Here is a 70965-nt window from a genome sequence, read left to right as displayed (position 1 = left end):
GACATGTCTAGAAATTGCTTCTCCTATGATAGTGTCTTTTTTGACGACTTCTTATATAGTGGCAGGTTGAGAAGACTTGGCTACAACGTGCAGCTTTGGAGGTAGTGGATTTGTTCAAGGTGGCGGATGGCTTCGATGCTACTGACGTACGCGGCCTGAAGCACTGGACGGAGGACAGGCATGTGGTTGGGGGCCGGCGGCGGCGTAGGGACAGACGCGGCCTTCATATCGCGGGCGAACAGAGGGAAGGTGACGGCCATGCGTACACAAAAGGTATAGTCTGTGATGTTTTAAGAAATCTAACGTCATTGGCAGCTAAGGGATGGAAAATTAAAACTGATGGCAATTAGGGAAACTTATAATTTTCAATGGCATAGAAGAGATGTGTATAAATTTTGATGGTATAGAAGAAATTTTCTCAAAAAAAAGTTTCTGTGACGACGACCACGACGGGCAGCTTCTGAAGAAAGGAACATATTTGCCAGCAATCACATATATGCATCAGATGCAAAGATAGGGAGCAGGCAAAGCTGCAAAAGCAAGCACATTCAGAAAAAAAGCATGTCAAAGGAAGCCATCGCACTGGAGCAAAGAATAAAGATGAAACTGCAGGATTGAGCCGGGCATCATAATCATCCACTACACGGTAAACTACTTGTGGGCATTTCTGTTGTTGATCTGGTTAGAATTAAGAAGAGACTGCATGAGGAACACTGACTGGTTTATGTATGCTTGCTTGTTTGAGCCAACAGCTTGTTCGTTCGATCTAACCTCGACATTTGGAAATCAGCTGGCCCATGGCTGGAGGGAATTCCACCATAAGCTCCTCTCAGATTACATGCGATCCGCATTTGGTGTCCTCATTCCACAAGAGCATGGAAAAGAAGATGTGGCGTGTGAACGCACTGCAGCTCGCCGGTGTCATTCTGGCTGGACTCATAGTCGGGATAGGCATCTATGGCCAGCGTTACCGCCACCACCGCTTCACCAGGTTTGTCTTCCTCGGAGCCACCACCCTGTTCTTGCCTGTCATCTCCACCATTGTCTCCATGGGCGCCGGTGAGAGTGATTGCAGCGTTGTCTCAAATGGGGACCGGATTCACCTGATTGCAGATTGCAAACGGCACTGGATCCTGGTTGTAGTATGGGCATTCCTTGTTCAGATCATCATGATCAATACCAGTAAAGTAGTTGCCGGCGATAATAGAGAAGGTGCAAGCATAGGTCCTCCATTTGAGCTGCTTGTTAAGGGGGTCTGGACCTTTTACCTTGGTATCACCTATATCCTTCCCACGACTCCTGGCACCAGACTTCACCCCGAGGTCATAATGTTGGAATTGATCTCCAACGGCCAGATCCAAAGATCTGGCCAATCCCTTGATTTGCGTCCTCATCGGGGGCGTCCAGCCAAACATGGCTGGTGGGCCCCCGTCGCCCGCGCTATAAGAACCGGAGGGGTGTCGGAGCACGCATCAAAAGGTTAACCGACACCACCAACCCCTCCTACATCCCTACCGATCTAGGGTTAGCGCGAGGCCGACGGGAAGCGCCACCACGTCGCTCCCCACCGCCGCCGCCGTCCCGGGCCAGTGCCGGTACCGTCCCGAAGGTTACCCGTACCCTCGCCGCCCACCGTCGTCGCCGGATCCGCGCCTCGCCAACCCGGACTTCCTCGCCTCCATCCTCGATTCCATCGACGCCATGGCACCCGGCGGCAACTCCTCCTCCGCGGCACCCGCCACCGATGGTCTGCGTCCCTTCTCACCCAGCTCTCTCTCTCTGACTCTATTTTGTATTAGATTAGGGATGAACTCTTGATTATCTACTCAGAATGTGTACCCCTAGACTCGATTTGTACACTAGATGTGATCCTAGTCCAGAAACCGAGAAGACTAGAATCTAACAATGGTATTATTCGCCGATCTAGTTGTAGATCGAGGCTTTTGGGGTTCGTTTTACTCAGATCTATGCTCAAAAAGTAGAAGGAGATGAAAGAAATCGAGTTTCGATCTCGAATTGAACAAGAACAGTAGAACCCTAACCCTAGACCCAAGAAAAACCCACCTGCAGAATCAAGAACCCGACCCGGGGGGGGGGACTTACCTCCTCGGCTGCCGTCGGCTCGCCGGCGTGCGGCGCAGAACCGGCCGCCGCCGCTCGCAGTCGCGCATCCGCGCGCAGGGCCGCGTCCGCCATGCAGAACCGGCGCACGGCCCGTGCACCACCACCAGTCCGCTCGACGGCGGCGCGCTCCCACTCGGTTGAACGCGCGCCGGCGAGGGGACCGGCGGGGGCGCCGCCGCACTGCCGACTTTCCTGGGCCGCCATGGCCGCCGTTCGCTCGGGCGTGAGAAACAGGGAGGGAGGAGAAAAGAAATGGCGCTAGGGTTTCAGCACTCGTCGCCGGCCGGAGTTTTGTTCGCGCGATATGCGTGGCCGGCCGTCCGATCTCGCCTCGTGCAGATCGACGGCCAGGAGCGGCCGGCAGCAACGCGGGCCAGATGAGGCCCAAGAGGGCGCTCGCGGCGCGCCACGCCGTGCCGATTCCGCGGCCCGGTCGTCGGCTACTGGGCCGAGGGCCCAGCTGCGAGGGGCGCGCGGCGCCTAGCAGGCCGCGGGCCGGTTTTTGGCCGCGGGCTCAAAGAACAGTTAAAGAATTTGTTTTGTTTCTTTTTTTATTTTCAGAAGCATTTTTAACATATTTTGATGAATTTTTTTAGAATTTGATTCTCTACAAATGATTGCACCAACATGTGTTATTTTTAGAGTAGAATGTTACAGAATTATGCTTCTGAAATTTTTAAAATTCTACATGTTTTCGCTGCAAAAAATTAATTTTGTCTCTATGTTAATTTGAACCAACGAGATAATTGATATAGAGGCATATAGAATTTATATTTTCAGAATTTTCAGTATATTATGATATTGTAATTTCTCACCAAAGTTGATATTGCAATATTATAATTTTTGTTCAGAATTTTATATACATTATATCTTTTTTCTGCCCAACGGTGATTTAGATTTAATGTACAGAATATCGCATGTTTTAATTTTGACCAACGTTAAATTGATACATGCATTTATTGTTGTCCTCACAAAGTTTTGAATTCAAATTTGAGGCTCTAATACTATGACTTATGTGAATGTCATTCATGAACTGGTGTTGTCGGTCGAAACCCACCGGCGAGCAGCGACAGGCAACACGAAGAGCCGGGAGGTCGCTGGGGCGCTGGCAGGCACTGCCCCCTCGTCAACGGCCCACAATTCCGTCACGCACCCGGAGATTCCGAAGAATGTCGGGCGTGCCACCTGACCTATACCCGATCAGGAAGGTGTGAACGTGCTTGCAACGATTTGCCTGCATACACAAACACATGGAAACGTAAGTCTGAGCCGTGGTCGGCTCCCCGGGATGACTCTTGCATCGGCTTTAAAGAGCCGATCAAGTCCCGGTGTCAGATTGGATCTGCATCTATCCAGATATTGGTAAATAAAGCAAATAACTGTAAAGCTGCTTCAATTAAATCTAACTAATCTAATCTAGGACCTTTTGCAAGGTTCCTTATGGAAAATGGCATAGTTGCCCAGTATTCTACACCGGGCGAGCCTCAGCAGAACGGAGTAGCAGAAAGAAGAAACCGTACCCTGATGGATATGGTCAGAAGTATGATGAGCTACTCCACGCTACCGATTAATTTGTGGATGGAGGCATTAAAAACCGCAATTTACATTCTTAATCGGGTGCCAAGTAAATCGGTGCCGAAAACACCGTATGAACTATGGACAGGAAGAGAACCCTCGCTTAATCATTTTCGTGTATGGGGCTGTCCAGCTGAGGCCAAAGTGTTTAATCTAAATATTGGAAAGCTAGATTCCAAGACAGTCAGTTGCCATTTTATTGGCTATCCAGAAAAGTCTAAGGGATATCGCTTTTATTGTCCCGACAGACATACGAAGTTTGTAGAAACAAGACACGCTGCCTTCTTAGAAGATCAAATGATCAGGGGGAGCATGGTAGCCAGAAGAATCGACCTTGAGGAGAAGCGGGTATACGTTCCCACTCCGATGATTCAAGAGCCTTATTTCTCGTTACCTGTGGTTGTGGCACCGATAGAGCAGGAAACTGCAATGCCAACAACTATTGTCAGTCTACCTGACGTTGCAGTGCAAGAAAGTGCGGTGGCACCACCTGTTGTTGGTCCTCCTAGCGTGGCATCAAATGGAAATGAGGACCCTGTTCCTCAGGACCAAATAGAACCCGTTGCCATGGATGAGGGGGAGCAACAACAGCCTCCTGTGCAAGAAATACCAGTCGCAGTGGCCCCGAGAAGGTCACAAAGAACTAGAAAACCAGCTAATTTTAAAGACTATGAAGTCTATCATAGTGAAGAAATACAAAATGAGTGTGATCCCACCTCTTTTGAAGAAGCCATGAAAAGCGCCAATTCATCCAAATGGTTTGCAGCCATGGAAGATGAGATGAGATCCATGAATACCAATAAAGTTTGGGACTTAGAAGAAATTCCCAAAGGAGCCATAACAGTAGGCTGCAAGTGGGTCTACAAAACGAAATGTGACTCCAAAGGGAACATAGAAAGATATAAAGCGCGGCTCGTGGCAAAATGCTTCACGCAAAGAGAAGGAATAGATTACAATGAGACCTTCTCTCCGGTCTCATGTAAAGACTCTTTCAGAATAATAATGGCCTTAGTGGCACATTATGATTTAGAATTGCATCAGATGGATGTGAAGACGGCATTCCTAAATGGAGATTTGTATGAAGATGTCTACATGGCACAGCCCAAAGGTTTTGTCATGGAAGGCAAAGAAAATTTAGGATGCCGCTTGAGAAAATCGATTTATGGCTTGAAGCAAGCCTCGAGGCAGTGGTACTTCAAATTTGATGAAACAATTAGAAAGTTTGTATTTAAAGAAAATGAAGAGGACAATTGCATTTATGCGAAGTTCAAGAACGGGAAATTTATTTTCCTTATCCTGTATGTGGATGACATTCTGCTAGCTAGCAGTGATGTTAATCTACTACTGGAGACAAAGAAATTCTTGTCCTCGAATTTTGATATGAAAGATCTTGGGGAAGCTTCGTTCATTTTAGGAATTGAGATTCACCGAGACAGAAGAAGAGGGGTTTTAGGATTATCACAGAAAGCATACTTAGAAAAAGTATTAAAGAAATATGGTATGCATGCGAGCAAGCCCACACCTGCTCCAATAGTCAAGGGCGACAGTTTCGGGAAACACCAGTGTCCCAAGAACCAGTATGAGCTCGAGCAAATGAAGGCAGTGCCTTATGCTTCAGCTGTCGGAAGCTTACAGTATGCACAAGTGTGCACACGCCCTGACTTAAGTTTCGTTACCGGGGTACTTGGCAGATACCAGAGTAATCTAGGCATAGAGCACTGGAAAATGGTAAAGAAAGCTTTGCGCTATGTGAGGGGCACAACTAGCCTCATGCTAACATATAGAAAATCAGAAACTTTAGAGATATAAGGGTATTCAGATTCAGATTTTGCAGGAGATGCAGATGATAGAAAGTCCACATCTGGATACATCTTCACTCTTGCAAAAGGGGCAATATCATGGAAAAGCTCCAAACAGTCAGTTACAGCACCCTCCACGATGTATGCTGAATTTGTGGCATGTTATGAGGCCTCGGGGCAGGTCACATGGCTAAAGAAATTCGTACCCGGATTGAAAGTGATCAACAGCATAAAAAACCACTGAAATTATACTGCGACAACGAGCCAGCAGTATTCTATGCTCATAACAACAAGTCGAGTGGTGCTGCCAAACATATCTACATCAAGTTTTATGTTGTTAAGGAGCATGTCCAGGATCAAGCTATTTGTCTAGAACATATCAGAACGAACAAGATGTTAGCGGATCTGTTTACAAAAGGCCTACCACCCAATGTGTTCAGAGAACACTTAGCCGGCATGGGTTTAAGGGAAATCCTATGATTCTTGGACAAAGAGGGCCCTAGAATAAGAATCTGTTTCAGACCGGAAAGGTGATTGTGGCTGTTAATCTGACAGTAATAATTGTCATGACAAGGCACGCCCTATACACTGATCTGTGATGGGATGGATAAACTCAGATACAGAACAAAAATAAGAACAATGAGAGATCAAGGGGGAGAATGTTGGAATCGATCTCCAACGGCCAGATCCAATGATCTGGCCAATCCCTTGATTTGCGCCCTGATCGGGGGCGTCCAGCCAAACATGGCTGGTGGGCCCCCGTCGCCCGCGCTATAAGAACTGGAGGGGTGCCGGGGCACGCATCAAAATGTTGACCGACGCCACCAACCCCTCCTACATCCCTACCGATCTAGGGTTAGCGTGAGGCCGACGGGAAGCGTCACCATGTCGCTCCCCACCACCGTCGCCGTCCCGGGCCAGTGCCGGTACCGTCCCGAAGGTTACCGGTACCCTCGCCGCCCACCGTCGCCGCCGGATCCGCGCCTCGCCAACCCGGACTTCCTCGCCTCCATCCTTGACTCCATCGACGCCATGGCACCCGGCGGCAACTCCTCCTCCGCGGCACCCGCCGCCGATGGTCTGCGTCCCTTCTCACCCAGCTCTCTCTCTCTCTCTCTGACTCTATCTTGTATTAGATTAGGGATGAACTCTTGATTATCTACTCAGAATGTGTACCCTTAGACTCGATTTGTACACTAGATGTGATCCTAGTCCAGAAACCGAGAAGATTAGAATCTAACACATAATAATTCGTATTTCCTTTGAAGTGATGCCTTTCGCTCTCATATGTACTAAAATGGTATTCAAATATTATGCATTTGAAAAGACACGACAATCCTTTGCTCTCGGACGCAATCCCCATCTTATTTTTGGGTACATGAAGCAACAATCGTCGCAACAAACAAGTCACCATGGTGAACGAGTGGTAGCTGAGGATGCACCTCCTCCGCTACTGGTTATGGGAGAAGAGAAAAGACACGCGGAGAAGCAGCCCCTTGGGTATGTTTTCAAGGATGACTCGTGGACAAGTTCGCATAACATTGGCCTGGTGACTATTGATAGAGTTTGGAGGTTGGATAACATTCTTCCAACATCAACACTAAAGCCGCAAAAAGACTTATGCTTCTCATTTGCATTGTTCAAGTTGTTGCGGTGCCGATTTGCAAGGTACAAGGTCAGAAATAATGCTGGCTCCAAAGACGCCTTCAGTTTTTTCTGGAGCTTATTGCTGAAGGAGGGCGAACATGACAGGGTCTTTTTGGTTATTTCGGATGAGCTTTGGTTCCTTCATGATTATTATTATTCATCCCTCCCGATCTACTATTCAAAGTATTGGTTGTCTCTTCTGGGTATCTTTATCTCACTATTGTGCATAGCTTGCTGTGTATTGTGGATCACAATGCCTGTGTGGCAGCTAGTGGTGTCTGAGGAATACCTCCCTCATCAGATGCATTGCACTACATTTTGCATTCGAGAACAACTGGTCAGCAACACCTGGCATGAACATTATGGAAACCGGTACCTCGATCTGGTGCCAGTATTTTTGCTTTCGGTGTTAGTCATGATGGCTGAGGTGAGGGACATAGCTTCCTACTTCTGCTCCAACTGGACTAAAGTTGCCCTCATTTGCCACCTTGTAAATCGTGCCTCTTCGCAGCATTCTTCACTTCTCAAGAAGAAATGGATTGGCCGTCTGTTGATTTGCAGATGCAGGATGATGAAGCATTGGGATGAGAAAATAGGTCAGTGCTCTATCCTGGAGATTCGCCCGAGCAAAACAACCCTGCTTGTACCTCTCAGGCGTCTCCTCCATTTGCCGGATCAGAAGAGGAAGGTCAAGGTGCCAGCAGCTATGAAAGTTTGCATCATTGAAGTGCTAAGAAGCAGTAGAAATGGACACCTTAGCAACAGCGCAACATGTCTCTGCCGCCGGGGCCAAGTTGGTGAAAGGTTTTTCTGGGCTGGCAACAACCAGAGTACATCTTGTACCATACTTACATGGCACGTCGCCACAAGCATCCTCGAGGTCAGGTACACACACCTAGATGATGAAGAACAAAGTTCGAGCATTAACTATAAGATCGCTGCCACTCGCCTGTCACGGTATTGCGCCTACCTTGTGACATGGTGTCCTGAGTTGCTTCCTGACGATGATGAATGGAGCAGGAGCCTGTATGAAGATGTCAAGAAAGACACTAAGCGTGTTCTTGCCGGCTGCGAAGCAGGAGACTCATTGACGCCAGAAGCCAAATGCCAACAGCTGATCAGATTGCTGGCTGCAAATGCAAAGCATGAGGTGCTCAAGGAAGGCGCGCGGCTGGGGGATCAGTTGGTGGAGCTGATGGTCGTCCAAGGGGAGGATACGACGGTGTGGAAGTTGATGGCTGAATTCTGGTCGGAGATGATCCTGTATGTCGCGCCGTCCGACAACCTGAAAGGGCACAAGGAGGCCATTGCCAGGGGCGTGGAGTTGATAACGCTGCTCTGGGTGTTGCTCTTCCATGCCGGGATCGTCAGCAGGCCGGGTGAAGAGGACAACGCTGGTGGTGTCGTTTAATAGAGTCTCTTTTGCTTGCAATTATTGTTTCCTCTTTGTTTTGGATTCTTGATCGTGATGTGTGTTTTGCATTTGTTTCTGTATCTTGACCTATTGCCACTAGTGACTGTATGCCGCCAATCTGAGTTTCAATTGTAACAAGTCTAATTTGAGGTCCTACAATATTGTCGAAAAGTCGATATTAATTTTTTTCGGATGTAATCTTAATTTGTTTCTGCATACTGTGATCAATATGTATGTTTTAATTTGATATTAGTGATCAAGTGCTAGTATTGCAGATTAATCTTTGATGATCAGTGCCCCCATAATTTATAACTGTGTGTGGGGACCTTTCAATTGGGCCAAGTGTCTCAAATCCCAAAATAGCCTCGCGGCCCACATGCCCATTCGCAAGAAGCTTGGCGAACCCACATCCTGAGCAGGGATAACCCATTCTGAAGTTCGAAATCATCGTCAATTCTGCAGAGAGCTTGTTTCAGTTGACTGACGCTGAGGAAACGCAAGAAGTACAGCTTTTTTGCATGGCACGTGACAATTCAAATAAAATGAACTGCAAACCGATGAAGAAAATCACGCCATGTAATGGAAAACAGGGAAAGAAAAGAAGAAAGATCAAAATCGAAGAGAAACAGAAAAGAGAACCCCACATGCTAAAATGAAGGTCATAGAATCTTTCGAGAGAAAAAAATGAAGGTCATAGCACACAGATGCAGCCAAAGGTGTGAAAAGGGAGAAGTAACTGCGTGGTGGCATGATCGCTCCCATAGCCTCAGGCTCCATGTAGCGATGTCAGTCTGTTTCTCTCATCTCTGCGAAAGATTGTAGCAATCTAGTCACTAAGGAAAGAACAAGGAAACAAATAAGCTTGGCGTGCGCACGAGTCATCATGCATGATGCAATTTCACTAGCTGCTTGTTCCTTTCATTCTCTGTTCTTTTTAAAGATTAGCAGAACCGCCGGCTGCTGTTTCTCGTTGATGAAGCAATGTATATTCATTCATAGCAGATTGTCTGATTTACGTCGAGTGAACAACCAAAACTGAATAAGGCGACAGAGATACAGCCTTTGGTGCTTTTGTGCCTCCGGCTTTGGACTATGTGAGGACATCGGCAGCATGAGCCTATCGACTTGCTCATGCTCCTGCTTCCTCTTCTTCGGGAAGGCGAATCTAGTTGCACACTGCGGGTGCCCGAAGGGCCAGGCCAGGCACCCTGGAGGGGGGGGGGGGGGGGGGGGGGGGGGTCCTAGGGGTCTCGATTCTTTCTTACCTTCTTCCTCTTCTTCTTCTTCGTTAGAGTTCAAAATTATATTGCTTATTGTAAGATGCCAGAAGAGAAGTAGATATGAAGAAAAAAAAGAAAAAGTATTGTGCTCTATGAACTTTTGTTTTAGCCCCACAACCTGATAGATTATGGTTATTGGTGCTGCTAATCATGAAGCATGCATGATAGTCATTGGTTGTCTCAAGCAAGGAACATATTCCAAGCCTTCGGATCAGACTAATCATCCTTAACACATCTAAAGCAGGCACAAAACAAAGCATAAATCCTACTTAATTATGGCGTGGAATGCATGGAAGAACTAAAAAAAGAGCATTTCTAGCTTTTGTTAGTATCGTTTCCGTCTTTAGGGAAATGGACTATGTTTGCTGTTCTAGTAAGGTAGTGAGGGGCTAGGGGATGTGTGGTGAGGTTGCCAAGTCGGACCATGGAAACAATAGAAAGCCATCACGCATGCACACAGAGAGTTAAGCAGTTTGCATTCCATTGTTTGGCTGGGGACCCGGGGATTTGTAATTAACGAGCGCTCGCCAGGACGGCTCCTGGCAATCGATCAGACAGCCTTTCCATCGTCCGAAGTCCGAACCTTCCACCTTTCTTTTTTTTATTACTTTCCATTAAGATCAGGCAACCAACCATCTAAGCCTGTTTTCCTCCTCTCTGCGGTCCGCACCCTCGCCCCTCGGCCCTCGCGAAGCAGCGCAGACAAGTCCTCCCACACACACAGTCCACTGAGAGCACTACGTGGACACCGCTGTCCTTGTTTTCTTTCATCATTCAATAAAAAATTATATATGACACAACTTATAATATACAATATGTGAGTAAAACTTATTATAAAAATTTATACAACAAACACTATATACAAACTTATGTTTACAATATATCTATATAACAACATAATTTATACTCATAAGTTGTGCATAAAAAGCAAAATATTATGTCCATAAAATACGTGACAAAAAGATTATGTGTATAATTTGTACGATAACAGAATTTAGGTTGATAAATTGTGCATAAATGTTTGGACAAAATGATTATGATAAAATGTTACTGTACAAGGAAAAAATATTAAGATAGAAAGTTTTGAATAAAAAAAATAAAAAACATACTGCCGGGCGGCTGGGGAATCCGCGGCACCCACGTCCAGGATGCCGGGGTGGCGACGCGAGCTCGCAGTTGCCGCAAGCGCTGTCACGTGGATTTTGTAAAAAAAAAAGGGAACGAAAAATAAAAGTCATCGATAGAACTCAAGCACAGGAGCGCAAGTCGGCTGGTCGGAGATCGAGCGCTCGTACGCTCCCCAGCGGCCGCGTGTGGAATTGGAATTCCGCTGTGGACCCTCATCTGTGACTGACCGAGGCTGGATTTTTTTAATCTAAATAAAAAATGCACGCGCACGGAAGCATTCCCAGTGTGCAGCCAGATTGCACAGTCGCCGGTCTGCTGGAGCTCTGCACCTTGGTGCTGGCTGTTGAGGTTTAGATGGAGGAACAGATAATCTTGAGCTGCTAATTTCTTGCTGCTGCGGAGGTCTCTATAGTCAGCGAAGAGAGGAGGATGGAGGGAGAAAGATAAAAGTGGTGATCGAGGAAATTTATTAGGGACTAATAATAAGAAATTATGGGTTCTAGAGATCATATGATTGAATATAGACAAGATGTGCTGCAATATATTGCTTCACTCTTTAAAGCTTGATTTGATACTTAGAAATCCCCAAGTACCAGCTGCTTCATCTTAGTAAAGATTCCATGGCTCAAGCTGTCGCTTAACCAACCTTCGCTTAGTTCCTCATTGTTGCCAGTCCCTTGCTTGACTTCTTCATCGTATCCAATCTTACCACCGAGTTTAGTTTTGTTTTGACATCAACAATGACTGTCAATTTGAAATTGATGATATCTTCACAAACTTAATCTTCAACTCGTAATTGAATATTTTTTCTTATTTGCAATTGTCCAATTTTAATATCTCACTGTTTGCCAACAAGTCTTTATACAGACCATCTTATATATCATGCATGACACCATGTCTCCAATCCTCAATTCAAATTGCTTGGCATACATCACAACTTTGCTTTAAAAGATCACATACTTGATGGAATATATCAATTTGAGTCATCAGTTTAATCACAAGTCATCCATGACTTATACCACGGGTATAAAATAACAACTACCATGGATGTGATGGACATCGACTCAGGTCGCCGCCCAGCCGTATACCTTAAAAATAAAGGATCCCGCCGACAGCCTAGCAACCAGGCGCTCCTACGATGGGTTCCAACCGGTGAACGGTCGGGTGGCCATCTGTTGCCATTCGACTCCGACCATTGGGGGAGTGTGGGACCCTCAGAGAAGACGTCACGAACGCCTGACCTGCCCAACTGGCGAGTGAAGGAACGGGCTCATCACCCGAGGTGTCTCCACTTGGTCAACCGCCCCACATACATGCTGCCCGACCGCTAAAGACCATCATCACCACCATGCGCAAGCCCACACGCCCCTCTTGAAACTATCAAGTCAAACAGTTGACACGATGGTGCAGATCTTAGCCCTGAACAGCTTAAACCGATAGGCTGTCGTGCAATTAAGGGTTGATATCTGACCCTCCCGCATAGGGATGGCAACGGGTAAAATCCGCACGGATACCTATTTCATGTACCTCAACACGTGACCTAATATCCATATCCTCATCCGCGCCCGCAATCCGCAACAGGTACAAAATAGTTCCTGAACCCGCTATCCGCGGGTATCCCGTACCTGCAGATGGACACCAGGCAGCTGGGGAACGCCGTGCGGCCGTGCGAGCATGGTGCCTAGGAGGAGGAATGGGGCAGCGGTGGCGCGTGTGCAAGGAGGACAGGGTGGCGGCGCGCGTAGGTGGAGGGGATGGCGGCACGCGCTCTGGAGGAGGTGGATGCAGCCGGCGCACCGGCAGGGAGGAGGGGGCGGTGCCCACAGGGAGAACCAGGGGGGAGGGGGCGGCAGGCGGCCCAAGGAGGAGGGAGGGAGCGGCAGCCGGCAGTGGAACGGCAGTCTAGGGTCCCGAGGAGGACGGAGGGAGCGGCGGCGGACGGTGGAGCGGCGGTCAGCGACCTGAGGAGGAGGGAGGGGCGAGGCCGTGTCGCGAGGGGGGCTGAGCGGGCTGCAGAGGGGCGCTGCGCTTGGGGGGGGGGGGGGTGGCGGCGACGGCTGGGACTGGGGAGTGAGTGGGAGTGGGGAGAGAAACAATAGAGATGTTTTATATACAAGGTATTAGGGCCCACATGTCAGCGGGTTTGCGGGTTTTTGGGTTCGGGTAACAAATTTTCAAACCCGTTATAAAATATCTGTTGGGTTTAGAGTCGTACCCGCGCCCGCGGGCACAAACCCAGACTCGAATCCGCGTCCAGCGGGTTGGGTATCCGCAGGTATGCGGGTATTTTGTACCCGTTGCCATCTTTACTCCCGCCTGTAGGAAAGCCTGCCTCCGAGAAGGGAAAATGTGCCCCGTTCAGACCATTGCAACCTCGATCAATCGATTAGGGACCCACCAAAAAAAGACCACTGAAATCTAACGAGTAGGCCCCGCCATATCTTCCAACCTGTCACTGTAACCCACCTCCCCTTGCATTGAACGTATAAAATGGGGAGAGCATGCCTCTCTCTCACTCTCGCGGACTTCTCTAGATCTTTTCCACCACTTTCAGTGTCCAGAGGTCATCTTCAACCTCCAGTCGTCTCGTTTGTAAACCTCTACTGCAAACATTGAGCCATGAAGATCAGGAACACGACCCGACCTAGATTGGACGACTTAGGGTGTTAGTGATAAACCAGTATATTTCCTATGCCTACGAGAGCTAAGCCGTATGAAGGCACACGCAACATAAATTCACTAGTCGGCGCTACGAAGCATCGACTGGAATCTTATGAGCTAATGTCACAATTATAATCATAAAAATAAAGTCTTGCTCAAAGTGTTTAACAAATAAGTTAGTCCTTTAATCATTTTATCACTCAATATACCAAAACTCATTTGATGGTCCACATTCACTTTCATTGATGTGGCAGTATAGACACTACTCTGTAGATTAGACTGCACTTTGTGTCTGTCTCAAGCGTGGAACATATTCGGGACCACCAAACCAGATCGTGATTAATTAGACTCTAACCATATGTAAAAGATCTCAATTAGGCTTAATAAAGGAACAATTAAAGGCCCAAGCCTAAATAGATTACAGGCTAGAGCTAGGAAAGTTGGAACGAATGAGGCTGCGAGCCACAAAAGGTAGATCATGTGAAATGCCGGCCTTTCGTTACCTATGCCATCTTAGTTCTTTCTTCTTCTTCTTCTTTAGAGTTATTAAAACTAGCAAGGTTGCCCGCACAAATAGTGCGGGTAGCTAGATTGTTTTTATACTAACATTTGCATTTTTTTACTTGGAATAAATTTATTAAATAATACTATTTTTCACTATCACTATTTCATTGAAGTGGCCCTAGCCCAGACTAATATACTGTCATTTTATATCATCCTACTGTATGATGTGGAATGTGTATTCATTTTCATGATAAATGGGAGGTTAATTGTGGAGAAGTATGGTTTTATGTATTTATTGAAAGAATTATAACTATTTTTTTCTTTAGCTGTATTTTTTCATCATAAAATTTGAAGTTAGCATCCATACGACCTCCTCCACATGCTAACCACGTGATTAATATTAATTTGTGCCTCTTGATTTTCCCCTTTTTTACATACAAATTATGGTCGTTTCTATTTTTATTTCAAACATCTATTTAAAAAACACTCATATTTGATTATTTCAATTCTGAAGCCATGTAAAAACTAATAGCTAATATACCTAATTTATTATTCGGTAGGACTCTATGTGAATATTCAATTTCCCTTAATTTAATTTTTAATTCTAAAATATTCAAAAAATACATAGGGAATATGTTCTCAAGACGCCATGTTCAATCTTTTATTGATCACCTTCTTTGGTATGAAAAATTAATTTTTTTCCTCCACTCTCTCTCTCTCTCCTTTCTTTCCAACTCATAAGTGGCATACACTGTTGCCTACTACATCATGTGTTTCCATGTAGATGAAGCCTCTATGTGCCGCTAGGTGGTTCAATCGCTCATTTTTGTTTCTTGCATATGCACTACTTATTCAGTCCTCCGCTAGAATGGTGAACTCGACACTGCCTCTCCCTCACCGCATGCCATTGATTATGTGATATGTGCTCTGGCCTTTAGACAATATGCATCTGATCTTCCTGTGTTTGTCATTTGTGTTATTTCTTTAGTGTTTTACATGATTATTTTGAGCATTCAATTAAAGTGGGTTTATTGTGCATAATATGTCATATATTTTCCAAGTAAAAAAATAGTGCTTTGGTATTTTAGAAAATACTATTTCTTAGCTTCAGTATTCACCCAATTGGCCACTCCTCTTGTAACATTAAGATTTTTTGACGATACTTTTTTGAAAAAAGTATTTGTTGTATTTCCTTGATTGCTTGTGTTGATCAATTTTATCTTATTTTTTCTAAACTTTCTAGGAATTTATCTATTTTTAAACTTTTCTAATCTAAATATTCTCATAATAAAAAATTGTGAGAAAACCAAATCATCTATTCTGATTGTGGCCTACTATAGACACTATACTATTGAACGGCCCTCCCCAAGGTGGTAATTGATGAGCTGGCTCGTATCACTACTCTAATTAAGCTATGGCCCTTGGCAACTTTGGCATTGATTAGCGCGTAAGAATCCATTGATAATTACTTATGCCCATGGATTCTTGCGATCGTTTACCATCCAATAGCCTAAGCCTCATGCCTATCCATGTGCACCATGCTTACTACATCCAGGAAACCAATGGCGCTCTAGATTATTGATGAACCCCTTATCCTAAAGCGGTAGACATCTTCTTCTCTTCTCATTTTAGCTTCCCATTCAATGTCATGATTGTGAAATTTGACATAGAGGCAAAATCAAGCTTGCCTTCTATGACTCTTGGCTGGTTCTTCATCAAAATCATCTTCTAATTCCCTCACAAATTCGATTAATTTTTTGGTATACACGCACACTACCCTACACCTATGAGTATATTCAATAGGCTGAGCTAGTAGATTTCCGAGATTGACGAAATCACCACAAACACCTCGCTGTTGATGGGCACATTGCCTATCACTGAAAGAATAGCTTCAGTTAAATTCGGGAATAAATCCAAGAAAATATGAGCTCTAGTACCGAGTCAAATTGAACCCGTCTTATAGATGAGTGTTGCACTTAGTACACATTTCATATGGAATTTTTAGGCTAGTCTAAACTGCTATATCTCTATAAAATCCAATGGTGTATATACTTTTGTTTTTCCGTTTAACATTGTAATTTCTAGACGCTTTCAATGAACATTGGCTTCTTTTAACATTATGACCGAGTTAATTTACAACTGGTCCTACGGATCAATCTTGCTGGAGTTCATGGTGACCTTTTGTGCGTGGAGATTGGTCCAACAGGCCTATCTCGCCATTGTGTTGCTTTGGTATAATATTTTCTATTTTATATCTATCTAGCTTTCATATTGCCTTGATCCCTCCTCTTCAAGCATCACGATCGTGGCACTCCCTCTGCTCACAATATTTTTTTTCCTTTTGTCCTAGTGGACGTAAATGTTCTCTTGAAAGCCATAGATAGGCCATTATGACACGTCAAGAAAAAAACCTATATAATTGGATCATGTTTTCTTTTATGGGTTATGGAATCATGTTTCTTTTTATTATATAATCCATATGATACTTTCGTTGAGCTATTTTGGTTCCTACTTGGTATGGAAATCAACTTTTATATTTTTATTTTTATTTTTTAAAATTTATGTATTTATTGATCGTATTAGATATGGACTCTTTGAGTTAGTCTTGATCATTAGATCTTCATAAAATCCAACGATGTAGGTTATTCTCCTTTTTAGATTAATGTGGGATTTTCTAGACCCTCTGAGTTAGTTTTGACCGTTTGATATTCATAAAATCCAACGGTGTAGGTTCTTCTCTTTTTTAGATTAATGTGGGAATTTTTAGATTCTCTCGGCGAACGTAGTGACTTCTTTTAATACTATTGTATTAAGATAATAGATAGTATGGATTGTTGTTAATTTGTTGAAAGAAAACAAGTAACTACAAAGAAAAATAAACCAATTACTGCATGTCAGTGAGCTTTTGTCCCAGCTAGCCCCGCTACCACGATGGATTGTGATTACCGAGATGCTGGAAATCATAAAGCATCCATTATCCTTTACAAAAAAAAGTAATAAAGCATCCATTAGTGATCAGTGGCTGTCTCAAGCAAGGAATATATTCTAAGAGCCTGTGGATTAGACTAATCATCTTGAAAGATCTAAAGCAGGCGCAACACACAAGGCATAAAAAGCCTACTTAACTACGGCGTGGAACGCATGGAAGCGCTAAGAAAAAGGAACATGGCTAACTTTTGTTAGGCTGTGTTTAGACGGAAGGAAAAGGGATGCCAAAAGTCACATCGGACACTGTAACATATTGTATCACTTTTTGTTTGTTTGTGGTAAATATTGTCTTACCGTGACCTAACTAGGTTCAAAAGATTCGTCTCGCAACGTACATCAAAACTATACAATTAGTTTTTTTTATTTACCTACATTTAGTATTCCATGCATGAGTCATTTGCTATATTTAATATTTCGATGTGATAAAGATGTGATGGAAAGTTTGGATTTTGGGGGCGTTTTTGGTATCTAAACACACCCTTAGTATCATTTTCGTCTTCGGGGCATCTCCTTTTATGCTTGCTTGCTTTGGTCAGCAGTCCTCTCAGAGCAAGCACAAGCTAGGAGAAAAACCGGAGGTAGAATTGTGGAAAGAAAACGGGTGGAAACGCTCCCTTAAGAACCTCGAATTAGCCCGTGCGGTATAACTATAATTATAATTATAAAAATAGCGTGAGATAAATAATTATAATTATTAGCTATACATTTTATTTTTATATTAATTCGAATTAGTCCGTGCGGTATAACTAATGAACCGCAAACCGACGGAAAAAAAGCACGCCATGTAATGGAAAGCAGGAAACGAAAAGAACCTCGTCTCGAATAAAGAAAAGGAAAAAAAGATCAAAATCAAAGTTAAAAAAAGAGAAACCCACGTGCTAAAAGGAAGATCATAATTAATAGCACACAGATGCAGCCAAAGGTCTGAAAAGGAGCCGTAACTGCGTGGTGGCATGATCGCCCCCAGGGCCGGATATGGACCTAGGACAACTAGGGCCACGGCCCTAGGCGTGGCCAAAAAAAACCTTTTATACCCCTGTAATTTTCCACGGGCGCACGGCAGGCAGCAAGTAAAGCAAAGGAAGCAAGGAGCCCCCACGGCAGGCAGCAAGCAAAGGAAGCAAGGAGCAAGCCAGCATGCAAGAAGCAAGGTTAATATCTTAATTTGATTACCTCCCCAGTAGGTCAATCTTGCAATACACATTTATTTTTTCTGCTAAAATTGGACGGATTGGCTTATGAGATCATTTATGCCCCATTATATAGACTAAATTACTAAATGAAGAGGATCAGAACAATAAGATCATTTTTTTTTCTCCTCCTCCTACACCTGTGACTGCACCTGAGCATATTACTTGCCTAATTTCTTTGAAATGTCCAACTCACCTGTAGGCTTCCTACCATTGATGAAGTGAAAGCGATCGGGTGCTCTAGTCTAAGAGGGGGAAGGGGTGAATTTGGCACTCTAAAAATCTTAGCCTATGGCTCCAACTAGTTTGCATAAAACTTAAACTAAACAAGCTATCTAGATGTGCAACTACGGTTCACCTTAGTGTGAAACCCTCATCCCAAAAGAGTTTTGCAACCTATAGCCAATCCTAGCAAGATACTACACTAAGAAAGTAAAGGCACACAAGTTGCAATATGAAATACGGAAGCTAAAGGAGAGGGATGAGAGGAAGCAAACTCTCGACACGAGGATTTATCCCGTGGTTCGGTTTGCCACAAAGGCGTCCCTACGTCCACGTTGTTGAAGCACTCACGAAGAGTATCGCTTCCCGGCAATTAAGTCTCTTTCGTGAACACAATCACGGTCACCTTGATCCCGATCTTCACTAAGGGAGATTGCCCACAAAGGAGGGGTCTCCGTCCCCGGCACAATGTCGTCGGCGCCGCTCCACACCAAGCCGGAGAGTCGTTGACTTGCCGGCGAGCCACCAAAGCTCCAAAGATGGCCGGCGCACCAAGATACAACTTTGGCTCACTTTAGAACCATAGCACAAGGATCTAAACCTTGCTTGATCACTCACTCAAGAGCTAACCTAGCACTACACTCACAAAGCTTGTGCTAAGGACTAAGGATTTGAACTCTATGCTCTTGGATGACTTGGAGGTGTTCTTGGATGTGTATGAGATGTCTTGGGACTCCAGCAATCTTCAAATGGCTGGGGGAGCACATATATATAGGCCACCAACTCAAACTAGCCGTTTGTAGCCGTTAGCAGCTTTTCTGCGTGGGCATCGGAACTTTCGGTGCTTCTGCATCAGTTCTTCCGGTCACTCACAGGCTGAAACTAGCCGTTGGCTTCTCTGACGCTTCTGCGGCTGAGTTGGCAACCACCGGTTTAACCGATGACATTGTGTCGGTTCAACCGGTGCCTCTTGATCTCCATGTAGTCGTTGCCCTTGCTGACGTCATTGCACCGACGCCTTGCTCCGACACTCTACCAGTTCAACCGGTGCTGAAGGCGTGGCTCCCTTGCGCTTGACATCATCTATGGAACATAGTACGTTGATTGCACCGACGCTTCTCTTGACACCGTCGGTTCAACCGGTGCTTCATTCTTTCTTCACTTGATCTCCAGAGGCGCTCAGTCTTGCACCAAAGCCAGGCCGTCGGATTCTTCCAGTGCTACTGGTTTCAGTAGAACTTGTCCAATTCAGCGTTTCTTTGAGTTCTTTCTTCGTGTATTTGTTTGTATGACCTTTTTTTACATCATCCCTGGGATCTAGAAATGTTCGCTCAACAAAACCATTAGTCTCATTGATTGCGTTGTCATACGATCACCAAAATCACTCGAAATGGCATAAATGGTGCCATGTTCGTTATATGAAGATATAGATATGGTAAATTGATAGGAAGGATGAACCGACTTGGCACTTGTTAGGTATTTCTTTTCAATTTTTCAGAATTTTATTGAGTTTGATGTACAATTAAACTTGGAATTGGAGATATAGTTTAAATCATGCAATTTAAGCACTTTTAGGCTATTGATATTATGACTATTAATATATGGATTAGTTTTAATGCTTTAAGCACTTGGATAAGTGGCCCTAGACATGAATAACTGCCAGCTCCGCCACTGATCGCCCCCACAGCCCCAGCGCCCAGGTGGCGATGTCAGTTTGTCTCTCTCATCTCTGCGGAAGATTGTAGCGATCTGGACACTAAGGAAAGATTGCCTCCGTCGTCCAATCTCTCGATATCCGCTCGAAGGGCCACGCCAGGCGCCCGAGGGGCCGGGGGGAGGGGGGGTGGGGGGGGGGGGGGGGGGGTCTGGTCCCATGGGTCTCGATTCCTTCTTACCTTCTTCTTCTTCCTCGTTAGAGTTCAAAATTATATTGCTTATTGTCTGATGCCAGAAGAGAAGCAAATATAAAGAAAAATAAAAAGTACTGTGCTCTATGAGCTTTCGTCCCAGCCCCACCTGACAGATTGTGGTTAGCGATGCTGTTTTAATCATGTCATAAAGCATCCATGATAGTCAGTGGCTGTCTCAAACAAGGAACATATTCCAAGCCTTCAGATCAGACCAATCATCCTCAAAAGATCTAAAGCTGGCGCAAAACAAAAGGCATAAAAGCTACTTGACTATGGCGTGGAATGCATGGAAGCACTAAGAAAAGGAACATGTCTAGCTTTTGTTAGTATTATTTTCGTCTTCAGGGCATCCTTTAGTAAAAATGAATTATGTTAGCCGTTATAAGCTTGACATGTCGGACCAAGGAAAGCAGTGATATAGAGGACTGATGACCAAAGCAAGCACAAGGAGAAAAACCGGAGGTAGAATTGTGGAAAGAAAACTGGTGGAAACGCTCCCTTCACTTGGCACGTCCGCTCAGTATATAGCACCCGCATGCAGGAGGAAGCATATTCCCAGTGGGCAGCCGGATTACACAGTCGTTGATCACCCACGCACTCACCTGGAGCTAGCTCTCCACCTTGGTAAGTTCATTCTTAAATTTCTAGTCTGGGCCTAACTGATTACTACTAGCAGTATACTCCTAAGTAAGAACTTGCTTGGTGCTCAGTAATCTCATCAATTAGTCAGGCCATACAGCTAGCACAGATAGGCTGCTTATTATGGCTTGTTTAATTGTTCATGCTTGATTTTCTGTTAAAGTGTGAGCAATTCAATGTGGTGCTAACGACTTGAAATTTGGCAATCAGCTGGCCATGGCAGGAGGGAATCCAACCCTAAACTGCTCCGCCAGCGCAATCCATGAATGCTCCTCTCAGATGGTCTGCCCCGTCAATGCCAGGACAACCTTCGGCAACAGCATGAGAGGGCAGATATGGCGAGTCAACGCGCTGGTACTAACTGAAGCTATCCTGGCTGGAGTCATAGTTGGGATGGGCGCCTACGGCCAGCGGTACCGCCACCACCCCATCACCCGCTTCATCTTCCTCGGAGCCACCACACTGTTCTTGCCCATCCTCTCCTCTGTCATCTCCACTGTTGGCATCTTCCCTACTTACACCTTGATGCCAAATCATGGTGGACTTTTTCTGTTGGAGCATCCACTGTCTGCGTTGGTCGCGAGATGCAATGCGACCAATCACTCCACCGTTCTCATATTTTGGGCATTCATTGTTCAGATCGTCATGATCAATACTAGCACATTAGTTGCTGTGGATGACAGAGAAGGTCAAAGCAAAGGTCCCCCTTTCGAACTACTTGTGCAGGGGGTCTGGACCCTTTACCTGGGTCTCAGCGGCTTCAGTACAATCTTGAAGAAGTACTTTGGTGATATTATTATCTCTATTACCATTGACTTCTTCATACCTTTTGCTCTTCTCTGCTCCAAAATAGTGCTCAAATATTATGCATTCCAAAAGGCACGCCGCTCCTTTGCACTTGGACGCAACCCAGGACTTGTTTTTGTCCACATGCAGAAGCTACAAGCACACGAATCGAACCAACATGTGGAAGCACCGATAGGTGAGGAAGCACCTCCTCCTCCACTCCTGGTTATGAGAGAAGAGGGAAAAGAAGTGGAGATGCAGCCTCGTGGGTATTCAATCAAGGATGATGATTCAAGGACAACATGGATCCACAAGATTGGCTTGGTGACCATTGACAAAGTTTGGCAATTGGATAGCAACGTACCGTTCGCAACGCCAAAACTCAAAGATCTATGCTTGTCTTTTGCATTGTTCAAGTTGCTGCGGTGTCGATTTGCAAGATACAAGCTCACTAGCTCTATGGGGACCCTCACCTTTTTCCGGAGCTTGTTCCTAAAGGTTGGGGAACATGACAGGGTATTTGGGTTGATTGTAGATGAGCTCTCTTTTGTTCATGATTACTATTACTCATCCCTTCCAATATCATATTCAAACTGTTCAATTCCCATCGTGAGTATCTTTCTCTCTCTCCTGACCATAGGCTACTGCACCTTCTCTATATGGAAAGTCATGTACGCTCTGTTCTCATCATTTCTGTTCTCATCATTTCGAGAGCTCACCAGTTCCTTTTCGGTGCCATTGCTTCACTGTGAGGTATGGTGTATTGATCAAGGCTTGGTTAGTAATGTGTCGTCTACACATCTAGGAAGGTATTACCTTGACTTGGTGCCACTACTTTTGGTTCTTGTGTTAGCGGTGGCAGCAGAGATCAAGGACATGGCTTCCTACATTTGCTCCAACTGGACCAAAGTAACCCTTATCTGCCGCCATGTAAACCGCGCCTCTTCTCCACAACATTCTTCCCCGGGCAAGAAGAAATGGGTCAACCTTCTATTGCGATGTAGATGCAAGTTGATGAAGCACTGGGACGGAAAAATGAGCCAGTGCTCAGTACTGGTACTTCAGTCGAGACGAACAAGCCCACTAGTTCTTGTGAGGCGTCTTCTTCCTTTGCCAGATCACAGGAAAAAGGTCAAGGTGACAGCGGCTGTGAAGGTTTGCATCATCAATGCACTAAGAAGTATCATCAATGGAAGCTTGAGCAATGGTGTGGAATCTCTGCGACGAAGCCAAGTTGGTGAAAGCTTCATCTGGGCCTGCGATGGCAAAGGTACATCTGATACAATACTTGTATGGCATATTGCCACATGCATCCTTGAGGTGAAGCACCCGTATCCGTATGGACATGATAAAAGGCAAGGTTCTTCACCAAACCTCGATTCTGATCATAAGATTGTTGCCATTCACCTGTCACGGTACTGCGCATACCTGGTGACCTGGTGTCCGGAGCTACTTCCCGACAACAATGCATGGAGCAAGAGCCTACATGAGGCTGTCAAGAAGGATGCAGAGTGTGCCGTCGCCGGCCACGCCTCAGGAAGGTCGTCGACGCCAGAAGACGACTATCAGAAACTGGTCGAATTGCTGAGTGCGAACGCGAAGCATGAGGTGCTCAAAAATGGCGTGGAGCTCGGAAAGCAGCTGGTGGAGACGATCAACGACAAGGAAACAACGTGGAAGTTGCTGGCTGACTTCTGGTCCGAGATGGTCCTGTATGTCGCGCCATCAGAGAATCTGAAAGGGCACTCAGAGGCCATAGCCAGGGGTGGCGAGCTGATAACGCTGCTTTGGGCGTTGCTCTTCCATGCCGGGATCGTCAGCAGGCCAGGCGAGGACGACGGCGCCACTGCTGCCTCCGGTGTTGAGGTTTGATGGAGTCCTCCAGCTAGCGGTTGGCCTTGTTCTCCTGTGCCATCTTAATTTGTTTTTGCTTTGGGTTATTTATTCGATAGAGGTGCATTGCGATGTGTGCTATTGTTTAGACATGTGTCCAATTGAGTGAGACGTCACTCACCTTCAATTTCTCAAACGTTCAGCGTGTTCGGCTAGCTTAATTTGTTTTTGAATCGCAGCTTAATTTGTTCAGAGTCGAGTGCGTGTCGCTTCGTCAGGTTAGGCAAAGAGAAGAAAAGGTCGGGTCACGATGTTCACCGTCTCTAACTGCGCCGACCATGAACCTTAGCCTAAAGTTTAATCTTTGGCCCAGTAAAGCCCAGCAGGCTAACAAAGAAAATCCACGTCTCATCACCCCTTGCGGCCCAGCTAGCACGCTAGTTGGCATATGATGACGTACTCCGTGCATCGGTGAAGCAGAATAGCTAAGACAAAATTTCGTATTTGACACTCGAAAAACTAGAGTTCCTTTGTTAGCCCGCAAAAAGTTTTCATTTCGTATTTGACACCGAGTTCAATTTTGATTCCCTACTAGCCTATCAACCCGTACTCCTGCGCGGACTAATTAGAATTAATATAAAATGAGACATATAGCTAATAATTATAATTATTTGTTTCACACTCACTTTCATCTATTATATATTTTAACACATACTTTAGAATAATTATTTATCATTATCTAGTTGTAATAGATTTTATTTTTCATCGCATCTCTATCTATATTTGATACATATTTAATTGAATTATTTACTTGTGAATTGATATTCTTATATCTTCCATCATACATGAATACATGGTGATGCATATCGTGGGTAGTAATAATAAACAATAACATAAATAATATTTAATAATAATAGAAATAGTAATTCAAAATTTTATATTGGCACACTTTAATATTTTGTTATAATTATATAATTTTGATTCTGATTCATAGGTTACTTTAATTTGATTAATGACATAGTTGGATAATTTATATGCAAATTTAGGAGGTTATTTTCATTATTTTATAATACCATATGTGGGTAATTTACATGAAATTAGGGGTTACTTTAATTTTTTAATAATAGCATAGGTGAGTAATTTAGATACATATTTAGAGGGTTACTTTAGTATATTTTTATAATGGTAGAGGTGGGTAGTTTATTAGAAACAATAACAGATTCAATTACTATTATGATTAGAGTTATCAAATTGATGGCCGGATGTTTTTGATTTTGTGAGAATTTCTCTATCCTTTAGAGTGTCCACCTAGGATCCTAGGCGGCTTTACGTGGAGGCTTTAAAGGAGCCTCCAGTTAGTAATAGTCAGATATGACACTTTGTTGGACTTTCCATCCAAGAACCGTTAAATGCCCTATAAAAAGACAATTTTACCCCATACGGACCCCACCACCCTTCTCCCTCATCTCCTCCCCTTCTTCCTCCTCTACTCCCGCAGCCGCGAGGTCGGGCGCCACTGGCCACCGGGCCCCCGTGAGAAGGCGCGTGCCAGTGCCGAGCATCAGCATGGTTGAGCTTGCTGAGGCTAGCAATCAGCAACAGCCGACAAGTCTCATCTTCGACGCTGCTCTCCTGAGCGGCCAGGCCGAAATCCCGCAGGTGTTCCTACGTCCGACCGACGAGCCCCCCCACCCCCCCACTATTACAGATTCATTTTCACCGCCAGCCCTAAACCTATTTTCACCGCCGGTTTAGGTGCCGGCGGTGATATATCGGCGGTGAAAATGAGTATTTTCACCGCAAGTTTTCGTGCCAGCAGTGATAATACATTTTCACTGCCGGTCCCTGTTACGGGCCGGCAGTGAAAATAGAATTATCACTGCCGGTCCATGTTACGGGCCGGCGGTGGGGGGAGTGGTGACAAGATTTTCACCGCCGGTCTATGTTACGGGCCGGCGGTGAAAATAGATTGTCACCATTATCAAAATTAAACCACATTTCAATTGATACAATTCTCATCATAAGTACATAAATCTCACGAAGTAAACACATAGAAAGAATTCATTGTCACAAAAGTGTCACATGTTCATACACTGTTTACAAACCATAAGTTCATACACTGATTACAAACCACAACATTGGCTCAACATCCTTGTTGACATGTTTTCGACGACGAGAATTGAATCGTCCCAATCGTCCCATTATCCCTATATATGAGTAAATAATTCATGTGAACATAGATTGGAGAACACACGAAATGAAATTGTAATACGGGAGAACAACCTAAAATTTTTGGATTAAGCATGTTCAGTCTGCTAGTCGATCCTTTATCAAAATAAACCTATTTTGATTGAAATGCTGACTAACATTGTTTAAGCCTTTACTAACATGTCAGGCTGAAACTCTGCATTTAATTTGAAGCATCAAAATTACAACCTGTGTGTTATTATTGACACTGTGAACCTCCACAGATAGCGAACTAATTGATGTTACCTAAGGATTTCTTTTAATACTATGCGCTCTATTTTTAAGGCGTCGCCTAGGCGTCCAGGCAGTAAAAGATTTGGGGCGTCGGGTCGCTTAATGAAGCATGCGTATGGCGTCCGCCTTGACGAGGTAGGCATCCGAGCGTCGCCCAGGAGGCTGGGGCGGACGCTTCACACGCGGGAATCAAGGAACGGACGCTGCCTGGCGCCAATCTTTCCCGCGCGGAAAGAATCGACTTCCCGCGCGAAAGAATGGCTCCTGCGCGTTGCTTCCCGCCGTCCGCCTGCCGCGTGGGAAGAAATCGAGATAACAAGAGATAGGAAAGAGATAGAGAAGAGGGATTGAGAGAAGAAACAGACCTTTCCCTTCCCGCGCAGCCCGACCCTTCCCGCGCGCGGCGACTCCCGGCGGCGGCGCGGCGCAATCTCGCACGCACGACCCTGCCGGCGGAGCCGCACATCCATGCGCGCTGCTCTGCTTTCCTTCCGGCGGCGCATCTCCGTTCGATTGAAGCGGAGCGTGCCCTCCCTCTGCTCCAACCAGCCACCAGGAGGCTTGCCTGCCTCTGTTCCAGCCGCCTGCTCCACCTTGCCTGCCTCGAGCTGTCGAATCTGCTGGCCTGCGGCTCCGACCTACCTTCCGCTGGGTCACGACCAAGGTATGCCTTCCCCTCTCACTCTCCCCTTCCTCTATTTGCCCTTGCCCATGCATATATAAAACAGAGCACATCACATGGGTACCCTGTTTAGCTTGTCCACTAGTGCTTTGTTTATTTGCATGTTGATGTAGTACCATGGTGTCTGTAATTAGGAATTTAGGACATTAGGTGCTCTATTTTATATGTTAATTGCTCTGTTTCATGTGCCAAAGTGTGTTGTTTATGGATTTGTTCTGTTTTATATGCAAATATGCTAGTACAGTGGTCCTATTACTGCTTTCTATTCCATGTGCATGTGCTTTGTGCTGCTCCCTTTTAATAATGCATAGCTTTGTTTTTTGATGAACTGCAGACAAGGAATGGCTGCTACTGAGAGTCCAGCTTCTGTCAATGGTGAATATGATCCCACTACTGATAAAGCTCGGAAGGCAAAGTCAAATGACCCAGGCTGGAAGTATGGTTATTGGGCAAACCTTCAAGACCGAAATGAGGTGACATGCATTCTTTGTGGCAACCCACAGAAGAGAGGGATCAAAAGGCTGAAGCAGCATCTCGCAGGTGGCTATGCTGATGCCAAATTGTGCGAGAGTAAAAGACTCACTACTGCAATCAGAAAGGAAATGAGAGATTACTTGGAACAAAACAAGAGAAAGAGGTCATTGTTCCAAGATGAAGGAGAACAAGCACCGAATGTGGTGGAGGTGGTAGATGTCGAGGCTGATGCCTCAGTTATTCATCATCCAAGTTCAGGGACAGCAGCCAAACAAAGGCGTGCAACTTATCAATTTACTGCAGCAAAGACCAAGGCAGCAGCAAAGACGAACAAGACAGTTGCTGAGATGCTTCGAAAGACACCCGAAGAGTTGGTTGAAGAAAGATATTCAAAGAGCTATCAGCCCACAATAGAGGCCAGCACAAAGACAAAGGAGGAAAAGGAATATGTGGACCTGCAGTGGGCTTTATTGTTTTATGAATGTGGCATATCATTTAACGCAGCAGCAACAAGGCAATTTCAGATTGCAATTGAGGCCAGCATACAGTATGGTTCAGGTTACATACCTCCTACACCCTATGATCTTGGTGAACCATTGCTTAAGAAGGCTGTGAAGTTGACAAGTACCGCGAGGAAGGACCATGAGAAGGCCTGGAAGCACTATGGATGCACTTTAATGTCTGATGGATGGTCTGATAAGAGGGGAAGACATCTGATCAACTTCCTTGTTAACAGCCCAGAGGGTACTTATTTCCTAGAGTCTGTTGACGCATCAAGTGAGGTGCATGATGCTAATATGCTTGCTAATTTGTTGGAGGAGAGGATTCAGAAAATTGAACAAGATAAGGTTGTTCAAGTTGTCACAGATAATGGAGCAAACTACAAGGCAGCGGGTAGAATTCTAATGGAAAGAATTCCTACACTGTATTGGACTCCATGTGCTGCCCATTGCTTGGACCTTATGCTGGAAGAAATAGGAAAGTTGAAACCTTTCAAAAAATGCATTGCACGTGCAAGGCGTGTCACAACTTTCATCCATAGGCATGGTAGAATTCTTCATGCTATGAGGGAGAAAACAAAAGGCGATCTTGTGAGACCTGCAGGCTGCAGCCACTCGGTTTGCCACATCGTTTCTTACTTTGAAATGTTTGCATAAACACATGGATCCTTTGAAGTGTTTATTTGTTAGTAATGCATGGACTGGGAACAAATTGGCAAGAACTAAGGCTGGTGAGGAGGTGCACGACATTGTGCTCTCTACAGAGTTTTGGAATGGAGTTGAGGACTGCCTTAGAGCTTCAGGGCCACTCCTTATTGTTCTTAGGGTGGTTGATGGTGATGAAAAGCCTGCAATGCCAGAGGTTGAAGCACTAATGAACCATGCAAAGGAGAAGATCAAGCTAAGCTTTGCTGTCCAAAGCAAGAGACCTTTACTCAGGAAGATCATGGACATTATTGAGCGTCGTTGGGAGAACCAAATGGACCACCCATTGTATGGGGCTGCACTGTTTTTAAACCCAGGAAAATTCCATCCCCTAGTAGCAGCGAATGATGATGCTACTGTTGGACATCTAAAGGGTTGCTTCCTTGATGTGCTAGGAAGAATGGTGGAGGATGAGGAAACTAGAAACAAGATTGATGCTCAAGTCATGGACTACGAAAACCTTAGGGGAAATGCCTTCTCAAACAAATTGGCTAAACAAAACATTGAGAAAATGAACCCTAGTAAGCGATATGTTTACTTATAAATTATAATTCCAGCAAGTTTATATATGTCTCTCTTGATTTCAGCAAGTAAATTTCATTCCTATCTCTTAATATTGCTTGTATTTGCTATTCTAGTTGAGTGGTGGTGCTCATATGGTGGTCGTGCCATCGAGTTACAAAGATTTGCTAGGCGTATTGTTAGTCTTTGTGCATCATCATCTGGCTGTGAACGAAACTGCAGTACATTTGAGTTTGTAAGTTCCATTTCATCAAAATATTCATGGAAAAGAAACTACTGATGTGTGCAATACTACTGCAAATTATTCATTTTGTTTGCTATTTTTCAATTTTGTAGATCCATACAAAGAAAAGGAACCGGCTGTTGCATAAGAGATTGAATGATATTGTGTTTGTTTCCCAATGTTTTTAAGGCGGTAAGGCGAAGCGCGGCGACTCAGCCCTTTGAGTCGACTAGACGCTTAAGGCGCGCGGCAAGGCGATGCAATACAGATGTCCTAGCATGTAGGAAAAGAGCAGAAACATACCTTGTTGGTGCCAATTTTCCAGCTCTCTTCTTTCCAATTTCTCTTACTTGATTTAGCATGTACTTGCAACATGTTGTGAGTGATAATGAATGTAAGAAACAAGTTATAATGCAATTAATTAGCTATGTAAATATGGATCAAGTGTACCTTGTTCTTGCTGATGATTTGTGATCTCTTTTATTCTCCCAAGCACCAAGCTAAAAAAATAGAGAAATTTAGCAATATGTGGTCACAATTCACAATAGTAGTATATGGGCAAGTTCACAAGTAGCATAATGGGTAAAAATACAGCATAAGTAACATCAATACATTAGCCCATAAACTTAGATACTAGTGGGATAATTTGCAGCATAAGTAGCATAACTTAGATACATCAGTCCATAAAAATACAGCATAAGTAATATCTCTCAAAAGCCAACCCCAGCTCAAAAGACAACCCCAACTCAATATCCATCATCAAACTCATCATGGTTATTTGCAGCTTGCAATCCTTCCATGCTTTCTCCACCATCGGGAGGAGCATCTCAGAATCTGTCACATAAGCATCATCATGTGGGTCTTCATCTTCTTCCTCTTCATTGCCTAAACCTGATTCATCTTCATCCAACCTTGGGTTTGAATTTGTTGCACACCTACTGCTTGCATTCCTTGGGAGATTGCGTCCTCGAAGTGAGTTTGATGCACCAAGAGCTTCATCAACAGCAGCCCATGTGAGGTCATTTTCATCACACCCACGTGCACCTTGAGGGTGTACATACGACGAGTCAGCCCACTCATTATCCCAATCGAACTCTTCAATGACTAAAGGGTCAAAGCTTTTCCCTTTCTTCTCCCGCCTTATTTGAAACCTAGTCTTCATCTTTCGATTGTAGGAAATGTAGACAATATCATTCAACCTCTTATGCAGTAACCTATTTCTTTTTTTGGTGTGGATCTGAAAAGGGGGGAAGACATAAAGAGAATGGTTAACATGCTGAAACTAAACAAAAACTGAGCAGGGGAAATGGTACTCACAAACTCGAACGTGCTCCAATTTCTCTCACAGCCGGATGATGAAGCACATAGGCTAACAATGTGCCTAGCAAACCTTTGAAGGTCAATAGCACGACCACCATATGAGGCCCACCAATCAACTACATGACCAAATATAATCATATATTAGCAATTATGAATGAAATGGACTTGATGCAATAAATTTACTATTATGCAAGCTGCTGAAATTACATGTAAAAACATGACTTACGAGGACTCATTTTCTCAAGGTTTTGCTTAGCTCTTATATTTGAGAATGCTTCTCCTCTAAGGGCTTCATAGTCCAAAGACTGGGCATCAATCTTGTCTTGGGTATCTCTATCTTCCACCATTCTTCCAAGAACTTCAAGGAAGCAACCTCTTAGCTGCCCAACAGTGGCATCATCATCATCTCTTATGAGGGGATGTAATTTTCCTGGGTTCAAATACAATGCAGCCCCATACAAAGGATGGTCCATTTGCTTCACCCAACGCTTCTCAATAATATCTATGATTTTCTTGAGCAATGTTTTCTTAGTTGGGATAGCAAAGCTTTGCTTGATCCTATCTTTTGCTTGATTCATTAATGCTGCAACCTCTGGCATGGCAGGCTTCTCATCACCATCAACCACCCTAAGAACAATGAGAAGAGGGGCTGAAGCTCTAAGGCAGTCCTCAACCTTGTTCCAAAACTTAGTAGAGAGCACAATATCATGCACATCCTCACCAGCTTTAGTTTTTGCCAATTTATTCCCAGTCCATGCTTCACTGACAAAAAGAGATTTCAAAGAATCTCTATGCTTGTGCAAACTTTTTAAAGTGAGGAAAGCTGTGGCAAACCTTGTGACTGCAGGTCTCACAAGATCAGACCCACCTGTCTTTTCTCTCATTGCACTAAGGATTCTCCCATGTCTATAGATGAAAGTTGTTACACGCCTTGCACGTGCTATGGGCTTCTTAAATTCCTTCAACCCTCCTATATCTTCTAGTATAAGATCCAGACAATGTGCAGCACATGGGCTCCAAAACAGTGAAGGAATTCTCTCCATTAGATGCTTACCCGCTGCCTTGTAGTTAGCTCCATTATCAGTGATAACTTGAACGACCTTTTCCTTTCCAATCTCCTCAATTCTTTTCTCCAACAAATCAGCAAGCATATATGCATCGTGGGCCTCGCTTGATGCATCGACAGACTCTAAGAAGAAAGTCCCCTCTGGGCTATTGACAAGGAAGTTAATCAAATGTCGTCCCCTCCTATCAGTCCATCCATCTGACATGAGAGTGCAGCCAAAATGCTTCCATGCTCTCTCATGGTCCTCCCTCATGGTACTTGTCAACTTCACTGCATCTTTAAGCAACGGTTCCCCAAACTGATATGGAAAAGGAGGCTTGTACCCTGAACCAAACTGTGCTGTTGCCTCAACTGCCACCTGAAATTGTCTTGATGCTGCTGCATTGAATGGTATGCCACACTCATAGAAAAACAGGGCCCATTGCATATCCACATAATGATGTTGCTCCTTGGTCTTAGTGCTGGACTGAATTGGGGGCTGGTAAGACCCTTTACGCCTTTCATCGACTATTTCTTCAGGTGATTTTCTTAACATCTCAAGAATTGTCTTGTTTCCCTTTGGCTTTTCCTTGCCTTTGCTCACTACTACAGCCTTGAATGAATAGGCTGCACGCCTTTTCTTTGCTGCTGTCCCTGAACTTGGCATCACTTTAGAGGCCTGGGATTCAACTTCATTCACAGGTGCACTTGCCTCTACCACGACCACATCTGCTTCTCCATTCTCCTCTACCTGCTCTTCCTCATCATCTAGGTACATTGGCCTTTGCCTCTTGTGTTTTTCCAAGTAATTTGTCATCTCCACCCTAATCTCTGTAGTAGTTTCGCTGCATATTTTTGAATCTCCAAAGTTTCGCTGCATATTTTTGAATCTCCAAAGCCACCTGCTAGATGTTGCTTCAGCCTTTTTATGCCCCCATGAACCATTGTGCCACATAGGGTACATGTCACCTCATCTCGGTTACCAAGGTCTGCCCAATATCCATACTTCCAGCCTGGGTCCTTAGACCTTTTGGGCTTCCTGGCTGGATCAGTCTTGGGATCATATGCAGGGTTGACAGAGGCAGCTGGAGTTGCCATTTTTTGTTGCTAGATAGTACATGAAAAGAGCCAACCACCATAGACATAATTAAAATATGATGAGGACAACAGTGCATATTAAAAGATCAAGCTAGCAGACAAGATAGAATTGGCCAGATTAAACTAATCACTTAATCAGGTGAGCACATAGTTCAGAGCACTAGACAGCCAAAGCACAAAGCACAGAGTAAATTGAATAAGAAATTAGCAGAGCACCATGGATCAATCAATAAACTAAACACAATGTACAGGCCTACAGGGCACAAATAGTTGAGCAATGGGCATAGCAGTATAGCACCAAGTTGTAAACAAAGCAAAGCAGAAAGCAAAGCAGTGGCATCGCAATTAGTAAACAAAGCAAAGCAGAAAGCAACAATATATAATAACAGAGGCAGAGAGTACAGACTAAAGCACCATCGTTTGAGCTGCTAGAATGGACTGCACTCAAGCCTGAACTTGGCCTTTTGGTACCTTGAGGACCTAGCGTCCATAGCAGACAGACCGAGGGCATGGCGAGGTGGGGAAAAGAGAGAGGTGGAGAGGGGGGACTCATTTGAGGGCTCACCGACGCTGGAGGACCACGTGAATGGCAGATCTGCTGTTCGTGGCGCTCGATGGCCGGAGGTTCAGCGACTTGAGGAGGTGGTGGAGGTCCAGCTTATTGCAGAGCGGAGGGGGATGCGAGAGCGGCAGAGTCGGCGGCGAGCGCGCCGGGGAGGCAAGAGCGGAGAGCGAGGGGGAGGGCGAAGCGGCGCCCAGGCGCGTGAGAGCGGCGGCGGCGAGCGCAGGTGTCGAGCGCGTGAGACTAGAGCAAAGAGAGGATTCCTGGGCTCCTTGGTGGAAGCTGCTGGTGAGGAAGCGGAGAAGAGGAAGGAAAGGACCGGCAGAAGATCCGCCGGAGTCGGAGAAGGGGAGGGAAAGGCTAGACGGAGGCTGTCCGCCGCCGCCAACCTTCAGGTGCGCCGCCGCCCTCTCTCCCTTTTCTCTTCTTTCCCTATCTGAATCTCAGCTCTCGCCCTTCCCCCGCGCGGGTCATCCTTCCGCGCGCGCGCCTCCCCGCGCGGGTCGCGTTTTCCCGCGCGCTCCTCCCCGCGCGGGTCGCGCTCCTCCCGCGCCGCTATTCCCCCGCGTGCTCCTCCCGCGCTGCGATATGGCGTCGTCTTCTACCCGTGAGGCGTCCAAAGTCGCCATATAGCGACTAGGCGACGCCAAACTACCTAAGTCGGACGCCATACCTCGGATTGGTAAGTCGAGCGTGACGCGACGCCCAGTACCTGGAGGGCGACCGGACGACTAGGCGACGCCTAGGCGACGACTTTTAAACATTGTTGTTTCCTACAACCGGAAGATGAAAACTAGGTTTCAAATAAGGCGAGAGAAAAAGGGGGGGAAAGGCTTTGATCCTTTGGTCCTTGAGGATTTTAATTGGGACAATGAGTGGGCTGACTCATTGCATGTGCCCACTCAGGGTGGTCGTGGGTGTGGTTCTGACCTAGGCCTTACATGGCAGCTAGTGGATGAAGTTGTTGGTGCAACAACATCACTTCAAGGCCGACATTTTCCAAGGCAAGCAAGAAATTCAACATGATCTCAAGCAGTTGAAGAAGAAGAAGAGGAAGAAGAAGATCCACATGATGATGCCGATGTGAGCGATTGTGAGGATGCTCCAGCCAATTCCAATGATGAAGACAATGGGGCTTCTAACACCATTGATGAATTTGATGATGGATACTGAGATTTGAGAGATTTCAGATCTGTGCTTTTCAGCTTTTGCTACTTTTGTGCACTCAGTGCAGCACTATTTAATTTGTTAGACTATTAAGCTTGTGGTTGGTGGTGGACTATGAAGTATTGTACTATTGCTGCTTAATGTCAGTTTGTGATGCATGTACTTGGTTACTGGTTGTTGCTCATTATTTCTTAGTTATAATTTGATGTGGTATGTCACCATTTGTTGAGATTTTTGCTGAGTTCTTACTACTGACCTGTCCTTATTATGTGTAGGCTACAGTTTGGGGGAAGAGAAGGCAAGACACTGGATGAAAAATGGGCACAACAAATGGCAGCAACAAGGTATGTATAATTGTATATACTTGTGCATTGCTACTAAAGTCTATGCTAGGAAGTCAGTAAGGCGTCGCCTCGCCTCGCGCCTTAAGCGCCTTGGCGGCAAAGCGGTGGCATGTCGCCTCGCCTCGCCTTACCGCTTTAAAAACATAGACTATGCATCAAAAACTATTTCTTTTAGCTAGTGGAGTGTTTTGTCAGTACACTTCAAGTACAGCTATGCATAATAAACAAGTAGAATACACTTTCTAGCAGTAAAATAGTAAGCTCAAAAAACTCAACACACTAACCAGTTAAGTATAACTAGCAGAACCTCATAATACAAAACCTCAGCTCATTCAGTGAAGTACAACTAGAAAACCCCCATAATACAAAAGTTGAAACTATAGTGATCATAAAGTCTGCTCATCAATGGTTATTTGGAAAGAATGCAGTAATGTTGAAACAATAAATCAGTCGTCTATGAAATGAACATTTGATGAACTACAGTAGCAGCACATACTAAAGCATAATCTGCTACTAGTACTGCTACTTTTATTTATATTGTGTATCAGGTACATTGGATAATTCATAGTGAAGTGTTTTGTCCGTACCACGATTAGGGAGCTATTCTAGTAAATATGCTCCTGTGGATTCCAAAAGCTAAAGTAAAACATATTTGGAATTGCTCGAGCATGATTTCACATCTCCTAAGCATAGTTTCAGTACTAACAAATAAAGGCCAGCTATTTTCAAGTCAACACCAAATAAAAGTTCAGAGGCAGGAGCACAAGCCCAAACTGCCCAGGCTGATGCTGGAGCACAAGCACAAACTTTGCAGACTGATGAGGGACCAGATTCTGATGAAGATGACGATCTGCCACCGCTAGAAGCAAATACAAACAGGAATAGAGTAATAGACCATATGAACTGTATTCTGACTCAGACAATAGTTCTGATTCCTTAACAAATTAGATAGTAACATGCAATTGATGTTGTGGTATACAGTAGTGTCTGTTTCCGAAACAAATCAGGCTCGGATGAAATATACTGTGACATGATTGTGAATGAACGGAAGCAGCAACAGACAAAAGAGCCGACCCCGTGAATGCTAAGCTAGTGCCATTTGTTTCAGCTATTGCAGGATCAGTGGACGGATGACCACCACCACTGACAATAACAAAAGCAGAAAGCCAACAATGGCAACTCCAACTGTCTCACCTCTTGTTGAGGTCGCTGCCGGCCTTGCGCGCTACGGCGTCGAGGCCGTGCTTCTCGATGGTCTTGAGGGCCTTGGTGGAGCGCAGCTTGACGAAGCGCCTGCCAGCCTCCCACCACAGCTTCTTGTACTGCAGGTTCACAAACTGCAGGCGCGAGCAAGAGTGGCGGCGCCGAGGGGTCGAGGGCGTGGGATCTCCTCGTGACGGCGGTGCGGCAGCTCCTCGCGACGCGGCGGCGCGCGACGGGGGCGCGCCGGACCTCCTCGCGCAGCAGCTCGTCCGGGGCCCGGGGCGGGGGAGCTGCGTCGGGCACGGAATGGAGGGCGGGCCGGGCGGCATCGGGGTGGAGGGCGGAGGGCGGGCCGGCCGGCGCGCAGGTGGGGCGGCGGCGGAGGGGATGGGCGTGGAGGATGGAGGTGGCGGCGCCGTGGATGGCCTAGCTGCCGCCGGAATCGGGCCCCCCCTCCGGTGGGATGCCGTGGACGCCGATGGGATCCCTCGGGCACAGGGGGCGGCGGCGCCGGGGTGGAGAGAGGAGGGCGGGCGGCGGCGCCGGGGTGGAGAGAGGAGGGCGGGCGGCGGCGCAGGGGTGGAGAGCGGAGGGCGGGCGGCGTGCGCAGGGGGCGGCGCCGCCGGGGTGGAGAGCGGAGGGCGGGCCAGGGGCATGTTTCACGGGCGGCGCAGGGGTAGGTTTCACGGGCCATGTTTTATTCAATTTGGCAATTGGCCCATCACCACCGGCTGTAACGGGCCGGCGGTGAAAATAATTTCCATTTTCACCGCCGGCCCCAACGACTTTGGGCCATACCGGCGGTGAAAATAGTGGTAGTAAAAATAGTTTCTGTAGTAGTGCCCCCGCCCCCCGTTGAGGAGCTGCCCGCGTGCCAGTCGAGGCCTGCCAACTGCACGCCAGTAGCTTCACGGGCCGCTTCGCCGCCAAGCTGCACCAGAATTGTCGTTCGGTTGCTGCTCCACAGTGGTGGCAGACGGCGGCGGCGGTGGCTACTTCGTGGAGAAGATGGGCAAGGAGTACCAACACCACGGCGGGGTGTTAGAATCGGCATGGGGCGCAGCCACTTCTGGTGATTCTTCGAGGGGAACGACTCCATCATGCACCTCAACTACCCGCCCTACCAGCGCCCCTACGAGATGCTCGGCACCGACGCACGGCCTCCCACGGGGCCACGACGGCCAGCGGCGCATGGCCTCATGGCTGCGTGGACGGGGCGATGCTGCTCGGCCTCATGGCACTACTACAAAAACGATTTGTAGCAACGCCTCATTTTCTTATGGGCGGACCAAAAAGTCACCCGTTCCTATAAATGAAGCGAGGGTAATGTAGAAATGGTCCGCCCCAAAAGATGGCATCTGTAGGGACGGCTGACCCCTCTGCCGCCCCTGAAAATGGCAAGTTTATATCTTAGGGGCGGGTGGGGGGTCAACCGCCCCTACAAACAATCATTTTTAGGAGCGGCTCACCCCCCCATTCGCCCCTGAAAATGCCCTCATTTTCAGAGGCAGCTGAGGGGGTGAGCCACCCCTAAAAGTATCATTTGTAGGGGCGGCTCATCCACCCACCCACCCCTAAAAAGGTATATAAAAATCTGTGACCTTCTTCCTCCTCCCGACCTTCAATTATTGGCTCGGGAGAGGTGCTTCGCAAGATCGAAAAAAAGAAAAAAGTGGGGGAGGTTTTCAACTCGATTTCCTTGAAGTTTGGGGCTCTAGGAGGTAAGTTGATGCTAATTTCTTGTCATTCCTAAGCTCTTTTGTTAGATTTGTGGCTCAAATAGTGCTCTCTTTTCCACTAACTAGCTCTAGATCTCCATGGTGTGGATTAGCCATTTGAGACACCATTTGCCTCAAACTTTTTGATGAAGTTGTGCTATTTTAGATGGAGAACAAGATTATCTAATCATTAGTATTAGACCTACATATTTTAGCCTCATTTCTAAGTAAAGTACTCACTAGATCTATGGAGGAGAGAGAAGAAGATTTATTTTTTTTCCTATTTTCACTCACATGCATGATAGATTTTTTTTGCAAGAAATTATGGTACAATAATATGTTTGGTTTCTATTTTCTTATTTAGTACTATCTAAATTATATTTTATTAATATCTACGCTTATAGATTAGTATGTATATTTGCAATGCCATTTATGGTTATTATACTTGGAGAAATGAATTTATGTTTTCCCTAATTATTTACGTAAATAGTTGCTTTTTTGAATTCATTTAAATTATTTGTTACTGTTCGGAGATGGATAGGACATGAATGTACACTGCAAAAAGGACATATGCCTATTTTCGTGGAGAGTTTAACAAATTTATTCAAGTTGCCGAGAACCACGCAAGAAATGAGAAGACACAGCTCATGCGTTGTCCATGCTTTGACTGCAAGAATTTGAGAGTATTCAGCAACCCAACTACAATCAGATCGTATGTGATAGTGAGGGGTTTTGTCAAGGACTACATGGTCTGGAAGCAACATGGCGAGACTGGTGCTCCACCTCCGGCGAATAATCCATTGAGTCAAATCGTAGAGGACGAAGATTTTGACAGAATGGTTAGTTCTTATTTTCATGATGGCGGAGATGATGATGGTGTTAGTGGATCCCATGGTGATGATGGTGATGCTGATGATGTTGGGGTTAGTGGATCTCATGGTGATGATGTCGAGTGTCCCATGGATAGTGATAGTAGTGATGATGAACTTGATGATGGTGATTTTCTCGGCCAGTTGTTGCGCCACACTAAAGCGGAGGTATTGGTTGCTAGTGCCCGGGGGTTAGCAAACTTCGAGACGGTGAAAAAATCTGCTGAGGAACTTATTTATGACTGCTCGAAGGGATGCCCGAAACATTGGACCGTGCTTCGTTTCATACTTGAGCTGTTGACTCTGAAGGCTAAGCATAGTTGGTCAGATGGTAGTTTCAATGATCTGCTACGTATCTTGACTTGGTTACTTCCAAAGCCAAATAAAGTGTCAGCCAACACATACAGAGCAAAGAAGCTTGTCAGCCCGTTCACCATGGGTGTGGAAAGAATCCATGCGTGTCCTAACCATTGTATATTGTATCGTGGGGACACTTTTAAAGACCTGAAGAAATGCCATGTATGTTCCGCAAGTCGGTACAAAAACAATGCTGGATACTGTGGTGATGACAATCAAGATCCAACCAATATGAATAAGGGGAAGGGGAACGTGGCGAAGAATAATAGTACTGCCTCCATTGAGCTAGATGACGCTACTTTAGGCATTTCTGAGAAGCCGAGCCGAATTCCCGCCATGGTTATATGGTACCTCCTAGTTTCCGATCGCCTTAGGCGTTTCTTCTCGAACCCAAAGGATACTGAGCTGATGCAATGGTGGCATTCAGATAAGCGCAAAAAGGGTGACAGAAAACTTCGACATCCAGCTGATGCTCGGCAGTGGAAGGAATTCGATGACAAGTACTATCTGGAATTTGGGAATGACCCAAGAAATGTTCAGTTCGCGCTGAGTACGGATGGAATGAATCTGTTTGGTGAAAGAAGTAGCACCCACAGCTCATGGCCAGTGATACTGACGATGTGCAACCTGCCTACATGGCTGTGCCAAAAGAGAAAGTATATTTTGCTATCCGTGTTTATACAGGGCCCCAAGCATCCTGGCATCGATATAGACATTTTTCTTGAGCCTCTGATGCAAGAGATGGAAATTTTATGGAAGGAGGGTATCGATATATTTGATGGTTTTGCACGGCAGCCCTTTAATCTTAGAGCTATTATATTCATCACTGTTCATGATTATCAGGCACTGTTTGTTCTGTCAGGACAGATCAAAGGTAGGACGGGATGCACGGTGTGCGTGGATGACACCGTATCGTCTTTTCTTGAGGGTTCTCGGAAGGTAGTTTACCTTGGATACAAACATTTCTTGGTTGAAGGGTATAGGTACCAAAGTAAGAAGTTCTATAATCATTTTGATGGCAACCCTGAATTCCGTTCTACTCCAGAATGACGAGACGGGCATTATGTTTTCAAAATGGTACGAAAGGTCTAGGTCATTTATGGGAAGAAGAAGGAAGATGAGAAGAAGAGAAAGAGAGATAAGGAACCTATCGAAGGCGTACCATTCAAGAAACAGTCTATCTTTTACAAGTACTTGCCGTATTGGGCAGATCTTGAGGTCCGCCATGCAATCAATGGTATGCAACTCAAGAAGAATGTGTTTGGTAACACAATTGGGCTCCTTCTGGAGACATCAGCCAAAACAAAGGATACATACAAGTCACGACAGGACTTGATAGCCATGAAGATAAGAAAAGACTTTCACCGTGTTGACAAAGGAAATGGTAGATATGAACTTCCCCCAGCTAGCTACAACTTGACACGTGATGAGAAGAAGGCGATGTGCGAGAGCTTAAGAGGGATCAGAGTCCCGAGTCGTTTCACATCCAACATAAGAAAACTAGTGTCGATGAAAGATTTATCACTATGCGGCTATAACTATCATGATTGTCATGTGTTGCTTACGTTGTTCCTCCCCATTGCAATTAGAGCGATCAAGCTAGTATATGTAAGGATGGTAATCACTCGGTTATGTTACTTCTTCAATAGGATTTCACAAAAGGTGATAGATGAAGATGAGTTGCAGGATCTCAAAGAATTCATTGGGAAAATATGGCGCAGTTGGAGATGTGCTTCCCTCCGGGGTTTTTTGACATAACCGAACACCTAATGATTCACATGGTTGTAACACCCCGGTGTTAATTTTGACACTAACATTGTGCTTGATCGCTAGTTAAGGCTAATCTTTGTCATTAGCGCTAATTGAGTTCGCATAGAAACTTTCGACTGAGCTACGTTCGATCTTGTTTTTCTCCCTAATCCGAGCTCTAAATCAACTTTTGCCCAACATCAATGTTGCAGAACTGTTCTTCCTCTGCAACTTTCATTTTGGCCAAAATTCAAGTTTCAGCACGAAATTTAAAGAAAATCTTTAATTTTGCTTTGAATAGGACATTTTCAAATGTACCCAAGTTTTAAATTTTATCTTTCAAACCATTGTTCAAATGAAAAAGTGCCAGAAACAAAAGTTGAAGATCTCAAAATTTTGAACAACTTTCGTATTAAAATTTTTTTCATTTGAGGCCATGAAGAAGGAGAAAAGGTGAGTTTACCAACTGGATTTTGGAACCTTGAGATATTTACAGAAATGCCATTGCTACATATCCTCCTCTGTTCGCTGCTCGACACGCCGTCGCCGCTCTCGACGTCCGCGCCTCCACGCGTCGCGCCGACGAACCTCGCCCTCGCGCTTACACGCCCGGCCTTATCCGCACGGAGCCGTGTCCGTTTTCCCCTTCCTTTATCCTCCCTCGCGCAGCACAGAGCCGAGCTCGAGCTCAGTGCCTCCGCCGGCGTCCACGCCGACCATCCTCGCCACCCCTGCTCGATTCTCCGCGCCCCAAGCCGCGCGACCTCGCCCCGAAGCTCCTCCGTCCCTCCACGAAGTCGGCCGCGACCACACCCGGCCGGAATCGAAGCTGCAGAGCACGTCCGCCATTGACGCTCCGCGCCGAAGCTCCGCCCCTCCGTCGATCTCCGTCCTCCGATCCATCTCCGCCCGATTCAAGCCGTGGTAAGCGTCTCCGTGAGCCCCTTATCGTCCCCGACCTTTTTCCCCTCCAAACCTCGCCCCACCATCGCCGGGAACACGGCTCGCCGCCGTGCGCCGCCGCTTGCCGCCGCCCGCTCGTCGCCCCACGCTCTGGGCCGAGCCCTTGTGCTACCGCCGCGCGCCTCGAGACCGCCGAGCTCCCCTCAGCGTCGCGCTGCCCCGCCTTCCCGCCGCCTTGAGCCGCGCCGGCCGGAACGCCGCCACCAGTCGCCGCCGCCCCTAGCCTTGGCGCTGCCACGGGCCGCCTGCGCGCGCGCCCCTGCGCCGCCCCGTGGGCGCCCTCGCTCCGCTGGCTTGCCCTGGCAGCGGTCCGGCCAGGCCGCGCCGCTGGCCGGCCGCCGCCGGCGGGCGGGAGCCGCACCGCCGCCGCGCCTGGCCGCGGCCATGGTAGCTTACTCCTTGCATGTGTAGTCCACTGAAAAAGTTTTAGGTGCTTAGCCTATGTGCTTGTGTGTGGATCTGTAGTGTTTAATTCCTTTTCTAGGGTTAAAATAAATACTGTTGATCGTCAGTAAATATTGGAAATTTATGTGGCATGCTTTATCAAAATCATGTTTTCTGATAAATTCTTGTTGCTAGGTCATGCCTGCAAGTCAAGTCCTTACTTTTCGTTGACTCTTAGCTACTCTTTCTCTTATATATTTGTTGTTAGTTAATTATTTCATGCATGTGTACTCTCCGCAAAACAAGCTCCTGTTTTAGTCCTTCCAACTTGTAGGACTAGGTTGATGTTTGTTTTAAGTAGGTTGATGTTTGTTTTAAGTACCTTGTCTGGGTTTGCTTGATAGTAATTGCTGTTAGGTCCATGATTTAATCCATGTCGCTCTAGAGTTGTGTTTAATCCTCCGAAGCAAGTTTAGTAGCTGTTGTTGGAGGAAACACTTCAGGCTAAAATACTTGAATGAACTCTCGTATTGTAGCACCAACCCAGTTGCCTTTTGAGTGTGTATGCGGTGCTTACTCGATAAATGATTGCCCAATCATATCTTTATTTCCTAATCGTATCGCATTGCAGTGCATCATGTTCGTACCCATCCAAGCGTGGCTTTGTATCTGCCCTACTTGTCCTTTTTGCGGTATCATCTACTGCACTTCCATGCATTCAAACCTCTGCCTTGGTGTATCTCATTTAGGTACGCTAGATGTACCACGTGTGGACGTGGAGCACGTGCTGACGGAACTGAACCACAAGACGGTGTTGGGAGGACGCGTCCTGAAGAGTGAAGGACCCGCGGAAGCAACCGAAGACCCAACTCAAAGTCGGAAGGGCCCAAGGCCTTGTTAATACTAACACTAGCTTAGTGTTACTTTTAGGCAAGCCCCGGAGCATAACCTTTATTTTCAAGTATTCAATGTTATTATTTAAGTATTGTGCATTAAGTTTTTAGGAGTTGAATGAAACCCTAGTATGCATGTTTCTCCCTAAGTACCTATGAGTCTCTACTAGTATACAGGCACCGTTAGAAATGCTTTGCTAATTAGAGACCGGTAGAAGTCGAGTGATTCCTGTCACTCGCGAGATTTAGGTCTTGCTTCTTATGGAAAAGGTTACTGAAGAAGGAATCTTTGAGAAAAGAAAGGAAAACTGGAGACCGGGCGGAGATGAATTGGTTATGGATATGGACTGGATGGAAAGTAAGCCTCCGCCTGTGTCGATTGAGGACCGTTCCGTTGTTGGCACTATTGATCGAGGATTGAACAGTACTAACCGCATGCCGGGAGTAGGAGGTAGTCGAAACCGGTAAGCTCAGTACCATATGTGCACCGGTAGGCGGACTTGATACTGTCTTCACCAGTGGAGCTAGTATACAAACTCATGGCTGACCCTTCGTTGGTATCGGTGGGGCTAGCAGTCCCGGGTCGCAGGGCAGTTCGCCTATTCGGTGTGCATATGTGAAGGGTTGGTGTGTATAGCTGTTGGCGCTCCTTAAGTATCCATTTTATCCCCTGTTTAACTTTGATAATGGCATGAATTTAATATCAAAATCACTAACCATCCTAACCTCGGGCCAATTATTGGTCGTTTTCATGTTTGCACAGATATTTTGGAGGTACTTCGTTTTTGCAGGTTTTTGACCAATTTTGGAGCATGAAATGGCGAGGCCCACGATCATGCAATGACACGAAGAATGATGAAGGCCAAAGCCCGAACAAAGGATCAAAAGGCCATGATGATTAGAGGCCCATTCATGCACATCCACCCTCCAATGAAGCTCAAGGCTATGGAAGCTCTTCCATATAAAACTCGGTGCCTCTTCGTATACAATTGAAGGAGTTTATGGAGGAGCAAGGCAAGATCAACAAGGACACCGTCACCAAGTTCAAGGCTATGGACAAGATCTTGGAGAACATTGATGGCAAGGTGACGGAGGTCGGGAGCTCTAACCTTCAAGTACTCAACATGATGAAGATGCTAGAAACACAAGTAGCCCAGCTCGCCGGACGCCTATCTAGCAATGAAGGAAAATTGCCCGGGCAACCTCAAAGTCCGGAGACGGCTAAGGCAATTCAAACTCGCTCGGGAAAGGAGACCGAAGAACCCGAACATGCAGCGGGAGCAAGGAAGCCTAAGCCATGAGTTGAAGTGGAGACCATCATCAAGGAGAAGGCACCTACTCCTATGCCAGAGATAGTCACCGAAGAGCCAGAGTTTGAGCTAGATGATATAGACACCAAGATTCTACCGCCAAGGCCACGATACCACAAAGGTAAACACGAAGATGAGCAATTCAACAAATTTGTTGAGATGGTACGCAGGTTGAGCATCAATATGCCGCTCTTGGACGCTCTACAAGTTCCGATGTATTCTCGCTACTTCAAAGACATCATGGGAAACAAGCGCGAGATACCGCCAAGCACTGTCAAGCTAACTGAGGAATGCAGCGCGGCAATCGCTAATGAAGCTCTAGAAAAGAAGAGGGACCCCGGATGTCCTACCATCCCGTGTTCCATTGGATCTCTTATGTTCGAAAGAGCACTTTGTGATCTCGGTGCAAGTGTGAGCGTCATGCCAAAGAATGTGTTCGAGAAGCTATGCTTACCGGAGCTGGAACCCACCACCATGTGCCTAGAGTTAGCGGACAATTCCGTTCGCTATCCTTTGGGAATCGCCGAAGACGTGCCCGTGAAGATTGGAGAACACTTAGTCCCCGTTGACTTTGTGATTCTCGATATGGGAGAAGGGAGCAAGGCGCCTCTCATACTTGGGAGGCCTTTCCTCAAGACCGCAAGGGCAAACATTGACGTTGGCAAGGGGGAGATAAAGTTCGACATCAATGGCAGCACAAGCGAATTCAAGTTTCGTCCATGCCTCGAGGTATGCAACATGATCAATGTTAAATATGTTCCGCCTCACCGCCGTGTCACAGAGGAGAAGCCAAAGAAAGAAGAGGAGCCGAACAAGAAGGAAGCGAAGAAGGAGATAGAAGTCGTCGCGTCCATCGCGATAAAGAAGATTGTTGCACCCGTCAAGAAGAAAGCTAAAAGCCCGCCTGTGAAGACCAAAAAGACGACTAACGTAGAAGACAAACCCGCACCAAGGATTGTGCGGAAGTGGGTACCCAAGACTGCAGCGCCATCATCGATTCGCCGTGACTAGCGGATATGAGAACCTTGATCTCTCTGTCACATCGTAGTAAATGATGGAATTGGGAATGAAAAGTTGAGAATATGAGTTATGGCTGTGGTGCTCTGAAAAGATAAAGTGATCAACCATGTATGCTCTAGAGTACTAGGCAAACCTAAGTTATAGCGGTCAACTCATTTGGCGCTAAAATATTGAAAGTAAGGATTCAGTATTAGCTGCTTTTCAGCAAAATAACTCCAGAGCCAAAAAGCCTTTCATGTCTAGTTAATGGGCTAAGTATACCCTTAGTCGGGTAAGCCTTGCTGAGTATTAGTATACTCAGGGTTTGTTGTCACCCTGTTTTCAGGTAACTGCTGCTGGTTGGAGCTAACCAGGATTCACATCGGTGGGCTCGATGTGACGTCCTCACGTCATCGTAGTAATCGTTGTTTTTCTAAACTCAACTTCTATTTAGTTTCCGCTGCATTTTGAACTCTAATATTTTACGTAAACTTGTTTGTATAACTCCGCTTTGTAAATTAACCTGGAGAACTTTTGTCTGCTTGTAATCATCTGTGCTTGTCTTCGTGCGAGACTTCCAGTGTTTTTCGATCCTTAAACCGGCAGACGTCCGGATTACACCGTTTTAAGTGCACAGTAACTTCCAGCAAGTTTGAGAGACAAGATGAGCTGAGAGTTTCCATGAGCAAATTGCAATGAGGTTTGAATTATTGATCTTGGTTTAGCATTACTTATGGAACTTACTTTCTTACTCCTGAGACTCGTTTAATTTTGAGAGCATGTGCTTAATAATTGTGGGGAAGCATTTAACTTGTATCTACCTTCCACATTGAAAAAGCTGGGTACAACTTGAACTAATAAATACAAAATATTTTTTTGGGAGCATTGTGTTTTCTCGTGTATGATCAAGTGCAGGGATTGGACACTGAAAGGCAGCGCTGATTTTTATCAAAGACTTACTCGAGGACGAGCAAGGTTTAAGCATGGGGGGAATGTTGGCGCTCCTTAAGTATCCATTTTATCCCCTGTTTAACTTTGATAATGGCATGAATTTAATATCAAAATCACTAACCATCCTAACCTCGGGCCAATTATTGGTCGTTTTCACGTTTGCACATATATTTTGGAGGTACTTCGTTTTTGCAGGTTTTTGACCAATTTTGGAGCATGAAATGGCGAGGCCCACGATCATGCAATGACACGAAGAATGATGAAGGCCAAAGCCCGAACAAAGGATCAAAAGGCCATGATGATTAGAGGCACATTCATGCACATCCACCCTCCAATGAAGCCCAAAAGACAAAGCCCACAAGATAAGATTGAGATACTTTGGAGCTAAGCAAAGCAAAGAGATATTTAAGGAAGGATTTTCCATCCTATCCTTCTCCTCGAAGAAATCTCGAAGATAACGACGTCTAAAGGGGTGCAATCGTGAAAGACATAAACTCTAGAAGATTCCAGGAGACTTGGGGAGAAAGTTGAGCACCAGCCGACGAAGGAAAGACCCAGGCCGGCCGGCCTAGGCTCATTGGGCCGGCCGGCCCAGGCCTTTTTTAGGTCGGTTCGACCTCCCCTTTGACCGAGGGTTCCCTGAGGCTATTTAAAGACCCCTTCCCAAGGTTCACGCAGAGAGCAATTCGGAAGACGACGCCAAGAAGCAGAGAAGATAGAGGGACACCTCTCGGAGAGCCGAGGGTCGTGCTAGTTGTCTAGGGTTTGCCCTAGCCGACGTGGGAACCTTGCAAGGAAGACCACGTCGGAGTTCTGGAGCTAGGATCATCAAGATCAAGGTAGGGCCCTGGTTGTGATCTTGTGATGTACTATCATTCATGGTGAAGTTATTTGTGTTTCCGAATGTTTAGCGACCATGTTCTCCTCTTTCGATTTCGTTCTTTTCTTTGGGTTCGCTTCATCTTAGATCTATTATCGAGATAGATCACTTAGCATGATCTTGTAGTCATGGTGGCTAGAGGTTCATGGCGGAACTACTAAAGTGAGTTCGACTTGCTTCAGGGTATCCCGTTGAAAAGGGGGGCGTCGTGACAGGCCGTCTCCACAGAGTAGGTTGGGTATCGAGGGATCGGATTGGAGATTTTGGGTTTAAAGAGGCTTTTCATTGAGATTCACATCTATCTTACTTCACTTTATCTAGCTGGAACTACAACATATGCATGATCTAGGTGATCTAGATTGGTTATCTCTAACTTTCTCTTGCTACCTTCGGTGTTTGTCGTGTTTTTAGTAGATTAGATTCGTTTTCACCATCTCACACAAAGGAATCTCTATGCTAGTAGATTGTTTCTTGTCTCTTTGGTTCCGTGGATTGATAAACCTTGGGGGAATACTCTGAGGGAAAAGCTACACGAAACCGTGCGCTTGTGGTATATAAATCGGGGGCGCTAAGGAGCGTCAACAATAGCCCGACGGGGCATATACGTGCCGTGTTGGTTAGGTCCACCTTGCAAGGTTAAATCGAATCGATTCGCCGTGACTCGCGGATATGAGAACCTTGATCTCTCTGTCACATCGTAGTAAATGATGGAATTGGGAATGAAAAGTTGAGAATATGAGTTATGACTGTGGTGCTCTGAAAAGATAAAGTGATCAACCATGTATGCTCTAGAGTACTAGGCAAACCTAAGTTATAGCGGTCAACTCATTTGGCGCTAAAATATTGAAAGTAAGGATTCAGTATTAGCTGCTTTTCAGCAAAATAACTCCAGAGCCAAAAAAGTCTTTCATGTCTAGTTAATGGGCTAAGTATACCCTTTGTCGGGTAAGCCTTGCTGAGTATTAGTATACTCAGGGTTTGTTGTCACCCTGTTTTCAGGTAACTGCTGCTGGTTGGAGCTAACCAGGATTCACATCGGTGGGCTCGATGTGACGTCCTCACGTCATCGTAGTAATCGTTGTTTTTCTAAACTCAACTTCTATTTAGTTTCCGCTGCATTTTGAACTCTAATATTTTACGTAAACTTGTTTGTATAACTCCGCTTTGTAAATTAACCTGGAGAACTTTTGTCTGCTTGTAATCATCTGTGCTCGTCTTCGTGCGAGACTTCCAGTGTTTTTCGATCCTTAAACCGGCAGACGTCCGGATTACACCGTTTTAAGTGCACAATAACTTGATTAAACATTAAGATGATAGTTAGCGCACTTAAGCCGATTTAATTTGGGCGGTTCTGCTACAATGGTCGACCAGATACGGGCACTTGGTCCACTTTACCTTCATGAAATGTAGACGTATGAGCATTTTATGTCCGTCCTCAACCATTACGTACTGAATCGTGCTCATCCTGAGGGGTCCATGATAGAGGGATACAGTACCGAGGAAGTCATCGAGTCTTGCCTAGGTTACCTAAAGGATAACATGTCCCATGGTTTGCCAATTTCACATTTTTTGGGGAGGTTGGAAGGTGTGGGCACGGTAGGGAGGAAAATCTTTATCGACAAAGATTTTAAAAGGTGTGCAACAAGCACATTATAGCATCTTGCAACACCTCACGATAATGATGCCTTTAGTCAATGAGCACTTGAGCATGATTCGGGCAGAAAGTAACGGTTGCTCGGGGTATTGGATCATGAGAGAGCACAAGCATCGACTGACTGCATGGTTGAAGGACCTGCATCTACCAGATAGGGAGACCGTGGAGGAACAAACAAACAAAAGATTGGTAGCAGGTCCATCTGTCCAAGTCACATCATGGCAAGGTTATGATATTAATGGATATTTATTCTATACTGCCGTCAAGGACAAGAAGACCGTGTCCCAGAACAGTGGTTTTCGTATTGCGGCCTTAGACGAGAGAACAGGTGAAAATACAACATATTTTGGTGTCATAGAAGATATATGGGAAGTGCACTATGGTTCCAATATAGAAATCCCAGTCTTTCGGTGTTGTTGGGTCAAACATCCGAAAGGTGTTGAGGTGGACGCATATGGACTCACAATTGTAGACCTCAACAATATTGGTTATAAAGACGACCAATGGGTACTTGCTTCACAGGTCGCACAGGTACTGTATGTAGCTGATCCTGCAAAGAAGACAAAACACGTTGTCGTCCCTGGAAAACAAGATATCATAGGAGTTGAGAGTATCGAAGATGTGGAAGAGTATAATCAGTATGAGCAAATGAACCTCTTCACAGACCTACCACAAAAGATGAAAATTATAGAAGCAGGAATCAGAAAAGATGAGAAGCCATGGGCACGCAAAGATGGTGAATCGAGAATTGCTACGGCTTAAATACATCCTGAATTCATGTATTCAAAAATGTTATGCAAAGATGTATTATGAATTCTAAATATGAGTTCTATTAATTTTGCAATGTGATATATTATGGTTTTGATAATTTGATTCATTATAATCATTCCATTGTAATTTTGATATTTTCCCTACGTTACACATATCACAATATGGCTATGGTAAAATTTTCAGAATTTTATCAATTGTTTTCCTGTTTCTCTGAATTAAACAAATTTTCTGCGGGCTGGGCCGGCCCGCCACCCACCCCTACAAATAAAATTTGTAGGGGCGGGTGGGGGCCGGCCCGCCCCAACAAATATTTTTCAAAATTCCCCCAAAAATTCGTTTAATTCAAATAGAGTTGTACATCAATTCAAAAAAGGTGTAATTTGCACCATAAGCAATTTATGACCTATAGAACTGGTGAATAATATTAAAAATATAATTCAACATGTTTTGTGATAAGGAGTGTTCAAAACATAAAGTTAGTCTTAAGTGGCATGAGATAGTAATGGGACACATGACTACATTATAGTGTCAAGAATTTTATTCATTATAATCATTGCAATGTGATTTTGATATTTTTCCTACGTTACACATATCACAATATGGCTAGGGTAAAATTTTCAAAATTTTATCATCTGTTTTCCTATTTCTCTGAATTAAACAAATTTTCTATGAAATTGTAGAAAAATATTTGTAGGGGCGGGTGGGAGGCCGACCCACCCCTATAAATATTTTTTAAAATTCCCCCAAAAATTTGTTTAATTCAAATAGAGCTGCAAAACAATTCAAAAAAAACGTGTAATTTGCACCATTAGCAATTTATGACCTATAGAACTGGTGAATAATATTAAAAATATAATTCAACATGTTCTGTGTTAAGGAGTGTTCAAAACACAAAGTTAGCCTTAAGTGGCATGAGATAGTAGTGGGACACATGACTACATTATAGTGTCAAGAATTTTATTCATTATAATCATTACAATGTGATTTTGATATTTTTCCTACGTTACACATATCACAATATGGCTAGGGTAAAATTTTCAAAATTTTATCAATTGTTTTCCTATTTCTCTGAATTAAACAAATATTATGTGGAATTGTAGAAAAATATTTGTAGGGACGGGTGGGAGGCCGACCCGCCACTACAAATTTATTTGTAGGGGTGGGTGGGGGCCCAGCCCGCCCCTACAAATATTTTTCAAAATTCCTCCGAAAATTCGTTTAATTCAAATAGAGCTGCAAAACAATTCAAAAAACGTGTAATTTGTACCATAAGCAATTTATGACCTATAGAACTGGTGAATAATATTAAAAATATAATTCAATATGTTTCTGTGTAAAGGAGTGTTCAAAACACAAAGTTAGCCTTAAGTGGCATGAGATAGTAGTGGGACACATGATAATATTATAATATCAAGAATTTTATTCATTATAATCATTGCAATGTGATTTTGATATTTTTTTTCTACGTTACACATATCACAATATGGCTAGGGTAAAATTTTCAAAATTTTATCAATTGTTTTCCTATTTCTCTGAATTAAACAAATTTTCTGTGGAATTATAAAAAATATTTGTAGGGGCGGGTGGGTGGGGGGCCCTACAAATATTTTTCAAAATTCTCTTGAAAATTCATTTAATTCAAATAGAGCTGCAAAACAATTCAAAAAAATGTGTAATTTGCACCATAAGCAATTTATGACCTATAGAACTGGTGAATAATATTAAAAATATAATTCAACATGTTCTGTGTTAACGAGTGTTCAAAACACAAAGTTAGCCTTAAGTGGCATGAGATAGTAATGGGACACATGACTACATTATAGTGTCAAGAATTTTATTCATTATAATCATTGCAATGTGATTTTGATATTTTTTGCTACGTTACACATATCACAATATGGCTAGGGTAAAATTTTCAAAATTTTATCTACTGTTTTCCTATTTCTCTGAATTAAACAAATTTTTTGTGGAATTATAGAAAAATATTTGTATGGGCGTGTGGGAGGCCGGCCCGCCCCTACAAACACATTTGTAGGGGCGGGTGGGGGCCGGCCCGCCCCTACAAATATTTTTCAAAATTTCCCTGAAAATTCGTTTAATTCAAATAGAGCTGCAAAATAATTCAAAAAAATGTCTAATTTGCACCATAAGCAATTTATGACCTATAGAACTGGTGAATAATATTAAAAATATAATTGAACATATTTTGTGTTAAGGAGTGTTCAAAACACAAAGTTAGCCTAAGTGGCATGAGATAGTAGTGGGACACATGACTACATTATAGTGTCAAGAATTTTATTCATTATAGACATTGCAATGTGATTTTAATATTTTTTTCTACGGTACACATATCACAATATGGCTTTGGCAAAAAATTTAGAATTTTATCAACTGTTTTTTTATTTCTCTGAATTAAAAGAATTTTCTGTGGAATTGTAAAAACGATTTGTAGGAGCGGGTGGGGAGCCGGCCCACCCCAACAAATCGGCTTCCTATATATACCAACACTTGGAAAGAAATTTTAGTTTCCCGGGCGCGAGTTCGAACAGACGCCGTCAGGCTGCCAAAATTTCGACATTGCCACCTCCACCGCTGCCGTTGCTGCTCCGCGCCCGCGCCGCCAACCCGCACCGGACCGCCGCTCCTCCGCCCCGGCCACCGCGGCGCCCCAAATCCGCCGCCGCCGCGCCGGACCCGCCTCCACCTCCGCTCAGGACCGCCGTGCCCTAGAGCCCCCGACGCCGCGCCGTCCGGCGCCCCGGACCCGCCCCGAGCTCGCTCCGGCGCCGCGGACCTGCCACGGCCTCCGCCCCAGACCGCTCCACGCCCGGATCCGCGGCTGCCGCACCCTCTGGCGCTCCGGCCCGGCCTCCGCTCCTCCTCCACCTCCGCCGCCGACCCTATCCTGCGCTCCGGCCACCCGGACCCGCCCCGAGCTCGCTCCCACTCCGGTACGCCCCTGCTCATCGTCCACAAGCTACTACCCTTACTTCCCCTTCCCTTCCCCATCCCATACCACCGGCCAGCGGCCGACCGGCCATGCCACGGCCCTCACGCGCCTCCTCCCCACGCGCGCAGCCTCGCCAGGTTACCCCGGCAGCGGGAAAGCCAGGCCGCCGCGTGTGGCAGCCCCGCCCGACATAATCCGGCTTAAGCGCGCTAACCATCATCAAAACGACAATCAGGGTTAACACGCACTTAAAACGGAGCAATCCGGCAGTGCTGTCGGGTAAAATCCCGATAAAACCACTTGAACCTGGATCGAACAAAGCAGCATAACTCACACGAAGGCGAGTCCAGAGATTACAACACCTCACAAAATATTACACCACAGAGTTTAACATAAAAACAGAATTACAAACCAAGTTCCAAATTTAACAAAGTACTTTTCAAACCAACGTAACAGAAGTTCATCAGAGTCCTTTATTTTAGCGGAAAGTAAACACGAGAACTAATGACGATACGGATGTCTCGAGAAAGCCCGATACAAGACATCACTCGTTCTTGTCATCATTGGCCGGGGACGCATCCCACTCCACGGACCAACCAGGCGGAAGAGTGCAAGGCCGGGTCAAACTGGCAATCATATCCTCAAAGGTTTCACCTGAAACAAAATATAGCCACAAGCAAGGCTGAGTATTCTAATACTCAGCAAGGCTTACCCGACTGAGGGTATACTTAGCCCTTTATCTAGACATGCAAGGCTTTTGGCTTGAGGGGTTTGTTTTGCCGAAAAGCGATAAAGAGTGGGTCCTTAATTGCAGGTTTTAGCTTTCAGGTTCTAGTTCAATTACCCATTCTAAGTGAGCATCTATCCAACAACATACATGGTGAACAAAATTTATCTATCATCAATCAAACATATTCATCACCGTCATCAAGTTCCACTTCTTACTCTATGTAGCAGAAGAGTTAAGCAGTCCCATTATCCGTGAGAGGCGGACGATTCGAATCGAATTTGTTAACCTTGCAAGGCAGACCTAAACACACGTCACGTGGTTACTCCCAGAGTCACACGTGCAACATTTCCCCTTTCTTTCCGGGTTGTGGATCAGGGTCACCGTCCTCGACTACAGAGTACGACGACTCTGCACCCGCATGTGCGCGCATGAGAAACGACGTTCAAAGAAGGTGAGGGAGAAGTCCACTTGCCGGGCCAATCAGGTACTTAAGCTTACCGATTACCATATTCTCGGCATGTGTTTAGTACGTTCAAACGCTTAACTACCACTACCACACACTGCGGCCTTATCACATTTCACTAAACAGACGGGACATCCCAAGTACCACAGTCCCGCCCGTAGGCCTTATAGTTGCAGCAGGTAGTAAACATCCAACTCCTATATTTCTCGCGAGTGACAGGAAATCACTCGACTTCTACCGAAACATTAGCATAGCCAACTAGCGACCTACACATACTAGTGTTCAAACATCGGTACCTAGGATTATGCAATTACGGTTCCAGTCAACTCCTGTAAACTTAAATGCACCAATAGATAGGAACAATAAAAAGTTGCATAAGTTTAAAAATAGTAGGACATGCTCCGGGGCTTGCCTTCCTGGGCGTAGCTGGATCTGGGCTCTTCCGAAATAGGGTTCGAGTCTTGCGCAGCTTCAGTTAGATTAACTTGAGCTTCGCGCTGCTCACTCTCGGACTCGGGCACCAGCTCGTAAGTTCCGTCAGCGAGAGTAGTAGTATCTATATGAGATGCAATGCACATGAGTAAATCGTTGTGATGGTAGGAATTTATGAATTATTTCACAATAACGGTGTAACGCAAACAAAACCCGAAGTTAAAGAGTGAAACACTTTCATTCATATTTCACTGGGCAATCATTTATAGAGTAGCAACTCAACCTATCTAACTACACAAGACATCATGATCAATAGCTCAAGAAAGCTATACTAATCTCCTAAACAAGTGGGAGTAACTTCCTATAGCAATTAAATCATGGTTGGTTAATAATTTAACAACTCAGCACACATATAGTAGTAAACTCAACAAAAATTACTTCAAACAGAACATAAACAGGACTAGCTATCCTACAAAACTCATCTTAAATCTTGTAGCCAATTATGCAGAACAATTTATGTAATCAGACAATTCCTAGAACAAGATTGAATTATACAACTCAGACCAGAGTATAAAACAATTTCAAACTTTAACAGAAGGTCTAAAAAGGGATGAATTAGCTACTGTGAATTTTTCAGGATTTATAATTCACATAAATAAATAGGAGAAAATAAATAAAACATACATCAGCTTAACAAGATTAATTTTTAGATCCTGTTCTAATCATTAACTAGGGCTCAAACTCCATGGACAAGCTAAAATATTCAAAAAGCACACTCAGAAATATTTTCATGATTTATTATCAACATAAACTATTTATCATAATTAATGTCTACTAAACAAGCATTAAAACAAAGAAATAGCTACACAAATCTATAATTAATGAAATTTGGACAATGGTGCTCATTTAGTATTGGAAATACACAGAAAAAGTTTCATACATATATCTAAGTCAGAACATCCAGAAATAAAAAGCAAAATATTTTACTAGATCTAGCCAAGATTAGGGTTTCATCTAGTTACAAAGGTCAACTGGTGCTCAAATTTTTACACAACACTAAGCATGCCATGCATTACCTACCAGACAAAAATCACCTATAGATTCTAAGTAGAACTCCTAGAACAATTATAGCCTTTGAAATCTAATCTTTTTCCTAGATTAAAATACAAACAGAAAATAAACATGTTCATGTAATGAAAGTTGTAGATCTTGTTGCAAGGATTCCAAAACATTTGGATTTACATTTGTCTGATTTTTCTATGAATTTATATCGAATTTACAAGTTTGCTGGTTTGGAAAACAAAAAGAAAAAGAAAGAACTTTTTGCGCAGAGGCCCCTGGAAGACTTTTTCTTCTCGCGGATAGGCCCCTGGCCGGAGTTTGAAGCAGGGGAGCGGCGGGCGGCGGGATTCCGGCGTGGGGGCTCACCGGGGGCGTGGGGAAAGTGGGGGAAAAGCGTCACGGCGTCGAGAGGAACCCAAGGGTGGGCTCGGTTGGGCGCGGGACGGCTGGAGGCGGCGGCTCCGCAGAGCAGGAGCTCCGGCGGCGGCGTTTGGCGGCGGCGGCGGCGGTCCGGTGGTCCGGGGCGGCGGCGAGCGGGTCGGGGAGCACCGGTGGAGGCCAAGGGAGCTAGCTGCGGGGGTTATTGGGCACGAGGGAGGGCGGAGGAGGGGGCTCCGCGGCGACCTAGAAGGGGGCGGCGGCCATGGTGGCGGCGGCGGCCGTTCCCGGCAACAGGGGCTCGCGGGGCGTGGCGCGCGGGCTCAGGAGGGGAGAAGGACGAGTCGGGAACATCTCTGAGCTTCGAGGGAAGACTCTAGGCGAGTCAAGGCGCGAGAAGGAGCGTGGCGCGGTCGGCCGGGCCTTCACGGCGTCGCCGTGGCGCCTCTGCGGCGGTCCTTGGCGTGCGTGCACGGGATGGCGCCACGTGGCGAGGTCGAGCGGGTTGGGGTGGCCGGTCTGGGCGAACCAGGTGCCGGGGAGGTGGCCTGGCCAGGCGGGCGGCGCGCGGCGTGAGGCCGGCGGCCCTGGTCGGCCGGCAGAACAGGGGAGGAGAGGGAGAGCAGAGAGAGAAAAGAGAGAGAGAGAAAAATAGAGATTTGATTCAAATTTGAATTTTTCTCAAAAATTCCTTTTGAAACATGGAAAACCTTGAATACGAAAGTTGTAGGGAATTTCAAAATCTATATTTTTCGTTTCAGGCACCAACTTGTTTGAGCTATGAATCAAAAATCATTTTCAAATCACGTTTGGTAAAACTTGAATTTATTCAACATTTCATGTGACCTTCTTTACTCGGGATTTAATTTTTCATGCCCAAAAATCTAACATCACCTAAAAAAAATATTTATGCATTTTAATTTGCATTTTAAGGTGAGTATGAAAAATTACACTACTACCCTAGATCAGATGTATCCCACCCAAAGCACAAGTATACACACATACACACATTTATTTAACGCGACGCTTCTAGGTTAGGGGTACATGACTTGGTGTTAACGACCCTGGTTTGACTAATTAAACACCTGGGGTGTTACACCGCGGCACCAGGCCGCCGCGGCGCCACGATTCGGCCAAGCCGGGTGGCCTCCCACTGACATGTGGGGCCCAACTGTCGGCCCGGGTTAGGGTTACAGTTAGGGTTAGAATTATTTTCTAATTTTTATTTGTAATGTATGTTTCTTATTCAAATGATTTCTAATATATTTAGTTAGTTAGCAAGTATTTCATATATACTTAGTTTGCAAATGATGTATATTTGGTTTGAAAATAATTGTAATTGAAATGTGGAATTGTGCATGAAAGAGTTCGCAATGTCTTCATTCTATATATTGAATGTAAATTGAATGTATATTTTTATTTATTTTGTAGTATTGAATGTAGCATTTTATATAGTTTTCGAGACCCTGTAATGTTGTATATATAGAATGTGTATTTCTAATTTATTTTATAGTATTAGTTAATTAGAAAATAGAATGTGAATGTGAGTACATGAATTATTGTCTCCATTATTTATTCATAAAAAGAGTGTATATTACAAATGTGAATGCAACAATTGCAGCATTTCTATTCCAAATAAGTGTATATTAAATGTGAATTTTTCATAATCCGTGTAGAAGTCATAGATGGATCCTCTGCCGTCATCTTCCCTACGAAGGGATGCCAAACTGCAAGACGAGCTTCAACAAATTGCATCCCAGATGGAGTTGGAGACCCAAGCCGACGTCGATGTCCAATCCGCGACGGACGAGTCTGAAAGTAGGGACGAGGATGGCCCTAGGGTTGGACAAGGGGCTCGGGTGGACGGTATGTGGCAGGATCCCCTCGATCCACACCCGTTTCCGCAAAGAGAAAGTCGTTCAATGGATGCGCTTGATCTGGATTACGAACCGAAACAACATCAGGTAATGAATGCACGATTAATTAGAACGAAGCATTCCATTAATTTCATAGATTGTGCATTAGGACTTGATGAATCATATTATCCATGTAGGCATCGAATGGCCGGGGTAAGCACCGACGCGGACCCCCAAGCCCCACAGAGGAAGACAATGAAAGCTCGGGACCCAATCCTGCAAGTACAACTTCCATTGAACAAAACAAAAGGAAACGGGGTCAGCGAGGAAGAAACCAATACTCCGAAGGACAATTTACTATTAATGCAATTAGCCTGGCAGGAGAACGCATAGATCCTCCGCAAATTGTACCAAGGTTTTGGAATGCTATCAGTGCAATAATAAGAACAAAGATGGTTTTGGATCCGACGATCCCCAGTTGGCCCCTATTTCCTGAGGGGAGAAAAGAAGTGATGTGGCAATTGTTGAGCAGAACATTTATTGTGCCCAGAGGAACTAGAGAACATGTAAAGCATTATGCTCTGAAGATGCTGGGTGAAACTTTCCGCCGGTGGAAGAGCGAACTGAATACACGGTATGTCCAGAAGGGTCGAACGCAATGGGGACATCACACCAGCACAATGGGAAGAGTTTGTTCGATAGAAGACCACTGAAGAAGCTCTAGCCCTAAGCCAGAAGCAAACTCAACTAGCAAAGAGCAACATACATAAGGTCCGTCTTGGACCAGGTGGGTACCAAAGGAAGATCGATGGGTGGCAGCATGAAAGAGAGGCGGCAATAGCCGCCAGCTAGCCCGACCCTTATGAAGGATTGGACGACCGTGGATGGCAGTGGCTTGAAGCAAGGAAGCCAAAGATAGTTGAAGGGAAACCAAAATTTGATCGAACCGAGACCGAAGCGGTGGCAGAAAGAATGTTACAACTTGTCGAGCTTCAGAAAAAAGGTCAGTTCAAAGCCAATAGGGAGAAAGATGTGCTCAGTATGGCCATTGGGTCCAAAGAGCATGGAGGCCATGTTAGAGGTATGTCCTCTAAGTTGAGCATCTAGGATGGGTTCGAGAAGGACCGGGCTAGGTATAGGAGCCATGACCGATATAAAGAAGAAATCATTGATGCTGCAGAGAATGAAATGGAAGCAAGGTTCAAGAATTTATTTTATGCAACACTTGCGGAGCAGCAGCAGTCAGGGCGACTAATGTTCCCAGTCTCACAAGTGGTGGGGCTTCAACAGATGGTGGTCATGCCCCCTCCGGTACATGGCCAAGCGAGTTCGGCATGTGCACAGAGTAGTGTCGCCTCGACCACAGCTCAGCAATACCCGGTGGATACCATAATGAGTACTACTCCCTGCTTGTTGCTCTATCCTGTTGGCAGAGCTGGAAAGATAAAGGAAGTAGCCAAGGCTCAAGTGCATCTGGCTAGGGGTTTATTCGAGGGAAAAACGATCCCCATCGGATATGCATGCGTACAAGTAGAGAAACTCTTAAAATCAAGCTATGAGGATAACGAGATAGATTTTCCCACTGCAGATGGAAAGAGTTGCCTTGGAGAATGTGTCGGTACCACCATTCTATGGCATAAATGAGATATCTTATTGGTTGGTCAAGTACCTTTGGCTACTCAGGCCCTGCCATGACCACAACCACGAGAGGCATCGCCAGCTACTCCATTTTCACGAGAGGTATTGTCACCTCAGTCTCCGCCATCACCAGCGGCTCTAGTATCACGAGAGCCATCACCACCACTACAAGAACCACCTCGAACATCACCACCACCATGAACATCTCACGAGAGCTGGATCCGCCATCACCAACACCACGACAACCATCCCCACAGGCCCCCGTATCACCACCACCACGAGAGCCATCACCACAGGCTCCCATATCACCACCAGCAACAAGAGAGCCATCCCCACAGGGCTCGGTATCAGCACGGGCTCCACCAACAACCCGATCACGAGAGCATACTCCACCGGCCCCGACTTCGATGACACGATCAGTACTGCCTCGAATGCTGCAGCCTTACCAAAAGGACAAGGAAGGGTCAGAAATTGTGAATAGATGGCACGCCGCAAACAAGAAGTCTGATGAAAGTGTTAAGAAGGCTAAGTCTAAGGATAATCCACAAAATTCTAGTGCCAGCAGACGGTCGGGCTTTTCTACACCCTGTAGTGACACCGACTTCCAAAAGTCAATTGGGGTTGATGACATTTAAGACTTGGACGATGCTCCTATAAAATTTGAGTACGGAAAAGACTTGCTACCAGGCTTGGCACTAGCAGATTGTCCTCCTTTTATGAGAAGGCTTCATAATTGATACAAGAGGGCATGTAGACTTGGACTCAGAACCATACATGCCCCGCACCATCCGGATGTATTCGGAACTAAGGGGCCTGAAATCTTTGATATCACATTCGATTTTGAAGACATCCAGCAAATGTTCCGCCTCAAAGAACTTGGTATTGAAATGATTCGACTCTGGTGCATGTAAGTGCTCATGATACTAATTCATTTTATATTACGGCATAAAATATTATATTATATGCATAAATATGTAATTGTCATCCATTATATTCTACAAGATGCAAACATTTGATGGTATTATTTTAAAAAAAGAAGGTCTGATATCTTGACCCCGCAGCGATTTGCGAGGCCAAGCATGCATCGCCAAAATGGATGAACGATGATGATGACCACCTAAAGTCATTTGAAACAAAGAAGGCAAAACAAAAGGAACAAAAAAAGATTTCATCAAGAGACCTTCACAAATGTTGCGGCCTACATATCACTTATGATGTCACTATGGGAAGACATGGATGTCATATTTGCGCCATACCACATCCAGTAAGTCTAATATTAACCATTTCATAATAAACCATTGCACCGATCCATGCCTCCAAAACGTACGTAATATTTTTTTTAGAAATCACTGGATTGGGTTCCAACTACAACCAAAGCTCAGAAGAATTCTCCTATTGGACTCGTTGGATTTGCCAACCAAGAGATACCAAGAATTCATAGATATACTACAATTGTGAGTGAATTTCTTATCTTCCCTAAGCATATCATGGTTATTTCTCTAGAGAACTATATATATATATATTAACTTTCAATTTCTTTCATTTTAAAATAGGGCTTACAAGTACTACATTCATAAAGGAGGAGCTCATCCCGCAGACAAACCAAATGAAATGACTCTGCGCGTAAGGTTCCTGTGCCACAAGCAACCCACAGACTCCGTGTATTGTGGGTACTACATGTGCGAGCATTTAAGGGTGCAAGGGAGATATACTACGGACCCCGAACGTGTAAGGGGCTACTCTCTTTATTACGGATATATGCATGTCTACTCTATTTTTTACTATAACCAACACTTGCTTAATTTTACAATGAATTCAATAACTACAAATTCACCCTGTGTGACACGATGATTATCTCCATGAGAAACAACTTTTAAATGTAGTCGACGATTTGTCCCATTTCATTTTGCATGAAGTGGTCAACGTGAGGGGCAAATTTTATTCACGAAGCACAAGATTTGGCAACGGATGACAAATACATTGGGCTTCGTGAATGACACAACCAACAGCACCGTGCTGCTACTAGTAGCGGTCCTAGGGAGGATTAGTGAAAAACATTTATTCAATATATTCTTCAACGATGTATTGTAATGATGTTTGCTTTTCATATAATTTAATTTTGTATGTGTAAGAATTTTTAGTTACCGAACATATTCCAAGTCTCTTTCACCAACTATTATCGATACTTTAATGATCAAAATCGATGGGAATGCAAATTGCAAAAAAAAATGCGGGAAACATTATCGAAAGTTTCAAAATTGAATCTAGGTCGGCGGGCAAAACTTTTTAGGGGCGGGTGAGGTGGTGTCCCGACCCTGGAAATAGAATTTCAGGGGCGGGCGACCCCCAGTCCGCCCCTGGAAATATATTTTGAGGGGCGGGTCGTGGGGTGACCCGCTCCTGGAAATGCATTTTCAAGGGCGGGCGACGGCGTGACCCGCCACTGAAAATTCATTTTCAGGGGCAGTTGAGGGGGTGGCCCGCCCCAAGAAATCTATTTTTAGGGGTGGTTTCACTACCCGCCCCTACAAATAGATATTTTTAGCAGCGAGAACTAGCAACGGGCGCGCTGCCCGCCCCAAAAAATATGTTTTTACCCGCCCCAACAAATGCTTTTCGTAGTAGTGTGGCTGCGTGGAGCAGAGGAGGGAGTAGGCGAAGAGATGAGGGAGAAGGGTGGTCGGGCCACAGGGGCAAAATCATATTTTCACAGGACATTTAACAGTTCTTGGATCGAAAATCTAACAGTGTCATATATGGAACATAACTTTTTTGAGGGCCAAGAAAGGAACCGGTAGTTTTTTCGGTGTCAAAATAAGAAACTTCCTCTAATGGATGTTAATTCCATCGTCTATCTTACAAGTTCAGTCACGGATCTAAATTTGACTTGTAAATTTATCTATTTATATAAATATTTATAGAAAAGATGAGAAGTCAAATAAACGGGAAAAATCACTGGTCTCATATTTTTAAAAATGGAGGTAGTAGTTCAAACCGTTTATATATTGTCAACTGCAAATGACTACTTCATTCAGCTAGTTCTAGAGGTGGTAATGGGCCATGGCCCTAGTGGCTTTTTTATAGCCCAACAATACCCTTAAATATTTTAGTTCAAAATTGTATAAGATTAGAGCTCAGCCATTTTTAACGTCTAGCTCTTAAATTTTCTAGTTCAAAATTTTAGACCCTTTACCACCCCTGCCTAGTTCTGTTGGCCGATAAGTGCAAAGCTCACATGCCAAGAAAACGGATTATCATGAACCGATACGGTAAGACCAGAAATTGTTTCTAAAAATCACATGATTTTATCGTTGAATATTTTTATATCATCACATCGATCGTATGCATATGCAGCTGACACAATGTATTCGTTTCGACCCGGTACACACACATATATTCGACCGATCATACAGGCAGAGCATGCTAGCTAGTAGGGGCTCTGGCCGACGACGTTGCCCGGCGGGTTGTAGTTGCAGGTGATGAAGACGCCGCCGCCGTTGTCGCAGACGACGCGGGCGCAGCCGACGGCGGTGGAGTCGCGCCACACCACCTGCGTGTAGTGGCCGCACGACCGGCCCTCCGGCGCCGAGCAGCTGTTGCTGCCGTGGTCGTACCACCGCTTCTCGGCCACCCACGACGCCACGGCGTCGGACGCCGACCAGCCGGCGCCGCCGCCGGAGCCCCAGAAGATGTTCTCGCCGTAGGGCCCGCCGGAGTGCACCAGCGCGCAGTAGCTCCGGCGCCGCGCCGCGTAGCTCCGCGCGTACGCCGCCACGGCGTCGTCCCAGGACACGGCGCCCGCGCCGACGTTGGACCGCGCCGCGTTGTGCGGGTCCACGAAGTCCTGCGGCGAGTCCTCCTGCGCCGCACACGGCGTGATGATGGCGAGCACGGCCGCGAAGGCCGCCAGGGCTAGGCACGCTAGCTTTGGCGACGCCATTGCCGACAAGCTCATTATGAAGCTCCGGCCTGTGATTAGATTGATAGCTTCGATCTTGCCGTTGTGATCGATCGATACGCAAGAGCTGAGGCGAGTAGCCCGCGGGGTAGAGGATTTCACAAAATTTCATCGAAAAATCGTTATGGATTTAGAGGATTTCTTGTAGTGTAGACAGCAGGCTACTATTATAGCTGTTAAAAGAAACAATGCTGGTCCATAGTCAATGATGGCGCTTAAAAGATTTCCAAGAGGGGAAAGAATTCCATGGAGGCGATCGCCTTTCGTTTCGATAGGATCGGCGGGGATTAATTTGGATTAACTTGGCGACTTTGGAAGGATTACTTTACCTGGTCTCGGCCAGCTGGCCATGACTGATCCATGCGCGCCATTGTTCGTGCTTGGCCTAATAGATTTTTTAGATTACACAGTACAACTCAAATACTCACAACGCACGCATACTCACACTCCTATAAATACACGTATGCAAATCCTACTCTTAAGAGCATCCTTGAAGACTGAGCCGGCAAACCCTCAAGATTTACGAAGTCACCATAGGCACCTCGCTGTCGACAAGAACATCGCCTGCCACTTAATGCGCAACACCGTTAAATTCTGAAATATTCGCTTCTATGAGAAGTTGAATCCAAGACCTAAGGTGCTATCGAGACTCTTATAACCACTAGACTACAGACCCTTTCGCTGGCCTAACAGATTATATGTTAGGGTCCATAAGATTACCAAGAGTAGACAATATATAATACGACATCGTCGAGGTAAAGTATATATATGGCCCAAACAAATGAATTTTAATTAGTTAAAATTTATTTATTTCAAAATATTAAAAATAGTATGATAATAATAAAAGAAGTTTTTTCTACACTCTCGTGTAGCTACTCTCATCATCAGTATACCACCATGTGTATGACCTCATACTCATTTACCACTTTGAGTATATTCACATACTTATTATAAGATACATCAAAGGTATATACATGAGAAATTTCAAAAGCAACTCTATTTTTTAAATATACCATGATTATACCTTAGTATTAGTATATGAAAATAAGTATGTCCACATACTCTATTCATGATTACATACCCAATGTACATACCATCACAAATGTTCAAGTATGATCGCATATTCCATGTATATACTTTTCGTTGGATCAGATACGTCATATATGATGAGATACACATGTGGGAGTAGCCACAAGCGAGTGTAGAAAGGAATTTTCCATAATAAAAATTATTTAAATAAATAAATAAATTTGTTAGTGCTTTATTTGAAGGTTGAAATTAATTAAACGATGGAGAACGAATGAAGGTGTATTTGTAGAACTTGCACGTGGTGTGCAAATTAAAGTTACGGGCATGTTGCCTACCACTTAAAGAATATTGTCGGTCAAATCTAAATTGATTGTGTGACCAAATTTTCGGAAAGAATCAAAGAAAGTAGACTTTTGGTTGAACTAACCACAAAGATAAAATATGAATGGGAGATGACTACATTTCCAACTGCCCATATATGATCTGACGAACTAACGAAGTTACTCGTGTTCCAATGGGAAACGGAGGACGGTTAGGCGTGTTGGATGCAGATCAGCCGATGCAATGTTGTAAGAGAAGAAAAAAAACTCGTCACGAGTGCCTTGATTACGAACGTTAATGAGTTGGCAATTGCTTACGTTTAGCCTTTAACCGTCCCGTGACACACGTCTTGTTCGGTTTTGGACGAAACTTTGCGTGCCCAAAATTGATCACAAACTTGCATGCGTATACATGCAACTGCTGGCAATGCCAAGATTAAATGGTTAAAGAGTTCAAGTACACCTCTCAACAAGTTTCTGCTGAATAATAATCACGATTTGGGTCCCTTTCATTTTGTCAACCCTCAATGCAACCCCAAGGGTTTCTGGATCATTCCAAATCTCGTGATGGTTGCGATTGACAGCATGTGGATGTACAGATAAAGCTCGATTGCACGCCTCGTGAGCAAGATATCGTCGACATGTGAAGGGGACATGCATGCTTCCCTTCCTTTCTCATCAATCAAAAGAAGGTTTTTCTACCAGAAAATTTCAAAGTAAGAATATACACTACTCTAGTTCAAAAGTCTTAGCAGTCTGCTGATTTTCGTGTCCACGTGGTGTTGCTTACGAGTTACGATCCATTATAGACTAGTCCCCGTATGATTTACCACACATCATTCGATCAGCTAGCAGTACATAGTAAGATGTGCTAAGCCTGTGCACTAGATCCGTTTTTATATTCGATCCGTTTTTAGATGCTGGTGAAGCCAAGCGACTATAGCAAGACGATGTGGCACCAGAGGAAGGGCTGTAGGTGGGGAGAGTGAGCAGCGTGCACGGAGGACGAGTATCATATGGCATTGTAAAATATATTAGTATGCCCAAATTTGTAATTATCTAGTCGTATTGCTAGAAAAGTCACTTGTGATTATCAGGTGCTATCATAGATTGTCCCTACAAAATCTCAATAACAATGCATGGATGTGGAATTGGTAAGCTTAAAGCTTTCAACGTCAGTGATATACAATATGGTCTAGCATACCGTTTTGGAGCCTGAGCATTTTGCCGAACACCTTGATGTCAGCAAAGGTTGTTAGAATAATAGCACGGAAGCGATAACCCAAGAACACGGAACCAAATCACAAGATCACACAAACGAGAACGATATCGAGGCACGATGTTTTTTAATGAGGTTCGGCGATGTGCCTACATCCTCGGGGCATGACTACGAGCGCTCCTCTCCATAAACAGCAGCTACACTGGCATCCGGGCACCACCGCGGCCACACCGCCGCCCACGCCAGCCACCAAGTCGTATCATGCTTACACGGTAGTGCCCTCATATTTATGGGCCCTAGGGATACAAAATTCGACCCGAACTCTATCCCTAACCTATCAAATTATAACTCAAGTCCAATCGTAACCGAACTGTATACATATTTGACACATATCTAACAAAATCCACCTTGGCGAATATGCACACCATCTTGAAGCCGTCCATGCTCGAAACCTTCGTGTACCAGACTTGAGTCGTCTCCCTTTGCTGCTCACTTGGAATAGCCCGACGAGGCCGATCCCGCCTCCTTGTCGACCTTCGGACAGAACATCGCCACCGTTGCATTGCCATCCATGACTCCACCTTCAACAATGCTTCCCATCAGCTTGTATTGGTGTGCACTTGACTTCTCACAAACCATAACTATCTTGCCTTCCTGCATGACTCTCATGGTCTTCTTATCAAGCGCCGCCTGATACAACCATCCTTCATCATGCAATAACTCAAGCAAAATTAGATTCCTTCGTAGCCCCGGCACATGCTTCACACCTTTAAGTAGCATCTCACGTCCATCACACATCTTGAATTTGATATCACCCACTCCTCTGATACGATAACCCGAATCATCTCCCAAGTGAGCAAGACCACCATCCTCCTCAATGTATGACGAGAACCACTCCTTCTTTGGTGTTACATGGAACGAGCTAGCTGAATCCAACAACCACACTTTACAAGACTTTTCACTTGATACTGTGAGAACATCACCATCACTATCCGAGACATCCTGCTTCTTGGCAATCATCACACTTGCGGTTCCTCCGCCCTTCTTCAATTCCGGACACTCAACCTTTTTATATCCCCATCCCTTGCACTTATAGCACTGCAGCACCTCTTCTTCCTGTTGCCCTTCTTATCTTCAGCGTTGTGATCACCCCTGACTATAAAAGCACCTCTAGAAGAATCTTCAGATAAATTGTTCTTCCTCCTTTGCTCATGACCGAGTAAAGCAGTAACAATTTCATCTACCTTAACATCCTCCTTGCCATAAATCAGTGTAGTAACCAAGTGCTCATAAGACCCCGGCAACGAACACAGAAGAATAATAGCCCTGTCTTCCTCATCAATCTTCACTTCGACCTTCCCAAGATCAGCAATTAATTGATTGAAGACATTAATATGCTCTGCAAGATCCAACCCTTCCTGCATCTTCAGCCCATACAATTTCTGCTTTAGGTACAACTTCCGGGTCAATGTCTTGAACATAAACTGCTCTTCTAACTTGTTCCAAATTTTCTTCGGCGATGTTTCATCCATGACCTGGTACATGATCTGATTTGTGAGACACAACCTTATAATAGCATACGCTTGCGCCTGCATCTCCTCCCACTTATCATCATCCACCTACGCCGGCTTCTTCTCCTTGAGGGCCCTCGAGATACCCTGCTGAGCCAACAGGTCCTTCACTCTCATCTGCCACAACCCGAAGTTTCCGGTGCCATCAAACCTCGCCACCTCAAATTTGGAAGCCATCGACGCCATCTATCTGTTGCCACATATCATCGAAAAACTTTCGACTATGTGCACCGTACGCCGCCTGCGCACTCCTTGCACACCCGTCGATCAGCACGCCGCTCGCGCACTCTTTCCTCGCACCCTTGCCTGGACGCTCCCTCGTGCACCGCCTGTGCACACCCTACAGCTCACGAGCCTTGTCGACCTCCACGTTCGTCGCACACGAACGATGCCGACCCGCTCGAGCGCCACCTCTTGTTTGCCTTCAACCGCGCAAGCTTCGGTCAGCAAACAGCTTGATTGCTTCCTATGCAATCCCGTGTACTCAGTTGATTATATGGAGACAAGATGGCCGGCCGAGTTCAAACAGAAACGGACTCCACTTGCTGTTTCCTTTTCTATTCCGAACATATTTCCAGCCATCCCTTCCTTTGCTTGTTACCCAGGATTATTTCCAGCCGTCCCTTCCTTTGCTTGTTACCCAGGATTATTTTCCTTTTTCCCGTGACGACCGTCATGCACCTGTGATCCGCCTCGAACAAGCCATGCACCGTGGCCCACCCGGTGGCCACGAATTCGAGTCTCATAAAGCCCCTTGTTCTGATCAACGGGAGAACCAATCAACTTGCATGCCGATTAATATATTTGCTTGACACATGATTGGACTCTCATGCATCGATCCAACGTACATCCATGCACATGCAAGCATGCAATCTTCTCCTTGCCTGATCTTCGTCGGCTCCGACTGACTCCTTAACGCGCACGCCTCTAGCTGCAGCACGCCCGTGTAGCACACGCACCGCCATGGTGCCTCCTGCCTTGGGCCAGATCACATGCGACCATGCATTAGACATCTCTGCTCTGACCGCTCCCGCACACGTCTTCCTGGCCGCCTACGCATGCCTCGTGGCCGTGCCCTATATAGGGAGCATCACAACTGCCTCACATCTCGCTCCTGGCCGCCACCTGCAACTTTGCAATCACATAACCTGAAACAAACCATCTCCATTAACATGTCTGAGTCCACCGTGGCTTTCGCCACCATCGTTGCTGCTCCACCTTGAGTCTGCAACGACCACCCCGATTATGACCAACCGCCCGTCAGTCTGATCGTGAGTCGAAGCCACCGTCTTGATCCACGACGTCTTCCGGCCGCACCGTCGAACCTGGCCGTCGTGTCTGACCTGCCCCTATCGAACAGCAGCCTGCAGCCGCTATCAACCCGATCTCCACGTCTGGAGGTATCCTTGTTGATTGCAGCTCATTGGACGGTTCGAGCCACCCGCCCGAAGTGTCCAACACCACCGATCGAGTCGTCGATCGCCGCCATACTCCACCTTGTGCCCTGTCCCTCCCCGGGCAGCTTGTACGACCTTGCGCGGTGTGGAACATGCCCAACCTCCTCGTGGATCTTCTCATACCACTTGTTAGAATAATAGTGCGGAAGCGATAACCCAAGAACGCGGAACCAAATCACAAGATCACACAAACGAGAACGACACCGAGGCACGATGTTTTTTAACGAGGTTCGGCGATGTGCCTACATCCTCGGGGCATGACTACGGGCGCCCCTCCCCATAAACAGCAGCTACACTGGCATCCGAGCACCACTGCGGCCACGCCGCCTCCCACGCCAGCCACCAAGTCGTCTCACGATTACACGGTAGTGCCCTCATATTTATGGACCCTAGGGATACAAAGTACGACCCGAACTCTATCCCTAATCTACCAAATTATAACTCAAGTCCAATCGTAATCAAACTGTACACATATTCTTTTTTTTCGACACATATCTAACAGACGCAACGCCAGCTACAGCAACTTCAACCTGGGGAAGGGGGCATCGCTGCGCATGTTTCTGCCCAGGAACACCACGATTTTTGCTCGGTGTCGTCTTGAGGTCGCCTGCCGCCGCCGCCGGCACCCAACATGGCAAGGCTATGTTTTTTTGAACGGACGGCAAGAGATTTGCCGGATTTTTTTTAGAAGAGGAAAAACAAAATAACAACCAACAACCCAAAGAAGAAAACAGACGGTGGTGCTCCGTCCAACAACTCTCTGCACCAAAATCACACTAAACCCCTGGGGGCAACTAACCAAACAACTAACCACTAGCCATGGTACTGGTAAAAGAAAAGACTAAACTGAACTGCTGGAAGTCTTCTTTTGCTAGAAAAGTCACTTCCTCTACTGACTTCGAGACGTGATTGAAAGTTCTTCTGTTGCGCTCTTTCCAAATATTCCACCAAAAGTAGATAATAATATCATCGAAGAAAGGTTTGTTATGCTTGTCGAATCTAGCTCTGCAACTTTTCCACCACCCCTTCAATGTGGTCGACGCCGTGCTTGGTGGTAAAATCTCAACTCCAAGCCAGCTTATGAGTCTATGCATTCTTTGCATAGATGTGTCGGCATTTCTGGTTCGCTATTGCATAGCTTGCATAACGTGTCGTGCGGCCAACCCCTTTTTGCCAAATTGTCAGCCGTCAAGATCTTTTTTATGGAGTAAGAGACTGGCAAAAATCGGCATTTGGGCTCGGTTTTGGCCTTCCAAATTGGGTGGAACACTGACGTTTTGTTGCGGCCAATAAACTGAATACGATATGCACTCCTTGTTGTGTATTCCCCATTAGGTGTCCACCGCCAGGCTCGTCATCTGCATTAACATCTCGTTTCTGTAGCTGAATCACCTCCCACAACTCAGCATACTCACTGATCTCCACTCCTGTCATCAGTGGGCATACTAGGTCTATCCAGTGGTTTTCGTGCAACGCCTTTTGTACCGTAATATTTTTTCTTCTTGCTTTTTGAAAAAGTTGTGGTGCTAAATTCTTTGTTGATGAACCATTCAACCAACTTGAATGCCAGAAGAGCGCTTTGTTACCCTTGCCCACTTTGACAATCGTGGAAGTGTGGAACAACTCTTTGTCCGTCTTGTCACAGGGATGTCTAGTCCTGTCCATGGCCGTTCTTCATTTTTCCATTGGAACCAAAGCCATCTAAGTCTTAGTGCCCTTGCTAGTCGTTTAAGGTCGAGTATGCCAAGATCCACCCCCTCCCCCGCGTCGCTCTCCCAAGCGACAGGGGGGCGACGCTCGCGCCGCCGGCCGTGCCCCACCTTTGGACGCCTCTGGTGGCCGCCGCCGCCGCCGACCGTCCGGACGGCGGCGGCGGCGGCGGCCCGCGGTTGAGCCGAAGTCGGCCCAGCTCGCCCTCCTCTTCCTCTGAAGCGTCCCCTCATAAGAGAAGACTTAAATGTGATACAAAACATCAGTCCCAGGAGGCTGATGCCACATTTATTACATCAGATGGTTCAAAACCTTACAAACCTTGGCGGACACTCAATACAGATGATAACAAGGATTAACCAAGCTACGACAATACACCAGAGTGCTACTAATACGGGATCTAAATCAGGCTCAGAGTACTGCGACAGCGGAGGCATCGCGACAGGGCCGGTACCACAGGCAAGGTTGGGTGTGGAACGGTAACCCTACTCGGCGTCGTCTGGCACGAAGTCGGGATCTTCTTCTGTAAAAAGTAAGAGTGGGGTGAGTACAAACGTACTCAGCAAGTCCAACCACACCCACGGAGGGGGTTATATCAGAGTAATATGCATAAGTAAATCAAGGATAAGGTTACGGTTAGTTTGCAGAAAAACGATATTTTATGCTTG

At 45.4% G+C, this 70965-nt stretch overlaps 6 protein-coding genes across 9 annotated transcripts; 3 read left to right on the top strand and 3 right to left on the bottom strand.

Annotated features, from left to right (window-relative positions):
* The first annotated feature begins 20524 nt into the window (after nucleotides 1-20524).
* Nucleotides 20525-23892, top strand: LOC120661230. Its single transcript, XM_039939988.1, has 2 exons — nucleotides 20525-21066; nucleotides 21292-23892. Exon 2 carries the CDS (start codon nucleotides 21298-21300, stop codon nucleotides 23737-23739), a length of 2442 nt encoding a protein of 813 aa, XP_039795922.1. The 5' UTR covers nucleotides 20525-21066; nucleotides 21292-21297; the 3' UTR covers nucleotides 23740-23892.
* A 1811-nt stretch (nucleotides 23893-25703) lies between these two features.
* LOC120661222 lies at nucleotides 25704-36619 on the bottom strand. Of its 2 annotated transcripts, XR_005669828.1 has the most exons (3): nucleotides 36018-36619; nucleotides 29591-29787; nucleotides 25704-25907 (listed from the first exon to the last, which is right to left on the bottom strand). XR_005669828.1 is itself a non-coding variant. In XM_039939983.1 (2 exons), the coding sequence occupies exons 1-2, from the start codon at nucleotides 36353-36355 to the stop codon at nucleotides 25844-25846; spliced, it is 402 nt and encodes a 133-aa protein (XP_039795917.1). In that variant the 5' UTR covers nucleotides 36356-36613; the 3' UTR covers nucleotides 25704-25843. The 2 variants fall into 2 exon arrangements, 1 of the variants encoding a protein (XP_039795917.1); XM_039939983.1 differs by lacking the exon at nucleotides 29591-29787 and having other exon boundaries at nucleotides 36018-36613.
* LOC120661212 lies at nucleotides 26635-34657 on the top strand. 3 transcript variants are annotated; one of them, XR_005669825.1, is made up of 4 exons: nucleotides 26635-26845; nucleotides 27198-29063; nucleotides 29181-29299; nucleotides 29401-29461. XR_005669825.1 is itself a non-coding variant. In XM_039939967.1 (4 exons), exons 1-4 carry the CDS (start codon nucleotides 28499-28501, stop codon nucleotides 34336-34338), a joined length of 999 nt encoding a protein of 332 aa, XP_039795901.1. In that variant the 5' UTR covers nucleotides 26907-28498; the 3' UTR covers nucleotides 34339-34657. The 3 variants fall into 3 exon arrangements, 1 of the variants encoding a protein (XP_039795901.1); XM_039939967.1 differs by lacking the exon at nucleotides 26635-26845 and adding an exon at nucleotides 34079-34657 and having other exon boundaries at nucleotides 26907-29063; nucleotides 29401-29455; XR_005669824.1 differs by lacking the exon at nucleotides 26635-26845 and having other exon boundaries at nucleotides 26907-29063.
* On the bottom strand, nucleotides 29909-33524 carry LOC120661203. Its single transcript, XM_039939948.1, has 3 exons — nucleotides 30834-33524; nucleotides 30605-30723; nucleotides 29909-30524 (listed from the first exon to the last, which is right to left on the bottom strand). Exons 1-3 carry the CDS (start codon nucleotides 32614-32616, stop codon nucleotides 29964-29966), a joined length of 2463 nt encoding a protein of 820 aa, XP_039795882.1. The 5' UTR covers nucleotides 32617-33524; the 3' UTR covers nucleotides 29909-29963.
* Nucleotides 36620-38490: 1871 nt separating the features above from the next.
* On the top strand, nucleotides 38491-40020 carry LOC120659576. Its single transcript, XM_039937770.1, has one exon. The coding sequence runs from the start codon at nucleotides 38491-38493 to the stop codon at nucleotides 40018-40020; it is 1530 nt and encodes a 509-aa protein (XP_039793704.1).
* A 22440-nt stretch (nucleotides 40021-62460) lies between these two features.
* Nucleotides 62461-62973, bottom strand: LOC120695841 (pathogenesis-related protein 1-like). Its single transcript, XM_039979065.1, has one exon. It carries the CDS (start codon nucleotides 62971-62973, stop codon nucleotides 62461-62463), a length of 513 nt encoding a protein of 170 aa, XP_039834999.1.
* Between the last annotated feature and the right edge of the window lie 7992 nt (nucleotides 62974-70965).

This window comes from Panicum virgatum, chromosome 2K (genome assembly GCF_016808335.1).
Source record: "Panicum virgatum strain AP13 chromosome 2K, P.virgatum_v5, whole genome shotgun sequence".
Taxonomy (NCBI): Eukaryota; Viridiplantae; Streptophyta; class Magnoliopsida; order Poales; family Poaceae; genus Panicum; species Panicum virgatum.
The sequence above is the reverse complement of the archived record's forward strand: the minus strand, read 5'-3'. Positions and strand labels throughout refer to the sequence as shown.

Excerpts from the sequence above, each read along its gene's own strand:
- LOC120661203 (XM_039939948.1), bottom strand. The coding sequence starts at position 32,616 with ATGTACCCTATGTGGCACAATGGTTCATGGGGGCATAAAAAGGCTGAA. Across the intron at positions 30,724-30,833 it reads CCTTGAGAAAATGAGTCCTC|TTGATTGGTGGGCCTCATAT; the intron begins GTAAGTCATGTT and ends TTGGTCATGTAG. Across the intron at positions 30,525-30,604 it reads ATTGGAGCACGTTCGAGTTT|ATCCACACCAAAAAAAGAAA; the intron begins GTGAGTACCATT and ends CCCCCTTTTCAG.
- LOC120659576 (XM_039937770.1), top strand. The coding sequence starts at position 38,491 with ATGGTCTGGAAGCAACATGGCGAGACTGGTGCTCCACCTCCGGCGAAT.
- LOC120661212 (XM_039939967.1), top strand. The coding sequence starts at position 28,499 with ATGGATCCTTTGAAGTGTTTATTTGTTAGTAATGCATGGACTGGGAAC. Across the intron at positions 29,300-29,400 it reads ACTGCAGTACATTTGAGTTT|ATCCATACAAAGAAAAGGAA; the intron begins GTAAGTTCCATT and ends TCAATTTTGTAG. Across the intron at positions 29,456-34,078 it reads GAGATTGAATGATATTGTGT|TTGTTTCCTACAACCGGAAG; the intron begins TTGTTTCCCAAT and ends TTTTAAACATTG.
- LOC120695841 (XM_039979065.1), bottom strand. The coding sequence starts at position 62,973 with ATGGCGTCGCCAAAGCTAGCGTGCCTAGCCCTGGCGGCCTTCGCGGCC.
- LOC120661222 (XM_039939983.1), bottom strand. The coding sequence starts at position 36,355 with ATGCCGCCCGGCCCGCCCTCCATTCCGTGCCCGACGCAGCTCCCCCGC. Across the intron at positions 25,908-36,017 it reads GGCAGCGACCTCAACAAGAG|GGATAATGGGACGATTGGGA; the intron begins GTGAGACAGTTG and ends ACTCATATATAG.
- LOC120661230 (XM_039939988.1), top strand. The coding sequence starts at position 21,298 with ATGGCAGGAGGGAATCCAACCCTAAACTGCTCCGCCAGCGCAATCCAT.